General features: G+C 41.4%; 4 protein-coding genes across 4 annotated transcripts; 1 reads left to right on the top strand and 3 right to left on the bottom strand.

The window, feature by feature from the left end:
• Window positions 1–30822: 30822 nt before the first annotated feature.
• Window positions 30823–31722, bottom strand: LOC109614762 (trace amine-associated receptor 5-like). Its single transcript, XM_020040856.1, has one exon. The coding sequence runs from the start codon at window positions 31720–31722 to the stop codon at window positions 30823–30825; it is 900 nt and encodes a 299-aa protein (XP_019896415.1).
• A 14033-nt stretch (window positions 31723–45755) lies between these two features.
• LOC114829722 (trace amine-associated receptor 13c-like) lies at window positions 45756–46706 on the top strand. Its single transcript, XM_029115540.2, has one exon. The coding sequence runs from the start codon at window positions 45756–45758 to the stop codon at window positions 46704–46706; it is 951 nt and encodes a 316-aa protein (XP_028971373.2).
• Window positions 46707–57170: 10464 nt separating this feature from the next.
• LOC114829723 (trace amine-associated receptor 3-like) lies at window positions 57171–59930 on the bottom strand. The gene is made up of 4 exons (XM_034288874.1): window positions 59894–59930; window positions 59215–59533; window positions 58858–59001; window positions 57171–57174 (listed from the first exon to the last, which is right to left on the bottom strand). The coding sequence occupies exons 1-4, from the start codon at window positions 59928–59930 to the stop codon at window positions 57171–57173; spliced, it is 504 nt and encodes a 167-aa protein (XP_034144765.1).
• Window positions 59931–66075: 6145 nt separating this feature from the next.
• LOC114829724 (trace amine-associated receptor 6-like) lies at window positions 66076–67152 on the bottom strand. Its single transcript, XM_029115542.1, has 3 exons — window positions 66711–67152; window positions 66206–66323; window positions 66076–66097 (listed from the first exon to the last, which is right to left on the bottom strand). Exons 1-3 carry the CDS (start codon window positions 67150–67152, stop codon window positions 66076–66078), a joined length of 582 nt encoding a protein of 193 aa, XP_028971375.1.
• Window positions 67153–72089: the final 4937 nt, after the last annotated feature.

The following is a 72089-nucleotide window of genomic DNA, read 5'->3' as shown; positions in this document are numbered from 1 at the left end:
TAGATGTATAGGGTGTTAAACCCCGCCAGAATATCTGTGGGGTATGTTCCGTACCATGTGGCAGACCACCGCTCGCCTGGTTTTAACCCCAATATCTGTTCCAGTTTTGCACTAAATTTCAAACTAAACTGGGGCTCACCTTTTAGAAACACTCTATTTTTAAATTCATCGTACCCCACCGATAAACCATGTGTTTTTATATGACTGTTGAGCTCTATCACTAGTTTTAATATGCTGCTGTAATAACCGGTGTCGAGTGCATATTTCCAAGTTTTGTCGTTTTTCAAGTCAAGTAGTTCAAATGCGTTTTCGCCCCGTGTAAAAGTATTCCATGTATGCGGGTATTGGAACTCTATCAAAGATACTTCCCAATCGCCTTTCAAATCTATACCTTTGGCAAATTTAGTGGTATAGCACGAACTTGTGTTGCTTGGATAGACATGTCTCGATGAGTTACTGGGCAGCGTTATGTAGAAGCCACCGTCACCCATGCTGATCGCAGTCAATGTAAATGACGTGATCCTGTAAATCCTGGAGTTTTATCCAGTTTCTAGGTCAACCACTTGTTCCGATGGTATCCAGCTGTTGAATTTCTCAGGCCAACCTAGCCACTTCACAAGACACATTTTCCTCCCTTTCTGTACTTTCTCATTCAAAACTGCTTCCACTTTAAAAGTTTTATCCTTGGCCACGATTATTTTCAGCAATTCCTGTTCATAAAAGGTCCCAACTATCACATCACCATCGTAATCTTTTATTCTATATACAGGAGGTACCCGAGGAATGCATTCTGTTATTGTAAAATATTCATCTGTTTACCCTTTTTCATAGCCTTTTGTAAACGCACCTCTCAGCTTTGAGAGTCTCACTGTATCCCCAACCTGGAACTTGTAGCTTTGATTACCATTTCTCGTTAATGTTGTGCCATACAGGTTCTTGAGAACTAATCTAACATTTTCTTCACAAACGTCAGCAGGCTTCATCTTAATAGACCGATGGTAGCTATGGTTGTACCCACGAACTAAATCTTGAATAACCTCAACATAGCGGTAGGTGTTGGCTGCTGTCAGATACCTCCACATTCGTGATTTAATTGTTTTATTAAACCTCTCAACGATACTCGCTTTGACATCAATTCCTGTAGCAAAATGTTTTATGTTGTACTTCTTCATCAACATTTCAAAATGTGAATTAAAAAACTCCTTCCCCTTGTCCGTTTGGACTTTTTGTGGTGTTCTTCCTTCTTTTAATATGTCTTCAAATGCTCGCTTTACCTCTATAGCGCTTTTATTTCTCAGCACGCGAATCCATGCGTATTTGCTTAATACATCTATGCATGTTAACATAAATTTCATGTTATTGTTTTCCACGCTGTAAGCACTCATGTCAACCAAATCCAGCTGAAATTGTGAATTTATATCATGAACAATAACTCTATTTCTTTTAAAATGTATAGCTACAGGCCTGTGTAGCGTGTATGCATCCTGGGCGAGCAGCCAGTCATCGGCCTCACCATTTTTGAGGATCTCCCCGGTTTTTTCCAAGTATGCTCTTTTCAAACCCTCTCTACCCACATAAGCACCAGGGTTTGCCGGGTCATAGTAAATACTTTTCATAACCTGTTCAGACATCGTAGAGTGTTCGAGCAATAATGAGAATTAATACATGTTTAACAATGTTTTATTTGAGTTTTTGAAATTACACAACCAATATATTCAGAAAAGTTACACAAACATTCAGATTTCTCATAGTCTTTGTCTATATACATGTTAACATGAGAACTGAAGCTACCCTGGCCTTAGACAACAGACTCTTTGCTTTCATCATACCATGACCCCGCTGCGTCGCATACAACATCCTCATTAAATTTGTCCATGTACTCATCGCTGTTCTCACTCAGTCTCTGTGTGATGTTCGGCTCCAACTTGAGCTCGTGCAGAAAGTTCTCAGCGGCCTCGTGAACATCAGTCATCGGTGTGTGAAAACCAGATGCGTTCAAAGCCTTGACCAACACATGTTTCAGTCGCGGTGTTAAAACTGTCACCACAATGTCATCATAATGGGCCTCAAAAAAATATTCAGGCGGTTCGAGACATGAATGTCTTGTCTGGCTCGGGTGGTCCACTTCGCATCCGATGCATGCTTTGTGTAGAATAGCCCCAACAACGTTTTCCAGAATCATACCCATTGTTGCTTTGATGATCTTTACAATTTTTGGTGCAAGTTGTTTGTCCATTTTGTGATAACTCTTGTTAGCATTTGAAAGGTATGACAGGTTAAGAGGACCTAGTTGATCACCAACCCTGTCAATCCAATGGTAGTTTCTTGTTGGGTATGCCGGTGGAATCGAGCTGTCTGGGTCAGGAGTTCCGTAGAAGGCGTTGTCATCCCAGCGTTGTCATCCCAGGCGTCACACAGCCAGTCCTCAGCCTTGGGTTCTTCAATCACCGCTTGGTTGTAATCTTGAGACATGTTTCGTAAAATCTTCCGACTGCTTGAATGTCACCGGCGGTCTGTCAGTTTTTATGCTGTGCTGATGAAGGTGTTGGCTTAAGGCGGGGCTTCGGGGGTCTTAGGTCGGTCGATCAGTCCGCAGTCACAAACTAACCCGCTGATATTTTACGGAAATAACTCCAATCTGACAGAGTCATACTCTTTCAGCCCCTCGACAACTTTAAACAGTACATCTACTGTATTATGTGGGCCTTGTTTTGGCCCCAAATAAAACACTTTTCGAAAGGTTGCCCATAAACTGGCATTAAAAACCATTTGATCAGTCACACCAGCCTTAAACACTTGGCCTTCGGGTAATTCATAAAATGCAACCTCTGGTTGCTCTGGGTTGAAGATGTATCCCCCGATCCGACCATCGTCCAATTTCCACTCCTGTGCCACCATATCCGGGAGTAATTGATGGATTCGGGTTAAAATCTGCATCAGTTTCTTCGGGGCTGGCATGTTGATTGCATCTCTGCGGTCCATTAGCAATTTCTTACCAAATCGCTGAGCTGCGTTTAAGCTGTTAGCTTTCACCGGTGTTTCACCCAAAACATTGATAGCAGCACAATCCTCCATGTTTTGTAATGTGTAGGTAAGTTCGCTCAGGCAAGACTGAATGACCAACCCCGATGTCAGCGTGGTTTAAATACACATACCACGCCAGTCAACCCATATAACATGAAAGGTTAGCAAACACCATTTGTATGCCAGCTGTTGCAACACTTGTCAGAAGATAAAACACCAGGGTTTTATATTTGACGAACACCATTTGCTGTACACCAAACAACTTACCGCTGACACAACACTTATTTACTGCCTGGGAATTTAACATTCCGGAACCCTAAGCCCCATTTGTTAATCATCAAACATAGCCCACCTGTTATAACACTAGTCTGGTTTGCTAATCAGACATTGTAAAACATCAAACACTGACACATCAATGTAATCATAAATCACAAAGTCACCGGACATGCATACGTCACTCCTGAAGTCCCACCCTAACATACGTCATACCGGAAGTCCCGCCCTAACATACGTCATACAGGAAGTCCCACCCTAACATACGTCATACCGGAAGTCCCACCCTAACATACGTCATAACGGAAGTCCCACCCATGCAAACCGGATGTCCCGCCCACCTGTCACATCAATATGGAGGTCCCGCCCCCTAGGGCCATAAATCACCATTCTGACACAATATACCCTACACTAACTACTTGTGTGTTCAGATCTGTGTATTGACATGGTGCATAGTAGACACGCAATCAAAGTAGCACATAACATTCTGACTTCCTGTAATATGTTAACATACCCAATGTCCCCAGAGGGTGGAGCTGCTGCCCAAGCAGTGCAACAGGATACCCCGTAACATGCAGTCTCTCAGCTTTAATTTCAGGGTATTTACATTTAATTTGGAGGAAAGGTTTAGGAATTACAGCTCTTTAATATGAAGCCCCCTTTTTTTCAAGGGACCAAAAGTAATTGGACTACTGACTTAAAAGCTGTTTTATGAACAGTTGGGTTCTGTTTCTTCATTGTATCTTCATCAATTAAACAGGTAAACATTCTGGAGTTGATTCCAGAATAGGCTTTCACATTTGGAAGCTGTTGCTGTAAACCCACAGCATGCAGTCAAAGGAGCTCTCAATGCAAGTGAAACAGGCTGCACAAAAAGGATAATCCACCAGTGAGATAGCAGGAACATTAGGAGTAGCCAAATTAACAGTTTGGTAGATTCTGAGAAAAAAAAAATACACTGGTGAGCTCTGCAACACAAAAAGGCCTGGACAGAAGACATCTGTGGTGGATGATTGTAGGTTCCTTTCCATGGTAAAGAAAAACCCCTTCACAACATCCTGCCAAGTGAAGAACACTCTCTAGGAGGTAGGCATATCATTATCCAAGTCTACCATGAAGAGAAGCCTTCACGAGAGCAAATACAGTGGGTTCACCACAAGATGCAAACCATTCGTAAGCCTCATAAAAGCCAGCCCAGTTCTGGAACAGCATTCTTTGGACGAATGAAACTAAGATCAACCTGTACCAGAATGATGGGGGGAGAAAAATGGAGAAGGCTTGGAAAGCCAAACCACATCATCTGTAAAACACAGTGGAGGCAATGGGATGGTTTGGGCATGCATGGTTTCAATGGCACTGGGTCACTAATGTGATATATTGTCTGCTCAGATTCAACCAAATTCAGTGATGTTGATTGCATGGCACTTTACTTTACAGATGGATAATGACCCAAAACATACTGCAAAAGCAATCCAGGAGGTTTTTGGCATATAAGTGGAATATTCTGCAATGGCTGAGAGAATCTCCTGATCTCAACCTGATGGTTGCAATTTCTGAATGTTTCATATGATATTTTTGTTCAAGCCATTGAATTAAAGCTGAAAGTTTGCATGTTATTGGCATCTCAGTTATTTCAATTCAAATCCATTGCGGTGGTGTACGGAGCCAAAGTAATGAAAATTGTGTCTCCAAATACTTCCAGACCTAACTGTATAAATGTGCAATGAAAGCAAATGCAAGTACACATTTTCAGTTGTACATGTAAAAATGTCCTTATCAGAATATGCAAAGCAGTGTCAGAGTAAAGTAGTTACAGTGAAGAGTGCAAAGAGAGTCCTGCAAAAAGGTCCCTGAGAGGCAGTACTAAGCAGTGGGTAGGTGGGTATGGTTAGTGATGGGTCACAGAGTTCAGCAAAGTTACAGTAACTGGGAAGAAACTGTTCCTGAGCCTGCTGGTGCAGGAATGAAGAGATCTTTACAGCCTGGCTGATGGTAGGAGGGCAAACAGTTTGTGGCACGGATGTGAAGAGACCCTGTGATGTCACGCGCCCCAAAATAATTCTGATATTACATTTTCGCCATGTACAAACAGGCGATTGTTTTAAGGAAAAAAGGATCACAAGTGTCTCAATAAGGTGTTGAGCCACCACAAGCAGCACGAAGTGCTTCAAAGGGCCTTGGTGTGGATCCACCAGACTCATTTGGACAACAGTAATCAGACCCTTTTTAAATTCTTCAACCCCCGTTCAGTTTCTGGTCATTCATATGCCTGCGGTGCCTATAGTACGTTAGTGACCATGGCAACGACGCCTCAAAGGGACAGAGGTGCAAGATGGGAAACCTAACCGACCAGTCAACTCTCCCGCCCTCCATCCACGACGAAACATGGAGGTGGTCTTGCCAGGGGGCTTGGTAGGAGAGAGATCCACAGAACTCACTTCAATGACACAGATCAATGCACAGCAAAGAGAAAGTGTGTGTGTGTCTGTGCATGTGTGTGTGTGTGTGTGTCTGTGTGTGTGCGCTCTCTCAAAGAGGTTCTGAGAGGGGAGTGTCTGTCAGCAGTAAATCAGGGATAAAAAGAGAAGGCTGACCTGACAGGGTCACACACAGGACCAAGCAGGAGGACCTCAACATTTTACCCTTTATTACAAATGAAGGACAATGAAGATGACCAATACTGTTTTCAAGATGGAAACTCTTCTTGTAGAAAGAATTCACTATCAACCTCTATTTATATAACACTGTACATCTTCTTTTCATTGATTTCAGCTGTTACAGTATTTTTGAACCTACTGGTGATCGTCTCCATCTCTCTCTTCAAGAAGCTCCACACTCCAACCAACCTGCTCATCCTCTCTCTGGCTGTGTCGGATCTCCTGGTGGGACTCATTGTGATACCATCAATGACTGTAGCAATAATGGAACCATGCTGGGTGCTTGGGGATTATTTCTGTGCGTTGCTTCTCTATACCCTTTTTTTATGTGCATCTTCATCTCTTGGCAACTTGGTTTTAATATCTATTGACCGTTATGTTGCTATATGTTATCCTTTGATGTATCACATGAGAATAACAATTATAAGAATGAAATGTTGTATATTGACGACCTGGTGTTGTTGTATCTTATATGATGCTGCTGTTATACAAATATATGTAAATGTACAGGTACCCAGTAGATGTTTTGAAGAATGTTATAATCCTGATGGATACTTCTGGGCTAGCATGTTGGACCTTGTATTTACAATGATTGTCCCATGTTCTATTATCATAACGCTTTATTTGAAAATATTTGTGGTGGCCAGATCACAGGCCAGACGTATATTTTCTAAAGGGGCTGCAACTGTGACTGGTGTTAAAATTGTACAGGCAAATATGACTGAAAGAAAAGCAACAAAAACTCTAGGCATTGTTGTTTTCAACTATCTAATGTTTTGGAATCCATGTTTCTATGTTTATTTTTATACAAATTACAATTTAACATCTTTTATCATTAGCTATCTGCCACTTTTGAGTTCCTTCATTAATCCAATCATTTATGCTTTCTTTTATCCATGGTTTAAAATGACAATCAAAAAATGTTTATCTCTCAAGTTAAGATGAGAGTAATTGATTGCTTCTGTTTTAATTTAATAGTTTAACAGACATTGGTTTAATATAGCTAGGATTTACAATATAATAGACTGAAATGTATCTCAGTAATCTCTTGTCATTCATAAATTATGTGCTGATACAGACTGATTGGAATGGATTAGATTGAAAGGACATGCAGAAGACTTAAAATGGTATACTTGTGTTTAATAAAACAGATGTAATTATTGGTTGTATATTACAACAGTATGTAGTAGTTCTATAATATATTAAATAGTATTTAAGTGTTTTTAACATACATTCTGAGGATGTTATGAATCAGTTTATAAGTTGTGTAACATCACCCTCTAGTGGATCATTCATGTGTTTTGATGTATATAGACAGCCCAATTCCCATCTTTATTTATTCTCCTGATTCATCAGATCACCTGTGAAAAACCTCTGATTGGTCAGTGGTCCAAGTGATGGCATTATAGTGCATGTCCTCTCTGAACTGTCCCAACATCCAGCCCTTTTATCATATGAATCCAACTGGACACATTTTATTTCCATCCTGACTGCCTGTCATGTTTCATTAATTAACAAATGAGCATATAAATGTAGCTGTAAGTCAGCCCACATACAACAAAGGTCAACTTAATGGTTTACATTTTATGTAATTTATGGTAATATTAAACGATACAGTTGTTTATATAACAATACAATTGTTAATATATGTACCATTTGTAAAGAATACATTAGTAAGCTGGCAAAGCACATCTTTCTTATTTCTTATGGGATTCACATTGTAGGTCATTACAGAATGGCACAATCATAAAACAAAACATGGCAACAAAGAAATGTAACTGACTCCTGTTCAAAAGTCTGCATACCCTTAGTTCTAAATACTGTGTATTGTCCCCTTCAGCATCAATGACAGCGTGCAGTCTTTTTATATAAATTGCAATTTAAAAAGCCACAGGTGTGGCTTTTATTGCATGATCAGTCATATTTAAAAAAATCTATGCCAAAATGTCACGTTTTCTTCCAGGTTACGCAAACAACTATACCTCGGGTATGTATATTGTGGATTGTGACCAGATGCACGACTGTGCCTGTCTTATGTTATCCCGATATCACAGTTGGGATCTTACCCAACATTGGCTAACCAGCCCTCTTCAGTGGTCACACTTCAGGTCACATTTTTCAAAAGTATAATTTACTATATGCAAAGATATAGAAAAGGATATTCCATAAAATTGCTGCATTTCTGATTAATTCATACTGACTTATATGAACAAGTTTAAGGTAGACTAACTAGCTGGCTATTGTTGGCTTTGAGACAAGTCTGTGAAAGTACTTGTGGGGCCCGGCCAAACCCCTAACATGAACCCCATTGAACATCTGTGGGGAGATCAGATAATAGCAATTCACTGACAATTCACACTCCTAGTGAAGGTCTGCAAGTAAAAATATGAAACTGCCCAAATCCAGGTGCTAGAGGCATACCCAGAGTTGGGTAGTATTGGATACAAACAAGTAACTCTAATCAGTCACGTTACCAACTAAAATATTGTAATCAGATTACAGATACTTTAGAAAATAAATTCTGATTACTTTTGGATTACTTCAATTGAATAAGAATATGTGCGCTAAATAATCATGAAAGGCTGCATGCTTGCTTATTTTATTTAATGTTTTAAATTTTTTTATTTTAACCAAAATAAAATTTGAGCCCCTCAGATATGTGTGTGATCATCAAGCGTAAAAACTTGGACGCACATAAGCAGTTTAGTGACTGATGAAGCGCTAGTTTAATTTGGTTAAACAGTGTGTATCTATATTAGCCGACTCATTTAAAGGTGATTTAGTTGTACTCGACGCAGTTTTCTCAGAACAATGATAGGTGATAGGCCTAACTTGTTTTATATTAGTTTATAAGTGTTCTATAGTTCAAGTTTCAAGGTTTATTTGTCAGATGTATCAAACAATATAGGCGAAAAGAGTTGCACTGAAAAACTCAAGACAGTAAATGTTTTTGAAGAATAGGCAACTATTTGTAAGATAGCTGTAACGTGGGCTGCCTTCAAGATAAAACATGATATGGAATTAATCACGATATTTAAGGAGAAAAGGTGTTGGGAAGCACTCTGCCAAAGGATGATTACATGTATTTGACGCAACCACCTCAACTCCGTCCATACAGGTAGGCCATGTGATTCTGCTTGCTTTGTATCTCAGAATATTGTATCCATTGGTTATCATTGGCTGCTGACAACAGTGACTTTAAACTAAGAGTGCAGGTGTATAGTTACAGTTTATTTCTAAAATTTGCGATTTAAATAAACATGTTATGTTCACGCAATAAAAAACTTATTTGTGAGTGTGTGTTCACTATTCCAAACGTGCGTTTGCATGCCTGGGGTTTCTGCACCATTTTGACTATGTTGGTGGTTGTGAAGCAAAACATCAGACTACTGTACTAATGTACGTGTGAAAAGCTATGGATATTTTGATTTTTATATACAACAATGAATACCTTTTTTGAGAAATTGCCTTTTATTTTTCAACAGTGTTTTGTAGCAATTAGAAACATTGCATTGCATTGTATCATCTTCCGCTTATCCGGGGCCGGGTCGCGGGGGCAGCAGTCTAAGCAGGGATGCCCAGACTTCCCTCTCCCCAGACACTTCCTCCAGCTCTTCCGGGGGGACACCGAGGCGTTCCCAGGCCAGCCGGGAGACATAGTCCCTCCAGCGTGTCCTAGGTCTTCCCCGGGGTCTCTTCCCGGTGGGACAGGACCGGAACACCTTCCCAGGAAGGCGTTCCGGAGGCATCCGAAACAGATGCCCAAGCCACCTCAGCTGACCCCTCTCGATGTGGAGGAGCAGCGGCTCTACTCTGAGCTCCTCCCGGGTGACCGAGCTTCTCACCCTATCTCTAAGGGATCGCCCAGCCACCCTGCGGAGAAAGCTCATTTCGGCCGCCTGTATCCGGGATCTTGTCCTTTCGGTCATGACCCAAAGCTCATGACCATAGGTGAGAGTAGGAACGTAGATTGACCGGTAAATCGAGAGCTTCGCCTTGCGGCTCAGCTCTTTCTTCACCACGACAGACCGATACATCGACCGCATTACTGCAGAAGCTGCACCGATCCGTCTGTCAATCTCCCGTTCCATCCTTCCCTCACTCGTGAACAGGACCCCTAGATACTTAAACCCCTCCACTTGAGGCAGGCACTCTCCACCAACCTGAAGTGGGCAAGCCACACTTTTCCGACTGAGGACCATGGCCTCGGATTTGGAGGTACTGATTTTCATCCCCACCGCTTCACACTCGGCTGCAAACCGTCCAAGTGCATGCTGAAGGTCCTGGCTTGAAGGGGCCAACACGACAACATCATCCGCAAAGAGCAGAGACGAAATCGTGTGGTCCCCAAACCTGACACCCTCCGGCCCCTGGCTGCGCCTAGAAATTCTGTCCATAAAAATTACGAACAGAACCGGTGACAAAGGGCAGCCCTGCCGGAGTCCAACATGCACAGGGAACAAGTCTGACTTACTGCCGGCAATGCGGACCAAGCTCCTGCTTCGGTCGTACAGGGACCTGACAGCCCTTAGCAAAGGACCCAGGACCCCATATTCCCGAAGCACTCTCCACAGGATGCCGCGAGGGACACAGTCGAATGCCTTCTCCAAATCCACAAAACACATGTGGACTGGTTGGGCAAACTCCCATGAACCCTCCATCACCCTGTAGAGGGTATAGAGCTGGTCCAGTGTTCCACGGCCTGGACGAAAACCACACTGTTCCTCCTGAATCCGAGGTTCTACTATCGGCCGTATTCTCCTCTCCAGAACCCTGGCATAGACTTTCCCGGGGAGGCTGAGAAGTGTGATCCCCCTATAGTTGGAACACACCCTCCGGTCCCCCTTCTTATAAAGAGGGACCACCACCCCGGTCTGCCATCCCAGAGGCACTGTCCCCGACTGCCACGCGATGTTGCACAGGCGTGTCAGCCAAGACAGCCCCACAACATCCAGAGACTTGAGGTACTCAGGGCGGATCTCATCCACCCCCGGTGCCTTGCCACCGAGGAGTTTCTTAACCACCTCGGTGACTTCAGCCCGGGTGATGGACGAGTCCACCTCTGAGCCTTCATCCTCTGCTTCCTCAATGGAAGACGTGACGGCGGGATTGAGGAGATCCTCGAAGTACTCCTTCCACCGCCTGACGACATCCCCAGTTGAGGTCAACAGCTGCCCACCTCTACTGTAAACAGCGTTGGTAGGGCACTGTTTCCCTCTCCTGAGGCGCCGGATGGTTTGCCAGAATCTCTTCGAGGCCAGCCGATAGTCCTTCTCCATGGCCTCACCGAACTCCTCCCAGGCCCGAGTTTTTGCCTCCACAACCACCCGGGCTGCAGTCCGCTTGGCCTGTCGGTACCCGTCAGCTGCCTCTGGAGTCCCACAAGAAACATGAATAAAACAAAGAAAAGAAAAGGTTAATACATCCTTCGATTTTGGGTGATGTTCAGATAAACATCCATATTCTGGAAGATTGAGGTTTGTTGGATTAATTGGAATGACTGAATATCCCACAGACTTTGAGCGTGTAATTTAGAGATGTAGCCCAATCATATTGAAGTAGTGTCACGGTCGTGGTAGGAGAAGGACACAGGCGCAGAGTAGAGGTAATTTAGATAATCCATCTTTTAATGAAAAACAAAAACTCAAACAAAACAAACGGCAGCAACCAGTGACATGGGTTAACTTCAGCTGGACAGAACCAAAATGAACCACACCAGAATGGCCAACACACTGAACTTAAATAGGGTCCCCAATTGGAGGCAATAACCAACACCTGCCTCCAATTGTGGAAACCAAAAAGGATTAGAGGTGGCTAGATGCCACCTCCTGTCCTGTCCTGGCTATGCCCCGAGCCCAGCGCAGAGATGGCTAGGGGCACAGCCAGGACGTGACAGTACCCCCCCCCCGAAAGGCGCAGGCTCCCGACCGCAAGACCGGGACGAAAACATCCGGACAGGCAGAGGCTCAGCGCCCGGAGCTGCCGGCACAGGCCGGGGAGGCGGAGCCGCAGGGACAGGCCGGGGAGGCGGAGGGCCAGGAGACGGGAGAGCCGGCGGAGGGACAGGAGCCGGCGGGAGAGCCGGCGGTGGGTCTGCAGCCGGCGGAGGAGCAGGAAACAGGGGAGCTGGCGGAGGGCCAGCAGCCAGCTGAAGAGCAGAAGCCGGCGGAGGAGCCAGCGAAGGAGCAGGAGCCGGTGAAGGAGCAGGAGCCGGCGAAGGAGCAGGAGCCGGCGAAGGAGCAGGAGCCGGCGAAGGAGCAGGAGCCGGGGGAGCCGGCAATGGGAGCCACAGTGGGAGCCACAGTGGAGGCATTGGGATGGTTTGGGCATGCATGGTTTTCAATGGCACTGGGTCACTAGTGTGATATATTGTCTGCTCAGTTTCAACCAAATTCAGAGATGTTGATTGGATGGCACTTCACTTTACAGATGGACAATGACCCAAAACATACTGCAAAAGCAATCCAGGAGGTTTTTGGCATAGAAGTGGAATATTCTGCAATGGCCGAGTGAATCTCCTGATCTCAACCTGATGGTTGCAATTTGTGAACGTTTCAAATTATATTTTTGTTCAACCCATTGAATTAAAGCTGAAATTTTGCACGTTATTGGCATCTCAGTTATTTCATTTCAAATCCATTGCAGGCCAAAAATAATGAAAATTGTGTCTCCAAATACTTCCAGACCTAACTGTAAAAATGTGCAATGAAAGCATTTTTCAGTTGTACATGTAAAAATGTCCTTATCAGAATATGCAAAGCAGTGTCAGAGTAAAGTAGTTACAGTGAAGAGTGCAAAGAGAGTCCTGCAAAAAGGTCCCTGAGAGCCAGTACTAAGCAGTGGGTATGGTTAGTGATGGGTCACAGAGTTCAGCAGCGTTACAGAGGATGGGAAGAAACTGTTCCTGAGCCTGCTGGTGCAGGAATGAAGAGGTCTTTACCGCCTGGCTGATGGTAGGAGGGCAAACAGTTTGTGGCACGGATGTGAAGAGACCCTGTGATGTCACGTGCCCCAAAATAATTCTGATATTACATTTTCGCCATGTACAAACAGGTGATTGTTTTAAGGAAAAATGGATTACAAGTGTCTCAATAAGGTGACTAATTTGGACAACAGTAATCAGCCCCTTTTTAAAGTCTTCAACCCCCGTTCAGTTTCTGGTCATTCATATGCCTGCGGTGCCTATAGTACGTTAGTGACCATGGCAACAACGCCTCAAAGGGACAGAGGTGCAAGATGGGAAACCTAACCGACCAGTCAACTCTCCCGCCCTCCATCCACGACGAAACATGGAGGTGGTCTTGCCAGGGGGCTTGGTAGGAGAGAGATCCACAGAACTCACTTCAATGACACAGATCAACGCACAGCAAAGAGAAAGTGTGTGTGTGTCTGTGCATGTGTGTGTGTGTGTCTGTGTGTGTGCGCTCTCTCAAAGAGGTTCTGAGAGGGGAGTGTCTGTCAGCAGTAAATCAGGGATAAAAAGAGAAGGCTGACCTGACAGGGTCACACACAGGACCAAGCAGGAGGACCTCAACATTTTACCCTTTATTACAAATGAAGGACAATGAAGATGACCAATACTGTTTTCAAGATGGAAACTCTTCTTGTAGAAAGAATTCACTATCAACCTCTATTTATATAACACTGTACATCTTCTTTTCATTGATTTCAGCTGTTACAGTATTTTTGAACCTACTGGTGATCATCTCCATCTCTCTCTTCAAGCATCTCCACACTCCAACCAACCTGCTCATCCTCTCTCTGGCTGTGTCAGATCTCCTGGTGGGACTCATTGTGATACCAGCAATGACTGTAGCAATAATGGAACCATGTTGGGTGCTTGGGGATTATTTCTGTGCGTTGCTTCTCTATACCCTTTTTTTATGTGAATCTTCATCTCTTGGCAACTTGGTTTTAATATCTATTGACCGTTATGTTGCTATATGTGATCCTTTGATGTATCACATGAGAATAACAATTATAAGAATGAAATGTTGTATATTGACGACCTGGTGTTGTTGTATCATATATGATGCTACTCTTATAATAATATATGTAAATGTACAGGTACCCAGTAGATGTTTTGAAGAATGTTATATTCTTGATGGAGAACTCTGGGCTAGCATGTTGGACCTTGTAATTTCAATGATTGTCCCATGTTCTATTATCATAACACTTTATTTGAAAATATTTGTGGTGGCCAGATCACAGGCCAGACGTGTATTTTCTAAAGGGGCTGCAACTGTGACTGGTTTTAAAATTGTACAGGCAAATATGACTGAAAGAAAAGCAACAAAAACTCTAGGCATTGTTGTTTTCAACTATCTAATATTTTGGAATCCATTTTTCTATGTTTATTTTTATACAAATTACAATTTAACATCTTTTATCATTAGCTATCTGCCACTTTTGAGTTCCTTCATTAATCCAATAGTTTATGCTTTCTTTTATCCATGGTTTAAAATGACAATCAAAAAATGTTTATCTCTCAAGTTAAGATGAGAGTAATTGATTGCTTCTGTTTTAATTTAATAGTTTAACAGACATTGGTTTAATATAGTTAGGATGTACAATATAATAGACTGACATGTATCTCAGTAATCTCTTGTCATTCATAAATGATGTGCTGATACAGACTGATTGGAATCGATTAGATTGAAAGGACATGCAGAAGACGTAAAATGGTATACTTGTGTTTAATAAAACAGAGATTTAATTATTGGTTGTATATTACAACAGTATGTAGTAGTTCTATAATATATAATGTTAAATATTATTTAAGTGTTCTTAACATACATCCTGAGGATGTTATGAATCAGTTTATAATTTGTGTAACATTACCCTCTAGTGGATTATTAATGAAACTGTGTCTGGGTGTATACAGACAGCCCAATTCCCATCTTTATTTATTCTCCTGATTCATCAGATCACCTGTGAAAAACCTCTGATTGGTCAGCGGTCCAAGTGATGGTATTATAGTGCATGTCCTCTCTGAACTGTCCCAACATCCAGCCCTTTTATCATATAAATCCAACTGGACACATTTTATTTCCATCCTGACTGCTTGAATGCCTGTCATGTTTCATTAATTAACAAATGTGCATATAAATGTAGCTGTAAGTCAGCCCACATACAACAAAGGTCAACTTAATGGTTTACATTTTAAGTAATTTATGGTAATATTAAACGATACAGTTGTTTATATAACATAATACAATTGTTAATATAAGTACTATTTGTAAAGAAAACATGAGTGAGCTGGCAAAGCACATCTTTCTTATTTCTTATGGGATTCACATGGTAGGTCATTACAGAATGGCACAATCATAAAACAAAACATGGCAACAAAGAAATGTAACTGACTCCTGTTCAAAAGTCTGCATACCCTTAGTTCTAAATACTGTGTATTGTCCCCTTCAGCATCAATGACAGCGTGCAGTCTTTTTATATGAATTGCAATTTAAAAAGCCACAGGTGTGGCTTTTATTGCATGATCAGTCATATTTAAAAAAATCAATGCCAAAATGTCACGTTTTCTTCCAGGTTATGCCAACAACTATACCTCGGGTATGTATATTGTGGATTGTAACCAGATGCACGACTGTGCCTGTCTTATGTTATCCCGATATCACAGTTGGGATCTTACCCAACATTGGCTAACCAGCCCTCTTCAGTGGTCACACTTCAGGTCACATTTTTCAAAAGTATAATTTACTATATGCAAAGATATAGAAAAGGATATTCCATAAAATTGCTGCATTTCTGATTAATTCATACTGACTTATATGAAAAAGTTTAAGGTAGACTAACTAGCTGGCTATTGTTGGCTTTGAGACAAGTCTGTGAAAGTACTTGTGGGGCCTGGCCAAACCCCTGACATGAACCCCATTGAACATCTGTGGGGAGATCAGATAATAGCAATTCACTGACAATTCACATTCCTAGAGAAGGTCTGCAAGTAAAAATATGAAACTGCCCAAATCCAGGTGCTAGAGGCATACCCAGAGTTGGGTAGTAACGGATAAAAAAAAAAACAGTAACTGTAATCAGTCACGTTGCCAACTAAAATATTGTAATCAGATTACAGATTACTTTTGGATTACTTCAATTGACTAAGAATATGTGCGCAAAATAATCATGAAAGGCTGCATGCTTGCTTATTTTATTTAATGTTTTAAAAATCGTTATTTTAACCAAAATAAAATTTGAGCTCCTCAGATGTGTGTGTGATCATCATGCGCAAAAACTTGGACGCACATAAGCAGTTTAGTGACTGATGAAGCGCTAGTTTAATTTGGTTAAACAGTTTGTATCTATATTAGCCGACTCATTTAAATGTGATTTAGTTGTACTCGACGCAGTTTTCTCAGAACAATGATAGGTGATAGGCCTACCTTGTGTTCTATTAGTTCAAGTGTTCTACAGTTCAAGTTTTATGGTTTATTTGTCAGATGCATCGAACAAGATGCAGGCGAAAAGAGTTGCACTGAAAAACTCAAGACAGGAAATGTTTTTGAAGAATAGGCAACTATTTGTAAGATAGCTGTAACGTGTGTTGGGAAGCACTCTGCCAAAGGATGATGATATGTATTTGACGCAACCACCTCAACTCCGTCCATACAGGTAGGCCATTTGATTCTGCTTGCTTTGTATCTCAGAATATTGTATCCATTGGTTATCATTGGCTGCTGACGACAGTGACTTCAAACTAAGAGTGCAGGTGTATAGTTACAGTTTATTTCTATAATTTGCGATTTGAATAATCATGTTATGGTCGCGCGGGTAAAACTTATTTGTGAGTGTGTGTTCACAATTCCAAACGTGCGTTCTCATGCCTGGGGTTTCTGCACCGTTTTGACAATGTTGGTGGTTGTGGAGCAAAACGTCAGACTACTGAACTAATGTACGCATGAAAAGCTATGGATATCTTGATTTTTATATACAACAATGTCAATACCTTTTTTGATAAATTGCCTTTTATTTTTCAACAGTGTTTTGTAGCAATTAGAAACATGAATAAAACAAAGAAAAGAAAAGGTTAATACATCCTTCGATTTTGGGTGATGTTCAGATAAACATCCATATTCTGGAAGATCGAGGGTTGTTGGATTAATTGGAACGACTGAATATCCCACAGACCTTGAGCCTGTAATGTAGAGATGTAACCCAATCATATTGAAGTAGAAAGCAGCGGTTTAGAAACACTTTCAAAAGGCGCTGTACAAAACCCTTAAGTTACAATACAGTGGTAAAGGTAGTTTTAGGTTCGTTATTCAGACATTCAAAGCTCAATAGCTTTCAAACAATTTAAGCTACAAACCCAGGTCTCGTTATGATTTTTTTTTTTTGATGAGCCATCCCTCTAAAGATTATAACAGTGCTTTGAAACTTCAAGGTCATGTGATCAGAGAGCTATTGAATTTACAAGCAATTTTGCCATATATGTGTATTTAAATATATATATATATAATACTTGGGTGAGCAACATGCTGCTCTATGTAAGGAATAATCGAGCATCAAAATGATCTGTCTCAGTCTAATTCTGAGAAAGCTACTGACATTTATATTTTTAAAGTGCTTCTCTAAAATTGTGTATGTACTTAACTGGGAGACCAATGTCTGTGCAATGTGTGACCCTGATGATTATAAGATGGATTTGAAGCTTATAGTTCATGTGATCAGGGAGCTATTGACATTCATAGCAAATATAGCCATATAAAGTTTAGCAATCTATTAAAGTAAGCTAATTTCCCTTTCTTCCTGACCAGTTTTACATTGGTTTGATGTTTTTTGGTGATGTTGTCAAAGAGTTGTTGAGATTTGAAAATGTTGATGCTGCAATTTGTTGATGTTCCCTTGCGACGTTGGTTGGAAACTCCTGTGGGAATCGAGAAAACGAGGCCTGTGCAGTGTGGTCCAACCTTTTTCTTTCATAACGAGACTAACCCGAGGCCTGTAGCTTCAACTGTTTTCTTTCATACCGAGACTAACCCAGGGACTGTAGGTTTACGTGGTTGTGGGCTATTGAGCTTTGAATGTATGAATATCTGTCAATATGGAACGTAAAACTATCTTTACCAAGGAAGTTAAAATGCTAATTCTGTTTTTGGCCAGCTATGTAAAGGTGTACAACTGGTTATGGGCAATTCCAATTTGTTTTCTAATGCCTCTTAATATGAAAGTAATCTAAAGATAATTCAAAGTAATCAGATTACGAAACTGATTTTGAGTAATCTACAAGTTATGTTACTGATTACAAATGTGGAAAGGTTACTTGTAACTGTAACGGATTGTATTTAAAAAGTAACCTACCCAACACTGGGCATACCCAATAGTCTCAAAGCAGGTTGAGGCATACCCAACAGACTCAAAGCTGTTAGAGGCATACCCAAAAGACTCAAATACCTCTATGTTTGCTCTCTTAAGGTTAAGAAGGATGGTACAGAGGGACCAGAGTAGACGGATGTCCCATTTTCTATTTACAATAAAGACCCTATCTAATCCCTCAACTTCAACAAAGCCTACAAATTTGGATAACTTCACTTATAGTATATTACAGTTTTTCTTGATTGCTAACATTGGACAATACTGAAACCACAAAAACAGAACTATACACACAGTCTGTATTTCTAACATGCATCTTGACCAAACAGTTAATCTCACCTCCAAAACTCACTAAAATCACCAAAACACTTACATACAGTGGGGAGAACAACTATTTGATACGCTGCCAATATTTCAGGTTTTCCTTCTTACAAAGCATGTATAGGTCTGTCATTTTTATCATAGGTACACTTCAACTCCGAGAGACGGAATCTAAAAAAAAAATCCAGAAAATCACATTGTATGTTAATTTGCATTTTATTGCATGACATAAGTATTTGATCACCTACCAACCAGTAAGAATCTGGCTCTCACACACATGTTAGTTTTTCATTAAGAAGCCCTCCTGTTCTCCACTCATTACCTGCATTAACTGCACCTGTTTGAACTCGTTACCTGTATAAAAGACACCTGTCCACACACTCAATCAAACAGACTCCAACCACTCCACAATGGCCAAGACCAGAGAGCTGTGTAAGGACATCAGGGATAAAATTGTAGACCTGCACAAGGCTGGGATGGGCTACAGGACAATAGGCAAGGAACTTGGTGAGAAGGCAACAACTGTTGGCGCAATTATTAGAAAATGGAAGTAGTTCAAGATGACGGTCAATCTCCCTTGGTCTGGGGCTCCATGTAAGATGTCACCTCGTGGGGCATCAATGATCATGAGGAAGGTGAGGGATCAACCCAGAACTACAAGGCCTGACCTGGTCAATGACGTGAAGAGAACTGGGACCACAGTCTCAAAGAAAACCATTAGAAACACATTACGCCGTCATGGATTAAAATCCTGAAGCGCACGCAAGGTCCCCCTGCTCAACCAGCGCATGTCCAGGCCCGTCTGAAGTTTCCCAATGACCATCTGGATGATCCAAGGGAGGAATGGGAAAAGGTCATGTGGTCTGATGAGACAAAAATGTAGCTTTTTGATCTAAACTCCACTCGCCGTGTTTGGAGGAAGAAGAAGGAAGAGTACAACCCCAAGAACACCATCCCAACCGTGAATCATGTAGGTGGAAACATCATTCTTTGGGGATGCTTTTCTGCAAAGGGGACAGGACGACTGCACCGTATTGAGGGGAGGATGGATGTGGCCATGTATCGCAAGATCTTGGCCAACAACCTCCTTCCCACAGTAAGAGCACTGAAGATGTGTCGTGGCTGGGTCTTCCAGCATGACAACGACCCGAAACACACAGCCAGGGCAACTGAGGAGTGGCTCCGTAAGAAGCATCTCAAGGTCCTGGAGTGGCCTAGCCAGTCTCCAGACCTGAACCCAATAGAAAATCTTTGGAGGGGGCTAAAAGTCTGTTTTGCCCAGCGACAGCCTCGAAACCTGAAGGATCTGGAGATGTTCTGTATGGAGGAGTGGGCCAAAATCCCTGCTGCAGGGTGTGCAAACCTGGTCAAGAACTACAGGAAATGTATGATCTCTGTAATTGCAAACAGATGTTTCTGTACCAAATATTTTGCAGATCCGCGGATGGAGCGCTCTGTGCTCATTTGCATAAATATTAATGAATATCGAATCCCCATAATCGTCTGGTATTTTATGTATCCACCTTCATGAAGCGTTCCGTGTATAGTTTGGGTTGCTATGGGAACCACAGCCTGCAGGAAGAAAACTTTTCACCAGGCAACGACATTGACCATGCATCTTAGAAAGGCTAATGTGTAAAGACTAGGGATTACAAGGGTGTACATCACTATATATGATTTATTAAACCGTAATACATCGTTTGTATTATGAATATGATATAAAAACTTTGTTCTGTCAACATAGTATGAGGATGTTCTTCAGTCTTTGGGGGGAAAAAAAGTCCAAGCTTGAACTTTAAAGTCCAAAAAAATTTGGGGGGTGCCTATATTTTTTGCATTCTATTATTATTATTTCATTAGTTTCAACCCAATACAGTGTAATTTGATAGTAAATGCATGATAATATGAGGGAATACTATTGACACAAAACTTTATAATGCTTTAAAAAAAAAAACATTATGCTGAATGGCAGACATTTTGTCTGAATTTTTATTCTTTTGCCTTTCCAATAGATGAGTTTTCTAAATGGTGACCCAGAAGTCTGTTTTTATGTGTTTTTATTGTAGCCAAGGGGGTTGTGATTACCAGGATACATCATAATATGTTGTATCTGTTACAGAAATGAATCTGGGACCCAAAATGTCCAAGTAGTGAAATCCGGCCGAAATTCCCTCGGACCTGGAGGCAATAAGTTCTGCTTTTCTGATCTATCAAATACTTATGTCATGCAATAGAAAGCTAATTAATTACATAAAAATCATAAAATTTGATTTTCTGGATTATTTTTTTCATTCAGTCACTCACAGTTGAAGAGAACCTATGATAAAATTTACACACTTTTACATGCTTTGTAAGTGGGAAAACCTGAATTGTCACTCATAACACACTGACCTAAAAAACACCACCAACACACCACGACCACCAACGCTTTACACAAAATGTAAACTTTCATCTCATAAGTTTTTCCAAAAGATTTTTCACATAAATCAGTATTTGATTAAAGAATAAGAAAAAAACCTCACTTTATTGACTGTACTAATGTATACCAAAGAAGAATGAATGAGAAATGCAGCAATTTGAAGGAAAATACTTTATTTTTTCTTTATCTTTGCATATATTTAATTATACTTTTGAAAAATAGAAAGTTAAAATGAAAAAAAAGAATCCCCAAATTCCAGGGCTGCAATAATAACAAACAAACATTAACAAGTATAGTATAATCACTAGCCTCTCTGTATTTTAGGGGCCAATTAGTGGTTTGTGTAACAAACCATCATTGGACAGTACTACACATTGTGATATTAGCTCCTCTCTGGCCTGGGACATCCACGGCGGCTCTCTAACCAATCACATATCTAAAAAAAACCTGTAAATCCTTAGTTTTACAGTACTTTACATTATGTGTAGATGTCTAAATACCCTGTTTGGTTATTGAACAGATATCTTACCTCGATTTATTGATAATGTTCTTACACATGTTCACCGTTTCTCTCAAAGGGTACAGTGTACCACACTTGGGTCGGTTTTCAGTTGATACTACAATCAACTGTGTTTGGATTGATTAAATATTCTAACATTATTAACATTATCTAAAAAATAAAACTTTCTTTATATTTCAATCTGGTTACTTCAGAAATGCACAACACTTGCCATTATTCTGTTTTGAATGTATTTTTAACAGTTTTGGGAACAGTGTGTATGCATTTGAAGAAAAAAAAAACATGTGCTGTGAACATTTAGTCATGCCAATATTTTTAAGTGAACATCAAGCACTTCCTAAATAAATCCCTGTGTCAAGCACCCTGAATCATTACAAGAGGCCAAGATTAATTTTATAAATGAAGAACATACTTGTGCCTTACCCAAGTAAATTCAATCCAGTTAGAAATATCTATATCATTAACACATCACACAGCTATGATGACAACAGGGAAATTAAATAATGTAGGAGTATCGTTATATGATAGAACCTTTTACAAGAACAGAAAACTAATGTATATACAGTACCAGTCAAAGGTTTGTGAGATGGGGAAAGTGTGTCCAAACCTTTGACTGGTACTGTATGTCATATCAAACTATAAACACCTTACTTTAGACCTAAAATACGTTTAGATGTCACTTTGAACCATGGATAAAAGAAAGCATAAATTATTGGATTAACAAAGGAATTGATAAGTGGCAGAAAACTGATTATAAATGATGTTAAACTGTAACTTGAAAACATAGAAAATAAAAACATTACTGGATTCCAAAAAAACAGATAGTTAAAAATAACAATAGCAAGAGTTCTTGCTGCTTTTGTCTCAGACTTACTTGCCTGTACTGACACATTTGCAGCCCCTTTAGAAAATACCTTTCTGGCCTGTGATCTGGCCACAACAAATATTTTAAAATAAAGGGTTATAATAATAGAACATGGGATACCCATTGAAATCACAATGTCTGTGACATTAACCCCGAAATGTCCTTCAAGTGAATAACATTCTTCAAAACACCCACAAGGCACCTGCATGTTTACATACAGTTTTATGAGAACAGCATCATATATGATACAACAACCCCAGGTAATGGAAATAGAACAGATGCATCTTGTGTTCGTTATTTTTGAGTGGTAAAATAAAGGATAACATACAGCAACATAACGGTCAATAGATATCAAGATTAAAATACCAAGAGAGGAAGTTTCAGATAAAAAAGTGATGTAGAGAAGCAATACACAAAAATATTTCCCAAAAATCCAGCATGATTCCAGTATTGCTACAGTCATTGCTGGTATCCCAATGAGTCCCACCAGGAGATCTGATACAGCCAGAGAGAGGATGAGCAGGTTGGTTTGAGTCTGAAGCTGCTTGAAGTGTGAGATGGAGATGATCACCAGTAGGTTCAAAAATACTGTAACTGCTGAAATCATTGACAGTAAGATGTACAGTGCAATGTAAATAGCTGTTGAGAGTGAAGCCTTTTTGCAAGAAGAGTTTCTGTCTTGATAACAGTATTGGTCATCTTCATGTTCCTTCATTTGTAATAAAGGGTAAAATGCTGAGGTTGTCCTGCTTGGTCCTGTGTGTGACCCTGTCAAGTCAGCCTTCTGACAAACTCTGAGCTCTTCCTCTCTTTATACTAGAGTGTCTGACAGCTGGTCCCCTTCTCTGAGTCTTTCTACACACACGCAGGCGCACTCGCGCACACACACACACACACAATTAAAATGATTGGGAAGACAATGATGTAATGATGTAATATCGTACCACAGTATGGGTGTTGTTTAACGCACGTCTTGTCTTTCAGTATTGAGAAGAGATAAATGTGACTCTAGCCAGTGATATTTACAAAGGTTTGGATGATTACATACAATGTGCTTCCCTGTTTGTAAAAAACATAATCAAAGACATCAGTGAGCAACACAGTCACTTTAGCGAAGTAATTATAAACCATATAACCTATTAACAAATGTTTCCTTCATAGCTAAACAGCTCCCAATTTTGAATACCTCAGTGCCTTCACAAAGGTCTGTGAAATTGGCTATCAGGCATGAGCTAATATCAAGTAGTTTCTTGGCACATGCCTGACAAAATAATCAGTTTTCCAACCAGGGGATGATCCGCTCAACTAAATTGTAGAAGAGAAAAACTCCAGCCCTTATTGCATTGGTGTACCTGCTGCAACCACCAGGGTGATTGTATTAGCATATCTACAGCACCCACATTTAGCCTTTTTACAGGCAACAGCCAAACTAACTCATGACAAACACAAAGATGGTGTTTTCATTAACCTCCTACATTTTAGGGAATTCACAAACTTTGATTAATCTTTATTCCAAATAGTGATGGTCAGCCAAACCCTAAATCACCACTTTTATGCATATTTTGACAGCGTCTGTGGTTCTATTGATATTAAGATAGTTCTATCATCAACAATGGGGGGTGATTTTGGGTCTCTACCCTCACTTCAGATGGTTTAAAAATGTCTTTTTAATGTTGATGCTATTGAGAGGAAAATATCTTTAGCTTTCATTTAATGTTTGATTATCTCAAAACTGAATATGCTCTTGAAGAAGTTACCACAAGTGAGACCAGTCTGAACCAAATTGAACCCGTAGTAATAGGCTACCCTGTTTTAATGGGAACAAATGGTAGGGGCCATCCCTACGGGCTCCGCCCCCTTCCTGGAGCCCTTAGCTTTACCCACTTATGGTGAGCCGTTAAAAAGTCCAAATGCTTTGTTCAATGCATACGAAGTTCCAAGTTTAGGCATATGTGTACTGTGATGGGTTTGTCATCATGCTTAGTAATGAAAAAGGATGGGCCTCCGACGACTAGGCTTGTCTGATGTGACTAGGCTTCATTTTGATTTCTGCAGAGTTTAGAAAACACACACATAACTGTGCAAGCACATGCCCCTCTGCCTCAGGCATCCTCCCTTCAGAAGCACAAAAATATTATGGTGTTCTGAGGTTCTGTTCTGTTTGGTTTAGCTTTTGATTATTTAACATAGCCTGTTCTGTTTGGTTTAGCTTTTGATTATTTAACATAGCCTGTTCTGTTTGGTTTAGCTTTTGATTATTTAACATAGCCTGTTCTGTTTGGTTTAGCTTTTGATTATTTAACATAGGCTGTTCTGTTTGGTTTTTGCCTTTTGTTCTTAAACGCAGCCTGTCCTTGTCCTTATTGTTTCCACCTGTGCCCTGTTTGCTCACTCGTTCTGTCCCAATAGAAGTTCCTCCTGCCCCAGTGTTTCTTGTTGGTTGTTGTTTGTGGTTGTTGTCACTGTTGCCTGTTCCTGCCATTTGTGCCATTTGTTCCCTGTAAAACGTATTCAACTACGTTCGCCCTTGACAACCTCTGGAGATGTGTCTTGCCTTCATGCCAAGCACGGACACATCAATACACACAGCATTAAATCAAAAAGAAAAAAATATATATATAACATGACAATTTACAATATATTACAATTTAAAAATGTATAACTTGACAATGTTTTTATAGTGACCTCTGGACAACTGATTGGTTTCTGCCAGCTGGACTAAACCAACTAATAATGCAACAAAATATGTTATCCTTTTTAAACACCCGATAAAAAAGCAAAGTGCTTTCCCACAAAATAACACAACAGGAACACAGCTGTGATAAAATACTCATGTAGAAATAAGTGTAAATGAATATAAAGAAATAAAATGCCTTTATTGGTTCAGTCATTTTTGATGTTTCAAAATTCAAGTAATTAGTCAAATGCCTTTACATTATCTAACCTAAAAACATAATTCTGCAACATATGCATGCATGCATGCAGTTGTCTGACCCTATCTCTTTGCATTATGTACTTAGGTCTTCAATTACGGAACCATGTGTATGTACATCACATCTCGAATGATGATCACAACAGTCGCCCCACTCAGGGGGTCGAGACCACTGCGCAGTTGTGACTCAGTGAGGAGAGCGCCCAGCCCGTGAATTTGTCTGTCATTAGACATTCCTTATCGGAAACATGCATGTACTTGTGACGACAGACAGCAGGATAACGGTGATGAATGTCAACACATGGGTACACTCCGCTACTTCCACTATTGACCCTCGGACTCCACGATTAAGCGATGCACATTTGATTGGCCGCTGTGGGTAACCGATCGTTTCATTTATTGTAACATGGTTACAGATCAACTGTCCAGGCAACACCAGTCTTGGGAGAGGATTTTGGAAACTTTTCGGCAAGGTTGAGAGAGTAGGGTGGTACTTAGAGGCATGTAAAAATACTACTTAGATACTGAACTAAAATTGCATTTGATGAATTTTGGTATAAAAATAATATAAAACATTTTTGTGGAGATTCAGTGAGTTTTAGAGATTGCTACCGGACATAATGTCTATCAAAATGACAGAAAGTACAGAAATATTGTGGTTTTGAATGCACAATTTCAACAAAATGTTCTTGTGGTTTAAGCTATTTATCATATCTTACACATTATCACACACAGGTCTTGGTCAACACAAAAAATCTTTGTTTCATTTTAATGTGTTACTGCGTAAGTCCCCTAGGTCAATAGGCTTAATTTCACTCATGTGGTAGCAAACCCTAAATGTTGCCACATTATCTTCATTTATTTTCTGAATTTCTGAATCATAAGTAGGAACAAAAATACAGGGTGCCCCATTGTGAAATCAGACTTCACAAATAAGGACCACCTTAACATTAGCATTTATCATTGTGAATACGTTTGGTTTTCACCACGGAGAGTAGCTGCTGGCGTCGCACTGACGGATTGCCCCCTTTAGCCCCCTAAACGCATTGACTTCAAAATTCTTCTCACGTATAAAGGCCTCCACCATCTCTCAGACCTTATCCCCCAATACCATTCCTCCAGGTCACTCCGCTGTGCCACTGCTGGACTCCTGATCATCCCTTGGTCCAAGCTGCGGAGCTTTGGAGACAGGGCTTTTTCAAGGGCTTCTCCAAGACTTTGGAGAATTCATCTGTGACTCCAAATCTGTTGCCATCTTCATCCACCACCTCAAGTCTCCTCTGTTCAAACAAGCCTATCCCTAGCCCCAGCTCTATGTTGTTTGACCCTCTTTTTGTTTTTATTTTGTTAGCTACCGTTTGTCTCTGTTTTTGTTTGTCATGTATTTGGGTCTTTGAAAAGCGCTACATAAATGTAATGTATTATTATTATTATGACATATACTTGCAGATAGTTTGTCATCTATGGCTGAAAGTTTGCACCAGGGAGGTCCAATCCATCCTCTCCAACGTGACCCACTCTTTGACACTCTTAGACATGTCAGCCCAGGATGGGAAGCTAGGAGAATAACTGGGTTTGTGTGAGGGCTTCAGTTAGATGGCTGTTGTCGGCTTTTGGAAAAATTATTTTCAGCAAGTTTCCAAAACGTTCAAACTGCTCGCAAAGTCCTCATAAGGGACTTCAGTGAAAATGTCAGAGGTACTTATGCTATCATTTAGGACTGCTGACCAACAAAAAAATAACAAAAAACGAACTAGCTGGTGCATGTAAACAATAATCTTCCCTAAAAATACAGTTTCTAGTTAGGTCTAGGACATTGTTTATTTACCTGGGACAGCTGGCCAGAGAAAAAGGTAACTGATGGATGCAAACTAACATCTTTAATCAAAAGAAGTATGAAAAAAAATAATAATGTAAGTTACGTCACTAGAATGGTGTTATCATCTAATAATTTCTATACTCCTAATTTGTAAGGCCATTTTCATTGTCGGTGATGTTTGGATCCAGTATGCCATACATTCCTGTGCAATGGAAACTGAGTGCCCTCATCTCCCATTGTGCATGTTGCACTAGGTATTTTAATATCAACTGGTTTTGAGGCAATTGTGGATTCATTTTTAACTGGGCAAAAAGGTTGCCCTTGCAGTTCTATTCTATATGAATTACTACATTGGCCTACACAAATAGCTCTGTTTAGTGTATTTATTAGTGTAAGCTATACAGAAATAGACATTTTGGCATTGATTTTTACAATACGACTGATCATGCAAAAAACTGTATTTTATTCAAGGATAGTGATCATATGAAGCCATTTATTATCACATAGTTGTTTGGCTCCCTTTAAAATCATAATGATAACAGAAATCACCCAGATGGCCCTGATCACAAGTTAACCTTGAATGTTTGGCCTTGTTACACACACAAAAGGTGACACACACAAGATGAAAATTACACACCTATGGCTTTTTAAATTGCAATTAGTGTCTCTGCATGAATGGTTAGTGTTTCTTAGCTCTCACATGGATGCACTGAGCAGGCTAAATACTGAGTCATGGGGAGCAGAAAATAACTGTCAAAAGACCTGAGTAACAAGGTAATGGACCTTTGTAAAGATGGAAAAGGATATAAAAAGATAACCAAAACCTTACAAATGCCAGTCAGTACTGTTCAATCACTTATTAAGAAGTGTAAATTTCGGGAATCTCTTGATACCAAGCCACAGTCAGGTAGACCAAAATTTCAGCCAAAACTACCAGAAGAATTGTTCGGGATACAAAGAAAAACCCAAGAGTAACCTCAGGAGAAATACAGGCTGCCCTGGAAAAAGATGGTGTGGTTGTTTCAAGGAGAACAATACGATGATACTTGACCTGCATGGTTGAGGTGCCAGAAAGAAAACCTTTACTGCGCCAGTGCCACAAAAAACCCTTATTACAATATGCCTGACAACACCTTGACACGCCTCACATCTTCTGGCACACTGTAATTTGGAGTAACGAGACCAAAATAGAGCTTTATGGTCACTGACCTTAACATCATCGAGCTACTCTGGGGAGATATCAAACGTGCGGTTCATGCAAGACAACCAAAGACTTTGCATGACCTGGAGGCATTTTGCCAAGATTAATGGGCAGCTATACCACTTGCAAGAATTTGGATCCTCATAGACAGCTATTACGAAAGACTGTACGCTGTCATTGATGATAAAGGGGGCAATACACAGTATTAATATTAGTATTTTGAACAGGAATACTTTTTTGCCATGTTTTGTTTTATGATTGTGCCATTCTGTTATGACCTACAGTTGATTGTGAATCCCATAAGAAATTAAATACATGTGTTTTTACTGCTCACTCGTATATCATCAAAAAGTTTATTTATTTCAGTAATTCCATTCAAAAAGTGAAACTTGTATAATGTATACATGCATTCCACACAGACTGATATATTTCAAGTGCTTATTTATTTTAATTTTGATGATTATAACTGACAACTAATGAAAACCCCAAATTCAGTATCTCAGAAAATTAGAATATTGTGAAAAGGTTCAATTTTGAAGACACCTGGTGCCACACACTAATCAGCTAATTAACCCAAAACACCTGCAAAGGCCTTTAAATGGTCTCTCAGTCTAGTTCTGTAGGCAACACAATCATGGGGAAGACTGTGGACTTGACAGCTACCCAAAAGACAACCATTGACAGGAGGGCAAGACACAAAAGGTCATAGCTAAAGAGGCTGGATGTTCACAGAGCTCTGTGTCCAAGCACATTAATAGAGAGGCGAAGGGAAGGAAAAGATGTGGTACAAAAAAGTGTACAAGCAATTGGGATAACCGCACCCTGGAGAGGATTGTGAAACAAAACCCATTCAAAAATGGGGGAGATTAACAAAGAGTGGACTGCAACTGGAGTGCTTCAAGAACCACCACGCACAGACGTATGCAAGACATGGGTTTCAGCTGCCACATTCCTAGTGTCAAGCCACTCTTGAACAAGACACAGCGTGAGAAGCGTCTTGTCGGGGCTAAAGACAAAAAGGACTGGACTGCTGCTGAATGGTCCAAAGTTATGTTCTCTGATGAAAGTACATTTTGCATTTCCTTTGGAAATCAAGGTCCCAGAGTCTGAAGGATGAGAGGAGAGGCACAGAATCCACGTTGCTTGAAGTCCAGTGTAAAGTTTCCACAGTCAGTGATGGTTTGGGGTGCCATGTCAGCTGCTGGTGTTGGTCCACTGTTTTATGAGGTCCAAGGTCAACGCAGCCGTCTACCAGGAAGTTTTAGAGCACTTCATGCTTCCTGCTGCTGACCAACTTTATGGAGATGCAGATTTCATTTTCCAACAGGACTTTGCACCTGCACACAGTGCCAAAGCTACCAGTACCTGGTTTAAGGACCATGGTATCCCTGTTCTTAATTGGCCAGCAAACTCGCCTGACCTTAACCCTATAGAAAATCTATGGGGTATTGTGAAGAGGAAGATGCGATATGCCAGACCCAACAATGCAGAAGAGCTGAAGGCCACTATCAGAGCAACCTGGGCTCTCATAACACCTGAGCAGTGGAGACTGATCGACTCCATGCCACGCCGTACTGATCAGGCAAAAGGAGCCCCAACAAAGTATTGAGTGCTGAACATGCTCATACTTTTCATGTTCATACTTTTCAGTTGGCCAACATTTCCAAAAATATTTTTTTTGTATAGAGCTTAAGTAATATTCAAATTTTCAGAGATACTGAATTTGGGATTTTCATTAGTTGTCAGTTGTAATCATCACAATTAAAAGAAATAAACACTTGAAATATATCAGTCTGTGTGGAATGAATGTATACATTATACAAGTTTCACTTTTTGATGATATTCTATTTACATGACCAGCACCTGTATATATCCAGACACAGTTTTTACAAATGATCCACTAGATGGTGGTGTTAAACAACATATAAACAGATTTAAAATGTCCTCATATGGAATGTTTATTAAATCCAATGTATCATTATATATAATTGAACTACCACAGACTGGTAAATACAACCAAGAAAACTGAGTTTTATTAAACTCAAGTATAAATGTTCATGTTTTCCCGCAGTTCCATTCAAACTTATATATTAAATAACATGGAGGTACAACAAACATTGTTATTGGGAATAAACTGCCTTTTTAAAAAAGGTTTCAACGTGTTATGTCATGTCCTGGCAGGCCAGGCCTGCCGGTGAGATCCAGTGCCCTCTCTCCCTCATTTGCTCCTTGCTATTGCTTCACCTAGCTTCCTAATCACTGTCCCCGCTTACGTTTCGTATTCCCTCCTGCATTTTGTCAGTCATTCCATTTCTTTTTGTTACATAGTTCTTGTCTTGTTTTATTTTATGTTGTTTCTAAAAAAAAAATAATCTTCCTGACTCCCTTGTTAGATTAAATGAACCATCACGAAGTATGTCACACTTCAAAAACAACGCTACTGATGTATCAGATTAAATAAAAAACACTATAAAACCCTCAACGTGAGACAGAAAATATGTTTAGCTGTCACCTTGAACCATGGATAAAAGAAAACATAAATGATTGGATTAATGAAGGAACTCAAAAGTGGCAGGATGCTGGCGATGAAGGATGCCACATTTGAACTTGAAAAAATAAATAATATATAAATAAATGGATTCCAAAAAAGTAGATAGTTGAAAATAACAATACCTAAAGTCTTTGCTGCTTTTCTGTCAGACTTATTTGCCTGTACAGTTTTAACACCAGATACAGTGACAGCCCCTTTTGAAGAAATCTGTCTGGCCTGTGATCTGGCTACTACAAATATTTTCAAATAAAGTGTTATAATAATAGAACATGGAACAATCATTGAAATTACAAGGTCCATCATGTTAGCCCAGAAAACTGTGTCAAGTATATAACACTCTTCAAAACATTTACTTGCTACCTGTACATTTACATATATCTTTATAAGAAAAGCATCATAAATGACAGAACACCACCAATTAATTAATATACAACAGACAGTCCTTGAAAATGTTATTTTCAGGTGGTACATTAAGGGATCACACACAGCAACATAACGGTCAATAGATATCAAGACCAAGTTGCCAAGAGATGAAGATTCAGATAAAAATGTGATGTAGAGAAGCAATGCACAGAAATATTCCCCAAGAACCCAGCATGGTTCCAGTATTGCTACAGTCATTGCTGGTATCACAATGAGTCCCACCAGGAGATCTGACACAGCCAGAGAGAGGATGAGCAGGTCGGTTGGAGTGTGGAGCTGCTTGAAGTGAGAGATAGAGATGATCACCAGTAGATTCAAAAATACTGTAACAGCTGAAAGCAATGAGAAGAAGATGTACAGTGTTATATAAAGAGATGTTGATAGTGATTCCATTCTGCAAGACGAGTTTCTGTCTTGATTACAGTATTGAGCATCTTCATATTTCTCCATTTGCAAAGAACGCTGATGTCCTCCTCCTGCATGGTCCTGTGTGTGACCCTGTCAGGTCAGCCTTCTGACAAACTCTGAGCTCTTCCTCTCTTTTTATCCCTGACTGACAGTCACTCCCCTGCTCAGGGACTCTATGCACACAAACATTTACACACACACGCAATCTCAAAGAGTTACTCAAGAGATCACAAATCTGAACAAACTGTAGGATAAACAAATCATTTGTGAAAACATACATTTGTTGTTGACAGAATTGCTGTAACCATCTAGAATGTCCTTCAGCCTAGCTGACAAACAGAAGGAGTAGTAATTTTTGAGTTAGTTAATAGTGAAACAGAAAGATTTCAACTAGTTTATATACTTTATTATTAAAAGTATTGTCATGCTGACAGCAGTACCCCTTCTTAGTGTCTCCACAGACACATTTGGGAACAGTCTGTATATGTGAGTACATTCTTTAGTTGAATGAAAATATTAAATGAAAAAACTAAAAGTGTGTTTTGTCTCTCCTGAAATTATTAATAAAAGAAAATGTATTTAGGATAAGACTGAGTGAGTCTGGAAGAAATAAAGAATCCTTTTGTTGATAATACCAAACATGAGTGTACTCCCCAAATGTGGTTTGGCCTGGGGCTGTATAATTAAATAAGAATTACTCAACTTAACAGGGCGGGAAAGTTATTTCTGGGACACAACTAAAGTGTCAAAGAAAACACAAATAAATAAAACGCGTGGAAAAATTTTATTTCATGAGAGAATTGTAACTAGGACTATAAAATAATAAGTTATAGCAAAGACCAGTGTTCTTCAACGCTAAACCTATACATATTCTAAATGCACATCTTCACGATGTCATAAATCAGTCCAGCATCACACTCTAGTGACTCTTTTTAGACATTGTGGTCAGTTGCTCAATTCTGGTATTTCTATTATAGATTAAAAATCTAAACTATTTCTTAATTCTCAGATGCCATTACAGTAGGTTTCCAGTCTCAACTCCTTGACTTTTTCAAATGAAGCCAACAAATCAAATGGAATGTTTAGCAGCTCAGGGTTTTTGTGTTATACACAAAACATTTTTAAAAATCTACCTACCTACCTTACCTACATGTGATCTTGCAAATAATATAAATTAATTTAATGTGTGGTAAAGTTTAAATATATTGTAACTATGTTTTGTTATTTATAGTTATAGGGTATATACAATTTACTCATCAAATTTAATTAATATGTTAGTAAACTACAATAGGTACTCTCATATGGCTGTGTGTTTCGGGTCGTTGTCATGCTGGAAGACCCACGACCCATCTTCAATGCTCTTACTCGCGATACATGGCCCCATCCATCCTCCCCTCAATACGGTGCAGTCGTCCTGTCCCATTTGCAAAAAAGCATCCCCAAAGAATGATGTTTCCACCTCCATGCTTCACGGTTGGGATGGTGTTCTTGGGCTTGTACTCATCCTTCTTCTTCCTCCCAACACAGCGAGTGCAGTTTAGACAAAAAAACCTTGTGTGCGCTGCAGGATTTTAATCCATGACGGCGTAGTGTGTTACTAATGGTTTTAGCTCTCTTCAGGTCATTGACCAGGTCCTGCCGTGTAGTTCTGGGCTGATCCATCACCTTCCTCATGATCATTGATGCCCCACGAGGTGAGATCTTGCATGGAGCCCCAGACCGAGGGAGATTGACCGTCATCTTGAACATCCATTTTCTAATAATTGCGCCAACAGTTGTTGCCTTCTCACCAAGCTGCTTGCCTATTGTCCTGTAGCCTATCCAAGCCTTGTGCAGGTCTACAATTTTATCCCTGATGTCCTTACACAGCTCTCTGGTCTTGGCCATTGTGGAGAGGTTGGAGTCTGTTTGATTGAGTGTGTGGACAGGTGTCTTTTATACAGGTAATGAGTTCAAACAGGTGCAGTTAATACAGGTAATGAGTGGAGAACAGGAGGGCTTCTTAAAGAAAAACTAAGAGCCGGAATTCTTACTGGTTGGTAGGTGATCAAATACTTATGTCATGCAATAAAATGGCAATTAATTATTTTTAAATCATACGATGTGATTTTCTGGATTTTTGTTTTAGATTCCGTCTCTCACAGTTGAAATGTACCTATGAAAAAATGTACAGACGTCTACATGCTTTGTAAGTAGGAAAACCTGCAAAATTGGCAGTGTATCAATTGGCAGGTGTCCCCACTGTAGCTACTATTTACAGGCCCCCCAGCCATACACAATATTCCTCAATGAGTTTCCAGAATTCTTGTCTAACCTAGTCATGGCAGATCGTATTCAAATTTTTGGCGATATCAATATTCATATGGAAAAGTCCAATGATCCTCTTCAAAAAGCCTTTGAAGCCATAATTGACTCAGTGGGTTTTATGCAAAATGTCTCAGGTCCAACACACTGCCACAATCACACCTTAGATTTTGTCCTGTCATGAGAAATAGATATTGTAGATCTAATAATTTCCCCAAAGAATCCTGGTTTATCTGATCACTGTCTTATTACATTTACTGTTAAAACTAGAAATCCAATTGCTCCGCAAACAATGAGTTTCAAAAGCCGTACTATAAATTCTCTGACTAAAAATAGATTCTGTCACGGTCGTGGGATGGAAAGGACACAGGCGCAGAGTAGAGGTAGGGAAGGTAATCCATTTTTAATCAAACAAAAGAAAGAAGGACTCCAACAAACAAAAAGGCAGCAACCAGTGACGTGGGTCTTCCTTACACAGGATACACAAAACCAAAATGAACCACGCCTTGGGGCCTAACAAACTAAACTTAAATAGGGTCCCCAATTGGAGGCAATAACTAACACCTGCCTCCAATTGGGGAAACCAAAAAAAGGAGTAGAGGTGGCTAAATGCCACCTCCTGTCCTGTCCCGGCTATGCCCCGAGCCCAGCGCAGAGATGGCTAGGGGCACAGCCGGGACGTGACAGTACCCCCCCCCAAAGGCGCGGGCTCCCGACCGCAAGACCGGGACGACCACACCCGGACCGGCGGAGGCTCAGCGCCCGGAGCCGCCGGCACAGGCCGGGGAGGCGGAGCCACAGGGACAGGCCGGGGAGGCAGAGGTTCAAGAGACGGGAGAGCCGGCGGAGGGACAGGAGCCGGCAGGAGAGCCGGCAGCGGGTCGACAGCCGGCGGAGGAGCAGGAGCCGGGGGAGCCGGCAGAGGGTCGACAGCCGGCGGAGGAGCAGGAGCCGGGGGAGCCGGTGGAGGAACAGGAGACGGGGAAACCGGCGGAGGGTCAGGAGCCGGCGGAAGAGCCGGCGGAGGAGCAGGAGACGGGGGAGCCGGCGGGGGGAATAGGAGCCAGCGGAGGAGCAGGAGCCGGGGGAGGCGGCGGAGGGTCCGGAGCCGGGGGAAGAGCCGGCGGAGGAGTAGGAGCCGGCGGAGGAGCAGGAGATGGGGGAGCCGGCGGGGGAATAGGAGCCGGTGGAGGAGCAGGAGCCGGGGGAGCCGGCGGAGGGTCCGGAGCCGGCGGAATAGCCGGCGGAGGAGTAGGAGCCGGGGGAGCCGGCGGAGCCGGCGGAGGGTCAGGAGCCTGCGGAAGAGCCGGCGGAGGAGTAGGAGACGGGGAAACCGGTGGAGGGTCAGGAGCCGGCGGAAGAGCCGGTGGAGGAGTAGGAGCCGGCGGAGGAGCAGGAGCCGGTGGAGGAGAAGGAGCCGGGGGAGCCGGCGGAGGGTCCGGAGCCGGCGGAAGGGCCGGCGGTGGGTCCGGAGCCAGCGGAAGAGCCGGCGGAGGGTCCGGAGCCGGCGGAAGAGCCGGCGGAGGAGTAGGAGCCGGGGGAGCCGGCGGAGGAGTAGGAGCCGGGGGAGCCGGCGGAGGAATAGGAGCCGGCAGAGGAATAGGAGACGGGGGAGCCGGCGGGGGAATAGGAGCCGGTGGAGGAGCAGGAGCCGGGGGAGCCGGCGGAGGGTCCGGAGCCGGCGGAAGAGCCGGCGGAGGAGTAGGAGCCGGGGGAGCCGGCGGAGGAATAGGAGACGGGGGAGCCGGCGGGGGAATAGGAGCCGGTGGAGGAGCAGGAGCCGGGGGAGCCGGCGGAGGGTCCGGAGCCGGCGGGAGAGCCGGCGGAGGAGTAGGAGCCGGGGGAGCCGGCGGAGGAATAGGAGACAGGGGAGCCGGTGGAGGAACAGGAGCCGGCAGAGGAATAGGAGACGGGGGAGCCGGCGGGGGAATAGGAGCCGGCGGCAGGTCGGCAGCCGGCGGCAGGTCGGCAGCCGGCGGAGGAACAGGAGCCGGCGGAGGGTTGACGGCCGGCGGGGGAGCAGGAGACGGGGGAGCCGGGACAGGCGAGGGCGCCGCTGAGACCGGGACAGGCGAGGGCGCCGCTGAGGCCGGGACAGGCGAGGGCGCCGCTGAGGCCGGGACAGGCGAGGGCGCCGTGGGACGATGCGGGGGCTCCTGGGCAGGGGAAGGCGCTGCGGGACAAGGCGGCCAGTCAACCGCACGCTCGGGCGGCGGCGGCCAGTCAACCGCGGCCTCGGGCGGCGGCGGCCAGTCATCCGCGGCCTCGGGCGGCCAGTCAACCGCTGGCGGCTGAGGCCACTGGGCAGCGGGTGGAGCTGGCAGCTGAGGCCACTGGGCAGCGGGAGGAGCAGGCAGCGGGGGGCGCTGGCTGCGGCTCCCAAGCAGCAGGGGGTGCTGGTGGCGCTGGCTGCGGCTCCCAGGCAGCAGGGGGCGCTGGCGGCGCTGGCTGCGGCTCCCAGGCAGCAGGGGGCGCTGGCTGCGGCTCCCAGGCAGCGGGGGGCGCTGGCGGCGCTGGCTGCAGCGCTGGCGGCGGCTCCCAGGCAGCGGGGGGCGCTGGCTGCGGTTCCCAAGCAGCAGGGGGTGCTAGCGGCGCTGGCTGCGGCTCCCAGGCAGCAGGGGGCGCTGGCTGCGGCTCCCAGGCAGCAGGGGGTGCTGGCTGCTGCTCCCAGGCAGCAGGGGGCGCTGGCTGCGGCTCCCAGGCAGCAGGGGGCGCTGGCGGCGGCTCCCAGGCAGCGGGGGGCGCTGGCTGCGGTTCCCAAGCAGCAGGGGGCGCTGGCTGCGGCTCCCAGGCAGCAGGGGGCGCTGGCTGCGGCTCCCAGGCAGCAGGGGGCGCTGGCGACGCTGGCTGCGGCTCCCAGGCAGCGGGGGGCGCTGGCGACGCTGGCTGCGGCTCCTGGGCAGCGGGGGGCGCTGGCGGCGCTGGCTGCGGCTCCCAGGCAGCGAGGAGCGCTGGCTGCGGCTCCCGGGCAGCGGGGGGCGCTGGCTGCGGTTCCCGGGCAGCGTGGGGCGCTGGCTGCAGCTCCCGGGCAGCGTGGGGCGCTGGCGGCGCTGGCTGCGGCTCCCGGGCAGCGGGGGGCGCTGGCTGCGAGAACCGGTACGGCGGGTCCCGATAGCCCCACCAGTCCTCACATCTCCCAACATCAGGGAAAGCCCTCATAGGCCCCCCCGGTGTTGTTGCCCGACGCCTAGGAGCTGGCACCGGGCAGGGCTGGGGCACCTGGACTACCCCACACGTGAGCACGGGTGGCACGGCCGCGTCCTTCCATTCCGCCTGCCCCCACAGCACATGTTTTCTTGGCACACTTTAGGCCCCTTAGTGCCAATTGGGCATGGTTTAAATGCCACAGCCTACCTGAGCATTTTTTCTGACCATGTCCATCCCTTTATGACCACCATGTACCCATCCTCTGATGGCTACTTCCAGCAGGATAATGCACCATGTCACAAAGCTTGAATCATTTCAAATTGGTTTCTTGAACATGACAATGAGTTCACTGTACTGAAATGGCCCCACAGTCACCAGATCTCAGCCCAATAGAGCATCTTTGGGATGTGGTGGAGCTTCGAGCCCTGGATGTGCATCCCACAAATCTCCATCAACTGCAAGATGCTATCCTATCAACATGGGCCAACATTTCTAAAGAATGCTTTCAGCACCTTGTTGAATCAATGCCACGTAGAATTAAGGCAGTTCTGAAGGCGAAAGGGGGTCAAACACAGTATTAGTATGGTGTTCCTAATAATCCTTTAGGTGAGTGTAAATCCACAAACGATCAAATCGAGGATTTAATCACAATACTGCAAAATACTTTAGATACGGTTGCACCACTAAAAACAAAAGAAATACGCGACAAGAAACTTGCTCCCTGGTACACAGACAATACTAGAGCACTCAGTGCTAGACTAGCCTGGATAGACAGTATACTACAATACTGAAAATCACTCACATCTGCTCGATCAGCTCATTTCAGCTCCAACCTGATTGAGGTGAAAATTTCTCTTCGATACTGTAATGAGGACTCGCGTGGATAACGCATGCCCTCCCCCCCGGCGTGGTGTTCGGCGTGCGTCATCGCAGGCCTTCTAGTCACGCCGCTCCTCCTTCCACGGCACTGTCATGTCTTGTTATTGTACGCACCTGTTGTCCATTCCCTCATTAGGTTGTCTATGTTAGTTCCTGTGTTTCTGGGTGTCTTTGTGAGGTATTGTTCCATGTCTGTGTCTGTACTGGAGAGCCTTGCACGCTTGTTTAGCGCTTGTGCGTCTGTTTATTGCGTGCCATTCAAATATTATAATACAAGAAACATTTATCGCCTCCCTGCGCTTGACTCATTTCCTCTATACACACCACTAAGTGACAGAATACCTCACCCACCGATTGAGTCAGCAGGGAGCGACCTGCAACAACAGCACAGGGACATGATCACATCCCTGGGGGAGGCCTTGACCAATATGGTCCAGGCAATGCGGCCGTTGGAGGCGAGGATGCCGGCCGAGCAGGCACCACCAGCAAGGTGCCCTTACTGTCGTCTCCACCGTCGCAGACGAGGACCATACAACTGAGCCTTCCCCAGGGATTCCCCCTCCGGCACAGCCCGTCGTCAGACCTGAACCCATGGAGATGGGAGGCGCCGTACATAGGGAGACGGTGCAGCCTAGGGAGTGCTCCTTTTGTGGGAGCAAGGGGGACTCTGCCTCCCACTGCTTGGAGTGCAGAGGTAGACATACCTTTAAAAATTGAAAACGTCCATTATCAGGCTTGCAAGGCAGTGTCAGAGTAGTACAAGGGAGTAGTGCAACAAGATCCCTGAGAGGCAGGGGGGGCGTTATGGTTAGTGATGGGTACAGAGTTGAAACTGTTCCTGAGCCTGCTGGTGCGGGTCTGAAGAGACCTGTACTGCCTGCCTGATGGTAGGAAAGAAAAAAATGTGTGGCCTGGATGTGAAAGGTCGCTGATGATCCTGTGTGCCCTGCGCAGGAGGTCTGGGATGGCAAGAAGCTGGGCACCAGTGGTGTGCGGGGCGGTTTTCACCACCCGTTGCAGGGCGATTAGAGAGTTTGCAGATTTATTTACCCTGTTATTGATGAACGAACCTGGAAGAATATCAAGAAATCTATTTGTAGTCTGAGATTTTACAGTTACAGCTGGAAATATTTGGACACTGACACAATTTTCATAATTTTGGCTCAGTATGCCACCACAATGGATTTGAAATTAAACAACCGAGATGCAATTATTAAAAGGGTGGAACAAAATTATCATATGAAATGTTTAGGAATTGCCACCATTTTCATATACTGTTCCCTTATTTCAGGGCCTCAAATGCAGTTGGACAAATTAACACAATCATAAATAAAATGTAGGCAATGACTGTTTGAAATCTGGAACACATGGACATCACCAAATGCTGGGTTCCCTCCTTTGTGATGCTTTGCCATGCCTTTACTGCAGCTGTCTTCAGTTGTTGTTTGTTCCTGGGTCTTTCTGCCTTAAGTTTTGTCTTCAGAAAGTGAAATGCATGCTGGATCGGGTTGAGATCAGGTGACTCAGCCATTGCAGAATATTCCACTTCTTTGCCTTCAAAAAACTCCTGGGTTGCTTTCGCTGTATGTTTTGGGTCATTGTCCATCTCTAAAATGAAGCCCCGTCCAATCAACTTCGCTGAATTTGGCTGAATCTTAGTTGACAATATATCCCTATACACTTCAGAATTCATCAGCTGCATCTGTCACATCATCAATAAACACTAGTGACCCAGTGCCATTGGAAGCCATGCATGCCCATGCCATCACACAGCCTCCACCGTGTTTTACAGATAATGTGGTATGCCTCGGATCATGAGCCATTCTCCATACTTTTTTCTTCCCATCATTCTGGTACAGGTTGATCTTAGTTTCATCTGTCCAAAGAATGCTCTTCCAGAACTGGGCTGGCTTTTTTAGATATTTTTGTCAAAGTCTAATCTGGCCTGCCGGAGTCCACCGGTTCTCACCGGTTCTGTTTGTAATTTTTATGGACAGAATTTCTAGGCGCAGCCAGGGGCCGGAGGGTGTCAGGTTTGGGGACCACACGATTTCGTCTCTGCTCTTTGCAGATGATGTTGTCGTGTTGGCCCCTTCTAACCAGGACCTTCAGCATGCACTGGGACGGTTTGCAGCCGAGTGTGAAGCGGTGGGGATGAAAATCAGTACCTCCAAATCCGAGGCCATGGTCCTCAGTCGGAAAAGGGTGGCTTGCCCACTTCAGGTTGGTGGAGAGTGCCTGCCTCAAGTGGAGGAGTTTAAGTATCTAGGGGTCTTGTTCACGAGTGAGGGAAGGATGGAACGGGAGATTGACAGACGGATCGGTGCAGCTTCTGCAGTAATGCAGTCGATGTATCGGTCTGTCGTGGTGAAGAAAGAGCTGAGCCGCAAGGCGAAGCTCTCGATTTACCAGTCAATCTACGTTCCTACTCTCACCTATGGTCATGAGCTTTGGGTCATGACCGAAAGGACAAGATCCCGGATACAGGCGGCCGAAATGAGTTTTCTCCGCAGGGTGGCTGGGCGATCCCTTAGAGATAGGGTGAGAAGCTCGGTCACCCGGGAGGAGCTCAGAGTAGAGCCGTTGCTCCTCCACATCGAGAGGGGTCAGCTGAGGTGGCTTGGGCATCTTTTTCGGATGCCTCCGGAACGCCTTCCTGGGAAGGTGTTCCGGTCCCATCCCACCGGGAGGAGACCCCGGGGAAGACCTAGGACACGCTGGAGGGACTATGTCTCCCGGCTGGCCTGGGAACGCCTCGGTGTCCCCCCGGAAGAGCTAGAGGAAGTGTCTGGGGAGAGGGAAGTCTGGGCATCCCTGCTTAGACTGCTGCCCCCGCGACCCGGCCCCGGATAAGCGGTAGAAGATGGATGGATGGACTAATCTGGCCTTTCTATTCTTGAGGCTTATGAATGGTTTGCACCTTGTGGTGAACCCTCTGTATTTGCTCTCATGAAGTCTTCTATTGGATAAGGACTCCTGTAGAATGTCCTTCACTTGGCTGGATGTTGTTTCTTTTCCATGGAAAGGATCCTATGATCATCCACCACTGTTGTCTTCTGTGGACATCCAGGCCTTTTTTTGTTGCAGAGCTCACCAATGCATTCTTTTTTCTCTGAATGTACCCAACTGTTGATTTGGCTACTCTTAGTGATCCTGCTAACTCTCTGATGGATTTTTTTTTTCCTTTGTATTTTTTGCCAGACGACGTAAGCGGCCAAGAAGAGCGAATGTCTCTTACTGGTTTTTCAATGTTAGTTTGAGTTAACACTGCAACTACAAGCAAATATGTCTGCTTCAAGCTGGAGAGTGGCACCAAGATATTGTCCCACATACCCAACAGCATATTATTTAAAAGTTTCGACTTCAGTGTTGGTGCCTAATAACATAGGCTACTTAATATGGGAGAAAATATACCTCAAGGGTTGAGAGGTTTTGCCTAACCAGCTATGGCAACGGCACAAACATGCAAACACCATTGCATTAAATGAGCAGTTAAACGAATCGTTTGACACAGGCTGCACCTTCAAATTGGTAATTCGTGTAAAATAGAAAACTGGACTTGAAAACTTGATATTTATTCAGTTTAATAGCACATTATGTAGGCTATGATGTCTGTTGAAAAGAACAAAGGACAACATACCAACACAGTGACAAGGGCCTTAACCAGACAAAAAAAATATCTAAATTAATAATTTGCTTTTGTAAATGAAAAAAATACTGTGTATAAACTAGTTCATAAAATGTATCTGTTTTAATAATTAAACCTACTGGTTTGAAAGAAGAGACCTGTACTACCTGACTTTGTGCCATTCTGTTATGACCTATAGTTGAATGTGAACCCCATAAGAAATAAAAGATGTGTTTTGCCTGCTCACTCATGTTTTCTTTACAAATGGTACATACATTATCAATTCTCCAAGGGTATGCAAACATTTGAGCACAACTGTACCTGATGTTGGTATGGATGTCAACTAATTATGTAGGGAACTAATTTTGAGAACCATTGAGTTTCAACAATTGGTTTGACAATGCTAAAGTAAATAGACACCACATCTCGACCAATGTGTCACATGCAACACTCATCTTTGCAAAAGCACTCCAAATCTGTCAGATTACGAGGACACCTCCTGTGTACAGCCCCCTTCAGATCACCCCACAGATGTTCAATTCGATTCAGGTCTGGGCTCTGGCTGGGCCATTCCAAAACGTTAATCTTCTTCTGGTAAAGACATGCTTTTGTGGATTTGAATGTGTGCTTTGGGTCGTTGTCATGCTGAAAGGTGAAATTCCTCTTCATCTTCAGCTTTCTAACGGACGCCTGAAGGTTTTGTGCCAAAATTGCCTGGTATTTCGAACTGTTCATAATTCCCTCCACCCTGACTAAGGCCCCGGTTCCAGCTGAAGAAAAACAGACCCAAAAGCTTCACTGTGGGCATGGTGTTCTTTGGGTTATGTGCAGTGTTGTTTTTGCGACAAACATACCTTTTGGAATTATGGCCAAAAAGTTCAAACTTGGTTTCATCAGACCATAACACATTTTCCCGTGTGCTTTTGGGGTACTTAATGTTTGTTTTTGCAAACTTCAGCCGGGCTTGGATGTTTTTCTTTGTAAGAAAAGGCTTCCGTCTTGTCACCCTACCCCGTACTTCCCAGAAATTCCTGCAGTTCCTTTAATGTGGCTGTAGGTCTCTTGGAAGCCTCCCTGACCAGTTTTCTTCTCGTCTTTTCATCAATTTTGGAGAGACGTCCTTAATAAAGGTCCATTGTCGATTCAATTATTAAATAATTAGTATTTTTCCACAACCTGAAGGGACTATTCACACACATGTATATTTTAATGTATATTTGTTCTCAAAAGATGAAAATGTCGATAGTTTAACCTCCAACTGTACCAACCTTGTTAATTTCTCAAAATGTCCTACAACATGTACAGGGATCTGCATGTAATTATGGGATTCTCTCCACCTTAGTAATGGTAGTCCATTCTAATGGGAGAATTTGTTGGCATTGACCATTCAAAAAAGGGCTTCCTGCCCCGCTCCTCGAAGTGGGACGGCAGGGCTGGCCATGGCAGGTGGGAAATTTCTTTAGCATTGTACATTTTTGTATTTGTATTTTTTTCTGTGGCGGAAAGCCAATCAGAGCACAGCAGAAAACCAATTGGAAAGCATGTAGGAAGTACTACAATACTCCAATAGTCCATAACCTAACCAACACATTGGACGTACAGTTAATTTTGTAAATTGCCTTTTTCTCGTCTTTATCATAGCAATATACTACTTCCTGCAGTACAACACAGTCTGAATACTGCTTATGAGGGTGTAGTAACACAGTCTGTTCCAACACTGCTTTTGTAAAGCCAGAGGGTTTGTAAGTAATCAACAAAAGTTGGGACACCTGTAGGAATTGTTAGCATAAAATGTCCAGGCATAATTTACTTCCATTGCTGCCGTACAGCTGTAAGTTATTAACCCATTACTTGTTGCTTGAAAAAAAAAATATATATATATATGTACGTAAGTTTTTGGTAACCTACATTTTTTTTTTTTTACCTCTCGCAGGTTTAGAACATTGGGGTTTTCTAAAACTTTTGACCTGTAGTGTGCATTTATACACACTGATGAGCCAAAACATTATAACCACCTGCCTAATTTCCTGTTGGTCCTCTGCATGCTGCCAAAACAGCACCAACCTGCTGAGGCATGGACTCTACATGACCCCTGAAGGTGTCTTTCCCTAAAGGTGTGTTGTGGCATCTGGCACAAAGACATAAGCATCACATCTTTCTCCTGTAAGTTGTGAGGTGAAGTCACCATGGTCAAGCACATCCAACAGATTCTCAAATGGATTGGGATTTTGGGAATTTGGAGGCCAGGGCAACACCTTGAACTCTTCATCATGTTCCTCAAACCATTTCCAAGCAATGTGTGCAGTGTGGCAGGGCACATTATCCTACAGAATTAGGTCACTGCCATCAGGTAATACCATTGCCATGAATGTAACTGGTCTGCAACAATGTTTTAGAAGGTGGCATGTGTCAAACTGACATCCCAGACCCAAAGTTTCACAGCCGAACATTGCCCAGAGCATCACAGTTTCTCTCCGCCGGCTTGTTGTATTCCCACAGTGCATCCTGGTGCCTTCACCTCCCCAGGCCAACGGCACACATGTAGACATCAGTCCGTGTGATGGAAAAGAGAACAGGACACATCAGACCAGACGACCGTCTTCCACTGCTCCAAGATCCAGTTCTGATATTCATGTGTCAATTGCAGGCACTTCGACGGTGGACAGGGGTCATCATGGGCACTCTGACCGGTCTGCAGCTACAGAGACCCATACGCAGCAGGCTGCAATGCAGTGTGTGTTGTGACACATTCCTCCCATAACCATCATTACAGTTTCTTTGACTTGTGCCACATTAGAACTTTTGGTTCGAACCAGACAGGATAGCCTTTGTTGCCCTCGCACATTGAACACCCTGTCGCCAGTTTATGGTATGTCTCTCCTCGGAGTACTGTTAGCAGGTACTCACCACTGCTGACCAGGAGCACCCCAACAAGCCTTGTCATTTCAGCGATGCTGTGACCCAGTCATATGGCCATAACAATTTGGCCCTTTACTCCTGCCCATATCTCCTGCATGCAACACGTTGACCACGATAACTGATTGTTCGTTTACCATCTAATTTCCCCCGGTCTACCCTGTGTCCTTGTTCGGGGATGATCAATGTTATTTGCTTCACCTGTGAGTGGTCAAAATGTTTTGGCTCATCCGTGTACCTACTCCAGCTACTGTATCCTCCAATAGGAATTCCACATGACTTGACAGACCAGCATAGTATGACTTGTCGATGGGCTCTGGTAATCCCGAATAACCTTTCCAAACAAATCTAAATACCTGTATGTCCTATCACAGGTGTTTTGAGTGACCAAAACACCTCCTTTACCACAACCCCATTTCCGAAAAAGTAGGGACGTTCCATAAAAAGTAAATAACAAAAGAATGCAATGACGTGCACGTTATTTAAAACCATATGCAATAGAAAGAATCACCAAGACAACATATCAAATGTTGAAACTGAGATTTTGAATTGAACATTTCTAGTCTTCTGGTGCCTCCGTCCCAGGTTTTCTGAAACATGTTGCTGGCATCAAATTCCAGATGGGCAAATGTTGATGCTGTCACGAAACAATGACAGCATCAACATTTGATATGTTGTCTTGGTACTATTTTCTATTGCTTATGGGTTTCCATGACTTGCACATCATTGCATTCTGTGGTTATTTACATTTTATCCAGCGTCCCAACTCTTTTGGAAATAGGGTTGCATATTGTCCCCATTACAATGTTCAGAATCATCTCTAACTCTCAGTAGCTTTCCTGTCATGTCTATCAGTAAAGCTAAAGGAAGGCTAGCTGGGCAACACCCAATGCTGACCACATTATGTAACAACAGCATGTGTACATTACATCATGTTTTCACAAATGATTTGTTTTCCGACTGTGCACTCCCATGTGCGTTTGTGTCCATGTGTGTATGTGGGGGATGGCAAAGATAGTCTGAAGGGGGTAGTGTCAGTGATAAAAAGAGAGGCAGAACCCAGGATTTGCCAGAATGCCGACCTGACAGGGTCACACACAGGACCAAGCAGGATGAGGATATCAAAATCTACCTTTCATTGCAAATGGAGGATTTCAACAATGCTCAATACTGTTATCAAGACAGAAACTCTTCTTGCAAAACATATTCACTATCAACATCTATTTACATAACACTGTACATCTTCTTTTCATTGGTTTCAGCTGTTACAGTATTTTTGAACCTACTGGTGATCATCTCTATCTCTCAATTCAAGCAGCTCCACACTCCAACCAACCTGCTCATCCTCTCTCTGGCTGTATCAGATCTACTGGTGGGACTCATTGTGATACCAGCAATGACTGTAGCAATAATGGAATCATGCTGGGTTATAGGGGAATATTTCTGTGCGTTGCACATGTACATCACCTTGTTAAGTGCTTCATCCTCTCTTGGTAATTTGGTTTTGATATCTGTTGACCGTTATGTTGCTGTGTGTGATCCCTTAATGTACCACTTGAAAATTACTTTAACAAGAATTAAGTGTTGGATATTGAAGACCTGGTGTTGTTGTATCATATATGATGCTGTTCTTATAAAAATCTCTGTAAATGTACAAGTACCCAGTAGATGTTTTGAAGAATGCTTTTTTGTTGAAGGGCATACCTGGGTTAATATCATGGACCTAATTATTACAGTTGCTCTCCCGTGCTCTATTATTTTAACACTTTATTTGAAAATATTTCTGGTGGCCAGATCTCAGGCCCAAAAGGTATTTTCAAAAACGCTGTCTGGTGTTAAAACTTTAGAGGCAAATAAGTCAGAGAGAAAAGCAGCAAAAACTCTAGGTATTGTGATTTTCAATTATCTCATTTGTTGGATTCCAATTTATTTCACTCAATTAATTTATTTTGCTACTGGTGATTCATCATCAATTTTCATGTGCTTTCTGCCACTTATGAATTCCTTTATTAATCCAATAATTTATGCTTTCTTCTATCCATGGTTCAAAGTGACAATTAAACATGTTTTAACTCTAAAGTCTGGGCATTTGTAGTCCTTATATTTGCATTCATACTGTAAGACTGGCAAACATTGGTTAGTACATTTTGAGGATGTCATTGACTATTTTATATGTGGTTTTACACCACCCTCTAGTGGTTCAAATGCAATGTTATATACCAGTCATATCACATTTACAGGTTGCTTTTTATTAATGAATATACCCACTTCAATGTATGAATATGTATAAATGATCCAGAAGTTTATTTGGTAGTTTTGCAGAAATGTTACCCTGAAGCTACTGTATGAGCATTGTTAGTGTTTCTATATTATTACGAACCAATTTACTGACATTACTGGACTGTTATTTCTAAGTTGGGGTCAAGCAGATTGTGTCGCACTCACCCCACAATCATAAAGGGCTCTGAAAGACTAGTTCTGGCCCACCCCCAACACTGGATCCCTACCAGTTTGCCTAACGGTCGAACAGGTCTACAGAGGACAACATTTCCACAGCTTTACACTCTGCCCTGGCCCACCTGGACAAAACCAACACCTACGTGAGAATGCTGTTCATAGACTTTAGCTCAGCATTCAACACTGTCATCCCCTCTAAGCTGGTCAACAAACTGCATGACCTGGGGATCAGCTCTTTTCTCTGTAACTGGACATTGGACTTCCTTACCAACAGACCCCAGTCTGTCAGGTTAGACAACTTCCCCACCTCGAGCTCAGTTTGTGGCATGGATGTGCTGAACACTGGTTTTCCACAAGGCTGTGTGCTGAGCCCTCTCCTGTACTCCCTCTTCCAAGGTCCTTGTGAACATTTACCGGTGCACAATTGAGAACATTCTGACAAACTGTGTCCCAGTGTGGTTTGGCGGATGCTCTGTGGCCGACTGGAAGGCTCTACATCACTGGGGTCCAGCTCCCAGCCATCGTAGACCTCCAGCACAAGCGTTGTCTGTACAGGGCGCACGGCATCATCAGGGACCCTTCACATCCATGCCACAAACTGTTTGCCCTCCTATCATCAGGCAGGCAGTACAGGTCTCTTTGTTCCCGCACCAGCAGGCTCAGGAACACTTTCTTCCCATCCACTGTAACCCTGCTGAACTCTTTGTCCCATCACTATCCATTCCCACCTGCCCATTGCTTTGTACTATCTCTCAGGGGCAGCACATGCTTCCTTGTACTACTCCCTCTGTACTACTGGACTCGGACACTGCCTTGCAAAGTCTGAAGGAAGTTTTCAGTGGTTGTACATGTCTACCTCAGGGACCTCATTGCTGCTGTCCCTGTATTTCTGTTGCACCTGCTACCCTATGCCTTCAAATTGCCTCGATTGCATGTTTAGAATCAACATTTGTACCCGCACAACTATTTATCCCACTTACATACATTATACCTAATACTTGTAAACACTTGTACTGCATTTGCCTTCACTGCTTATCTATACATTCCACTTCTAATATACATATACTAAATACTTGCACATTTTCTGCCCTCTTCTATTTTTACTTCCGGTTAGATGTACTGTTCTTGTACTTGTTCTATGACAATAAAGTTTAATCAAATCTAATCTTAAATCTAAGTAGGCTTAATGTGTCTGTCTTAGATTGTACTGTTTAATTACATGTAACGCATGACAAAACCAAAAATTACCTTATTCTTTTTGCACATAAACATATGCAAAATTTTCTTTAATTATGTAGGGAAATGTCACTCTCAGAGCTTTAGCTAAATGATTAAAATGTCAAATGTATTAATACTTCATAGAACTGTCATACAGACATCCGGTAAACACTAAATCTAGCCAGAGAGCTGTCAAGATGGATCTAACAGGTCTTCACCACCCTCTGAGAATACTGGATTCTGTGGAAGATTTTATTCTTTTTCATACCAAATGCAGTCTCTTAGGTTAGTAATAAAGCCCCAACAAAGGATCATAAGCTGTTCTTGAAGAGTAGCCATTCTTATCAATCTACTGTATGCTTCCCAACACCATATTGTAAGACAACATGATCTACTTATGTATCAAGATAGTATGATTAAGGCATGACTTTAGGTCCTGTATTCAGACCCGACAGGAGCATCAATGGAGCATTGTCATTCCAGTGGTGGCATGTGACCGGACACACAGGGTGATGGTTAGGCAGGATATAAACAGCATTGAACATAAATATGTCATTTTTCCATTCCTTCAATGCTATGGAGAGGAGCTAAATTAGGCTAGTCATATAGGCCCTAGGCCAAGAACATATACACCCATGGTCAGAAGTCAGAGGGAGGTAACCTGGATTGGGATCGTGTTTCATTATAAAAGGATTCCTAAACTGTATTTCGTTGTCATACACTTTTGTGTAAAAAATATATTTTACTTTGCTGAACACTTTGTGTAACAACTGATGCATCACCTACAAGCTTGTAATGCATCATATTGAATAGATTAGATTGGTTTCCTGAATTGTTTATTTATAGTCTATTAGGTTTTATTGTGTTTCTAGGAGAACTCACAGACGAACCTAAAAAAGCTGACACTGAGTTTTAAACACAGTAGTGTATAACTGTATTATGTTACGGAGAAACCCGGGTTCAAAGTCTTTTTTTACCTGTTTATTTGCCTACTGCCTATTCTCTAAGCAAAGTAATTATTCTGGGACCAATAGAGGGATACAAGGTGAACAAACAAAGACAATGAATCTGGGTTTTGGCATGACAGGATTTGACAGCAGCCGCCAATCCTGGAGCTCCACCGAAGCCCATAGACCCGTTCAAGGAGGACTCCATGGGCAACCAGCAACAGCCAGTCCCAAACACCAGGGCCAACTGACACGCTGCTCCAGAACCGATGAGGGGAAGATGATCTTCTGACTGGAGCTCTCTCTTCTCCAGTCAGAAGTTTTCTGAGATACTTTTCTGAAGTTTTCTGAGATACTGCATTTGTGGTTTTCATTAGTTGTCAGTTATAATCATAAAAATTAAAAGATCTAAACATTTGAAATATAGTCTGTGTCTGTGTGGAATGAATGTATACATTATACAAGTTTCACTTTTTGTATGGAATTGCTGAAATAAATCTTCTTTTTGATGATATTCTAATTTTATGACCAGAACCTGTATTTTTATGTTCATCAAAGGAGAGGTCAAGGTCAAGGGTAACGCTGAGGTTTCTTACAGTTTTTTGGGATATGACCATGCAGCCGTCAAGGTTCACAGTGAGATCTGCTAACAACGCTATTTGTTTCTTGGGTCCCAAAATGAGCACTGCTGTTTTATTTGAGTTTAAAAGCAAGAAGTTCTCTGTCATCCACTTCCTAATATCTAAAACACATGCTTCCAAAATAGCAAATTTTGGGGCTTCTCCATGCTTGCACAGTTATATATTCAAATGAAGCATGGAGAAGCCCCAAAATTGGCTATTTTGGAAGCATGTGTTTTAGTTATTAGGAAGTGGATGACACATCCGGAGGAAAGGGAGCAATGTATTATGTTCAACAGTGGCTGACCTAGAACAGGAAAGAGCTCCTTAAGTAATTTTGTTGGAATCGGGTCTAGCTGACAATTTGTGGGTTTAGAACTCATTACAAATGTAGTAAACGTGTCGAGCGATACGGGATAAAAAAACTCAAGTGTCCCCATTGACATCTGGTCAGGGAGGTTCAGTACATTCTCAGGACAACTGAGATTAACTTTGAATGTTGTTGTTGTATCAAGGCCTTTTTCGAGGCCCATGGAGCAAAGCATGTGTCTCACACCTTTAATTGGTGTTTAATCCTGAGGGAGTTGGCAAGTATTATGTCAGAGCCTTGCTTACAGATGATGACAGAATCTTCTGGTGTGAGAAATTACTAAAACAAGTCAAACTAACATCATTAAAGTGTTGTTACATTACCCAATGGAAATGATACAGTCACAATGAAAATTTGAGTTGTGCTGATGTAATATGCTCTATGTGAATCATGCAGAACATAGGCTCCATTACACTGTAGTGGATGTGTGTGCGTGGGAAAGTTTTTTAAAAATCTAAACATAAAACACAAAATATATTGTTCATTTAACTAGTGTAGTGCAGTAGTAGAATACAGCATGATGACAAATAATATACCCTTTTCTCTGGATCAGTAGGGCTGAGGGACAGGCTAGGGTGGCACACCTTTATCCAATCCTGTCATTCAATACCTCATGTTCTTCTCATTTGTGTGTGTGATCCTGGTTTATATTTACATATAGGGACCTGATGTAGCCATCATATGCCATCTTATAAAATCAATTTTGTTAATTAAGCACTGGCCAAATAACATATTGTGATGTTGTGATTCTTCTTGTAGTTTTTGCAAATGACCCTCCCACACAGCATTTTTATGTCGACATTAATTATGGAGAAATTCAATAATGGAATTTTGCATTTGAACAGAAGAGCTGGCTTGTAATGGACAGTCTTTGTTTTGTGTCTTTTGATAGCTAACTACCAAAAAACTTAAGAGCTTCCTACACTTAATTATTCCTTAATTATTCTCTTCCTAAGAAATCCACAGGCCTTCCGAGAAGAATGTGAGAAGATTGGGTTACCTGAGGTTGGGGATAATGGTCCAAACAGAGCGCTAGAATCCCCAATTCATTTAAATACATTACTAGTTTTCTCTAACACACTCACTTGTTTAGCCCAGCCTCTGTTAACATTATATCATTTTAGCAGTATCTATAAACATGTTTGCTGACCATGTGTATCTTCTTCATCCAAAGAGACAATTGGAAATGCAGGTTGGTGCAATGTCATTAATGCAACTCCCTTTAATCTCTGGCTGCTAGCGACTGTTGGAATTGATCATCACTGTCTTCCTTCCCTTTCTCAACAGACACTGGCATGCTGATGTCATTGTAACGTTAGCCGGCAACAACTTACACGATCCTCCTGCGGATTTGTTGATCCTAAAAGTGCACTATGGAACCATGAAAGAAATGCTTTAATGTCAACATTCAGTTGCGCTCAAAAGTTTCCATACCCTTGGAGAATTGGTAATATATTGACCGTTTGTAAAGAAAACTTTTATTTCTTATTGGACTCACATTCAACTGTAGGTTATAAGAGAATGGCACAGTCATAAAACAAAACATGGCAACATAGAAAAAATTCCACTGGAGGGTCAACTTGGCCTTGTGCTTAGGGTCATTGTTTTACTAAAAAGTCCAAGAGTGGCCCATGCGCAGCTTTCATGCAGAAGAATGCAAATTGTCTGCCAGTATTTTCTGATAACATGCTGCATTCACCTTTCCATCAATTATCACAAGATCCCCCGTGCCTTTAGAGCTCAGACACCCTCAAAACATCAGTGAGCCACCACCATGCTTCACAGTGGGGACGGTATACTGTTTACTATAGGCCTTCTTGACCCCTCTCCAAACATAGCGCTTATGGCTGTGGACATTATGCTCTATTTTTGTCTTATCACTCCAAAATACAATGTGCAAGAAGCTGTGAGGTGTGTCAAGGTTTTGTCAAGCATATTGAAACCAGTCATTTTGTGGCATTGGCGCAGTGAAGGCTTATTTCTGACAACATGATCATGCATTTTTGTTCAAGTATCGTCATATTGTGCTCCTTGAAACAACCACACAGTCTTGACAGTTGTCCAGAGCAGCATACATTTCTCCTGAGGTTACCTGTGGGTTTTTCTTTGTATCACTAACAATTCTTCTTGCTGAAATCTTTCTTGGTCTACCTGAGCTTGGCATGGTATGAAGATACTTTTTAGTGAGTGATTGAACAGTACTGACTGGCAGGCTTTTGATATCTTTTGATATCATTTTCAATCTTTATAAAGTTCCATTACCTTGTTACGCAGGTCTTTTGACAGTTATTTTCTGCTCCCCATCCCTCAGTATCTAGCCTGCTCAGTGCATCCATGATATTAAGGTCAGGAGACTGTGATGACCACTCCAGAACCATCACCTTTTTCTGCTGTAACATCTGGAGGGTCAACATGGTCTTGGGCTTAGTTGTCATTGTCGTACTGGAAAGTCCATTCTTCTGCACAAAAGTCCCCATGACTCAGTATCTAGCCTGCTCAGTGCATCCACATGAGAGCGAACAAACTCATTGACTATTTATACACAGACACTAATTGCAATTTAAAAAGCCACAGGTGTGGGAAATTCACCTTTAATTGCCATTTTCACCTGTGTGTGTCATCTTGTGTCTGTAAAAAGGTCAAACATTCAAGTGTATGTAAACTTTTGATCAGGGTGACTTCTGTTATCATTATGATTTAAAAAGGAGCCAAACAACTGTGTGATAATAAATGGCTTCATATGATCACTATCCCTAAATAAATAATTATTGCATGATCAGTCCTATTTTCAAAAACAATGCCAAAATGTCACAATTTCTGCCAGGGTATGCAAACTTATGAGCACAACTGTATCTGACCATTGACAGAGGAGGAGTCAAGGTGAGGGGGATTACACAGAGACCTCTGCTACTGACATCTTCTTGTTCATTCTGAGACCATAAAGATGATCAGTTTACTTCTGGAAGATCTACAACAGGAATGTTCATGTTTTGGTCCATTTGAATTTTTTAAAACATTAAATGAATGATGCCTTTTGGGTCTGAAATAAATGTGTACTAATGATTGAACGGATAATTGGCATATGAAGAACTTTATTATTGATCTTAAAATCATTCATAGACTAATATCTTTGATTACATATATATGTAAATAAAAGGCTTCCTAAGGTTTTACAATGCTAATGTGGTCAGCACTGTGGGATTAATTATAAATACAGAATTAGCAAATCTCTGTAAATGTCCTTTCACATAGGTTGTTTTGGAACTGTTATTAAACCTTACCCATCATAACATATTCTTAATTGCATCATCAAATGTTATGTATAAATATTTTTACATCATTGGGTGGGACTTGTATCTCATGTGATAACATGCCGTCTGTAAATTACAACTTATACAGTAACTGAAGGCCTTGATTCACCAAAGGGGGATGTTAAACATGAAACGATTCACAATGTCCACAAAAACGACTTACATACTATTAATACACAACGTGGAACAGCCACATATACTACGCTATTTTTGTATACACAACACACAATGACTACTGTACAATACATTTTGTAAAACAAGCTTATGGCTGCTATGCTTTCTTGAGTCTTATCAAACCAGTTAAATCACCTGTATCAACATGTCACAATAGGTGGTGTAGTGATGTGTTGCGAGAGCAAGGAACCAGGTGCAGGCAGGTGTAGTCGGTGTTGAGTCTTTAATAGACAAGAAATAAACAAACACGGAGCACAAAACACACAAAGTAAAGGGCTGACTAAAGCAGCAAAAAACGACAATATGAAATAACACAACTACTCACAACTACTCACAACTACTCACAACTACGGCAACATACACGACATCCAAACATGACAAGCACAATGAGCCACAGTGTGGGGAGCAGAGGGGAAACATACATACACATACAAATTAGCTAGATTGGGACCCGGGGCCTGTTGCACAAAAGTAGAATGAAGAAATCCAGGATAACTGAAAAAGCGCAGCTTGACTTAGCGTGATCCGCTCATCGCGGCTTAATCGGTTGCACGTTTGCCGAGCCAGGATGAGAAGGTGAAGCTATGTCAAGCCAGGTGTAGATAGTCGGGATAAGATCTGCGTCTTGTGAGCAACATTAAAGAAACACTTCCGGGTCACGACAATCTGGAATTTTTCAAAATAAAAGAGACCAACGAATTACTTAAAAACGGAGATAAATTGAGTTTATTTATTGTTTGAGAACATGTAACTCTCAAAACATTGACAACAATTCACATATGATCATATTTAAGAGTAATTTCGATAAAAAGTGGGTGTTAGTGGGTGTTAAAACACGTTCCAAGGGTAAAATTCAGACAATGCCAATGACAGAATATGGAATACATATTGCCTCATAACTAATAAACTATTCAATATTCCACAGAGAAAGCAGTGTAGGAAATGTCCAGGAGAATGTGTAGAGTAAGACAAACCTGTCTAATCATGGGGAACAGTGTGCTACATCTAGCAACACAATATTTCCACACCCTCTTTTTCCACTACGCAACTCAATGGATATGAAATACATATTGGCCTATAAAAAAAAAACTATTCTACATGCCGCGGTGAATGTATTGTAGGAAATGTCAAGGAAGGTGGATAGAGTAATTATATGCAAAGAAATCAAGGGGCACTCTGTATTTGCAATTGTTGCTGGTGTTTTACTCCACCCATTCCATTGGCCACAATGCAACTCAATGGATATGAAATACATATTGGCCTATAAAAAAAAACTATTCTACACGCCGCGGTGAATGTATTGTAGGAAATGTCAAGGAAGGTGGATAGAGTAATTATATGCAAAGAAATCAAGGGGCACTCTGTATTTGCAATTGTTGCTGGTGTTTTACTCCACCCATTCCATTGGCCACAATGCAACTCAATGGATATGAAATACATATTGGCCTATAAAAAAAAAACTATTCTACACGCCGCGGTGAATGTATTGTAGGAAATGTTCAGGAGGCTCTATAGAATGATTATATGCAAAGAAATCAAGGGGCACTCTGTATTTGCAATTGTTGCTGGTGTTTTACTCCACCCATTCCAATACATTCACCGCGGCGTGTAGAATAGTTTTTTTTTTATAGGCCAATATGTATTTCATATCCATTGAGTTGCATTGTGGCCAATGGAATGGGTGGAGTAAAACACCAGCAACAATTGCAAATACACAGTGCCCCTTGATTTCTTTGCATATAATCATTCTATAGAGTCTCCTGAACATTTCCTACAATACATTCACCGCGGCGTATAGAACAGTTTTTTTTTTATAGGCCAATATATATTTCATATCCATTGAGTTACATTGTGGCCAATAGGATCTAGGATGGGTGGAGTAAAACACCAGCAACAATTGCAAATACATAGTGCCCCTTGATTTCTTTGCATATAATTATTCTATAGAGTCTCCTGAACATTTCCTAGAGTACATTTTTACAATATACACTAAGCAAAGTGTCAAAATAGATACATTTAATATTATTAAAATCGCGTTTTACCGCGGACTTCTATTTTGAAGGCAAAATCCGAAAACCGGAAGTCTTATTGTTGCTACGGAATCTCTAATGTTGCCTGCATGACGCTAATCGGGATAAGTGCACGTCCACGGCGTTCTTAAATAGACCACGGTATCGATCACAGATTCACTGTGATCGATAGCAGCAACTAATTATGTAAAGCATATAATGTGCAGAAAAGGAAATACGGCGGCTGTTATTAAACTGAGAGAAAAAGCCTGGCAGACAATAGCGGACCGACTGAATGCGTAAGTATTTAAAAATATCTACTTTCTAGAAAAGTTGTACACTGTTTTAATTGCTTTTAATATGCTTGTTTTATGTGTCGGTTTCAGTGCTGTATCTCGTTGTGTGCTAAATGTGCTGGTTGTACTGTCGGTGTCTTTGAGTAGGGGGGGGGGGGGGGCTTCCTTGATTTGAACCAAGGAAGGCCTGTGATGGAAGGATCTGTATGTAACAGGATCCAGACGCAGTACAGTATGACAGCCAGCCTGGCAACATAGTAAGTATGGGCTAATGGAAATCTGAATTATGCACAATTCCTGCTGTGCTAATCAATGGGTGGTTTACAGAATTCACAAACTGTAAGATGTCTGTATACATGACATCTGAACAAGCAAATAGAGCTGGCAGATGCACAGATTGCTGTAAGTTTAAGGACTCTCCAGGATCTGGACCTTGGTATAGAAATCAAGAATAGAACACTAAGGAAAATCCAGAAACTAGAAAAATAAGTGACTTCAATCCACACTGTTAGCTCATCTGTAAAACAATGTATTAATCATGTTTTTCTTTCTCTCTCCCAAGCTCCAAACTGGCAAGTGACAGCACTAAAATAAAAAGTTTGAGAAGCGTTGTGGTGTTCCCTGTGTGATGAATGTACACTACACTATGCAAAGTTATTAGTTCAGTGAGGTGAGATAAAAATTGAGGTTATGAAACCAAAGTAAGCTACTATAATATCGAACAAAACATTAGGCCTAATGAAGGAGTAACACAAACAATCCTTTATTGGAGAAGGACAAGACAATGAAATCACTCATCTGAAATAATGTATTGGTGTCTGACCAGCCTGCCATTAATGTCATCTGGGAATATAGCTGCATTGTCCCACTCAATCTCCGGTTCCACTGCTGGACCCCTTTCCTTTCTCAGACAGGCAATATTGTGTTGGACCGTGCAGACTACAGTAATGTCACAGGCCCTGTCTGGGGTGACCTTCAGGTGGTGGAGACACTGAAATCGTGGCTTGAGAAGGCCAAATGCCATCTCAATTCAGGCCCTTGTTCTTGCATGGGCAAGATTGTATCCTTGCTGTGCTGCTGTCTGAGGGTCTGCAAGGGGAGTGAGAAGTTATGTCTCACAGGCATAACCCTTGTCTCCCAGCAGAACGCCAGATAATTCACCTGAGAATACAAAATGTAATCATTACAACTACACAAGTAAAACCTTTGACGCAATTGTGTTTATCAGTGAAATGTGTGTGGCCTACCTTGTGATAGTCGCTGGGAAATGGTACTGGACCTTAAAACTCGGGAGTCATGGACGGACCCAGGCCACTTTGCCTCCACATTGGTAATGATGCAGGCAACATCACAGATCATCTGAAACAATGCAATGTTTCCTATTCAGTATACATGTCATGCACAGAATACATTTGGGCTAATTTTTACATGAAATATTGATACTGTGGAAGGATTTTCTGTTGACACAATCTCCCTCGTGGGCCCCTTAGGGGCGTTTAATGTGGATCTGTGTGCAGTCCAGCGCACCAATGACATTAGGGAAAGCTGTAACACAAAATAGTCTGAGTATATCCTGTGACTGTTGTAATGTAACACATTTTTGTAATCTGTAATTCATGTTACCTGCAATCTTGTAGAAATCTCTTTGATGAAGCACATTCTTCTGTGGCCAGCGAAGGTAATAAAGATGTGTGCCAAGGATTTCAGTGCCAAACACACTTCTGACACAACGGCAAATAGTGCCTTTATTTAGAATTTCGGCATGTCCCACGGCATATAAAAACATGCCGCTTCTAAAAAATTGCAGTGCCACACAATAACGGATTCCATCTCCAGTAAATCGATACCTCTCATGCAGGTACTCGTTGGGAAAAGCTAAAGGGTCTGATCTGTCCCAAAACACCCTCTCACGTTTGAAAGCACGTCTAAATATCAGCGCTTCTTCATCCAAAATGTCATTCAGAAATGGGCATGCCATGGTGCAGGGAGAAACACAGGTGAATGGGACTTCATATATTGCCCTCATCACTGACTTCATTGAAATCCCTGTTGCAAATGCATCAACCATTTCAAACCATATTAACTGCAATAGTAGGATTTAAATCAAACTCGTCACAGCAATAGTGACAAGTAATGCGTGTTAATAACAATAAAGCAGAACACATTCAGAAGACAACGGAAAGACTGTTAAAGATGTTTATTTCGGATCAGAGCGGCAGCTGATTTAACACAAGACTCCAGGATTAATCTTAGCCTGGCTGTTAGCCTGCTCTGGAGCAGGCTAGCTGCAAAGAATAAATCTCCATGGTTACTTGGCTGGGTTTAATTCAGCCTGCTTTTGTGCAACCAAGTCAAAGCTAAATTAATCCAGGATAACTTGGATATCCCAACTTAATCCCTTATCCTGGTTTTGTGCAACAGGCCCCTGGTGTGGAAGATTGGAAACATGTGACAGTCCGGGATGTGTTCGTGAGATATGGGAACTGAGAAACTATGGCACGGTGGCGCTGCTGCTCACCGCACCATGACACAACACAACATATATCTACGACAACAGGATATTAAAAAAAATGTATGCCAGAGTACTTTTTCTTTAAATTAGCCATTACAACCACAAAATAGAACAACATAATTACGTCAAATTGATGTTTGTCAGACATAAAATGAAGTAAAAGTCATAGGAACTACAACAGCTTCAGAGATAAAATACGTTTTGCTGTGACTTTGAACCATGGATAAAATAAAGCATAAACTATTGGATTAATAAAGGAATTAACAAGTGGAAGAAAGGTAATGATAACTGATGTTAAATTGCCACTTGAAAAAAGTATACAAAATATGTACAAAAATGGGTTCCAACAAAGTAGGTAGTTAAAGACAACAATACCTAAAGTCTTTGCTGCTTTTCTTTCAGACTTACTTGCCTGTACAATTTTAATACCAGAAAGAGTGGCAGCCCCTTTATAAAATACCTGTCTGGCCTGTGATCTGGCCACCACAAATATTTTCAAATAAAGTGTTATGATAACAGAGCACGGGGCAGCCATTGAAAAGATAAAGTCAAATATATTAAACAAGAGATCTCCTTCAACAATATAACATTCTTCAAAACAAAAACTGGGGACTTTTACATTTACAGATAATTTTATATAAACAGCATTGTATATGATACAGAAACACCAGCTAATGAATATGCAAAACTTAATTCTTGTAATTGTTATTTTAGAATGGTAGGGTAAAGGATCACACACTGCAACATAACGATCAATTGAAATCAAGATTAAATTACCTAGAGATGAGGTACCGCATAAAAAAGTGATGAACATTAGTAAAGCACAGAAATATTCCCCAAGAACCCAGCATGATTCCATTAATGCTACAGTCATTGCTGGTATCACAATGAGTCCCACCAGGAGATCTGACACAGCCAGAGAGAGGATGAGCAGGTTGGTTGGAGTCTGGAGATGCTTGAAGTGAGAGATGGAGATGATCACCAGTAGATTCAAAAATACTGTAACAGCTGAAATCAACGAGAAGAAGATATACAGTGTTATGTAAAGAGATGTTGATATTGAACTTTTTCTGCAAGAAGTGTTTCTGTCTTGAAAACAGTATTGAGCATTGTTGAAATCCTCCATTTATAATAAAAAGTGAACATGCTGAGGTCCTCCTGCTTGGTCCTGTGTATGACCCTCTCAGGTCAGTCTTCTGACAAACTCTGAGCTCTTCCTCTCTTTTTATCCCTGACTGACAGTCACTCCCCTGCTCAGGGACTCTATGCACACAAACATTTACACACACACGCAATCTCAAAGAGTTACTCAAGAGATCACAAATCTGAACAAACTGTAGGATAAACAAATCATTTGTGAAAACATACATTTGTTGTTGACGGAATTGGTTGTTGCTGTAACCATCTAGAATGTCCTTCAGCCTAGCTGACAAACAGAAGGAGTAGTAATGTTTGAGTTAGTTAATAGTGAAACAGAAAGATTTCAACTAGTTTATATACTTTATTATTAAAATTATTGTCGTGAATTTAATTGTTTTCTTTACAAAAACAGTAAGCTTGATAATCTAGAAAGGTATTTTGTCTGTGATTTTGGCCCCCGGCCTTTTGGCCCCCGTCACTGTTTTGGTGTGTTGTCCTTTGTTCTTTTTATAACAGCACAGATTCAATGGATTATGATTCAGACATTGTCTAAAACCTAATACAGTGTAATACAAAAGTATTCAAACCTGTTAATGTTTTCTAAAATTCCTTAGGTTAAAATACACTCACCTAAAGGATTATTAGGAACACCTGTCCAATTTCTCATTAATGCAATTATCTAATCAACCAATCACATGGCAGTTGCTTCAATGCATTTAGGGGTGTGGTCCTGGTCAAGACAATCTCCTGAACTCCAAACTGAATGTCAGAATGGGAAAGAAAGGTGATTTAAGCAATTTTGAGCGTGGCATGGTTGTCGGTGACAGACGGGCCGGTCTGAGTATTTCACAATCTGCTCAGTTACTGGGATTTTCACGCACAACCATTTCTAGGGTTTACAAAGAATGGTGTGAAAAGGGAAAAACATCCAGTATGCAGCAGTCCTGTGGGCGAAAAAATGCCTTGTTGATGCTAGAGGTCAGAGGAGAATGGGCCGACTGATTCAAGCTGATAGAAGAGCAACTTTGACTGAAATAACCACTTGTTACAACCGAGGTATGCAGCAAAGCATTTGTGAAGCCACAACACGCACAACCTTGAGGCGGATGGGCTACAACAGCAGAAGACCCCACCGGGTACCACTCATCTCCACTACAAATAGGAAAAAGAGGCTACAATTTGCACAAGCTCATCAAAATTGGACAGATGAAGACTGGAAGAATGTTGCCTGGTCTGATGAGTCTCGATTTCTGTTGAGACATTCAGATGGTAGAGTCAGAATTTGGCATAAACAGAATGAGAACATGGTTCCATCATGCCTTGTTACCACTGTGCAGGCTGCTGCTGGTGGTGTAATGGTGTGGGGGATGTTTTCTTGGCACACTTTAGGCCCCTTAGTGCCAATTGGGCATGGTTTAAATGCCACAGCCTACCTGAGCATTGTTTCTGACCATGTCCATCCCTTTATGACCACCATGTACCCATTCTCTGATTGCTACTTCCAGCAGGATAATGCACCATGTCACAAAGCTTGAATCATTTCAAATTGGTTTCTTGAACATGACAATGAGTTCACTGTACTGAAATGGCCCCCACAGTCACCAGATCTCAACCCAATAGAGCATCTTTGGAATGTGGTGGAACGGGAGCTTCGTGCCCTGGATGTGCATCCCACAAATCTCCATCAACTGCAAGATGCTATCCTATCAATATGGGCCAACATTTCTAAAGAATGCTTTCAGCACCTTGTTGAATCAATGCCACGTAGAATTAAGGCAGTTCTGAAGGCGAAAGGGGGTCAAACACAGTATTAGTATGGTGTTCCTAATAATTCTTTAGGTGAGTGTATGTTCAACACTACCTGTATGCTGTCAATGCAATCATGCATCCAGAGTAATGCAACTCATTCTAATGTCTCATTCTTTTACATCACAAGAACCAGGCATTTTAACAGGGGTGTGTAGACTTTTTATATCCACTGTAGTTTCTGCCTGATGATTCTATCACTACTGCCACTGTCCACAGCCCAACTGGGTATCCCTGTCTATGTCCACCTGGCCATGCAGCTGATCTGGATTCTGCGCAGTGATTCTGGACACAACCCATCCTGATTTATTGACCCGCTTATCATCTGAACTTTGAAGTAAAAACATTGATGTGACCCAAAAAGGTCATGTGGTTTTGGGGGAATTGATGTTTGTTTTTGCAAACTTCAAACAGGCTTGGATGTTTTTCTTTGTAAGAAAAGGCTTTAGTCTTGTCACCCTTTGAGGACAGAATGTTCACTTGCTACCTAATATATCCCACCCACTGACAGGTACCATGATGACGAGATTATCAGTGTTATTCACTTCACCTGTCAGTGGTCACATTTTATGGGTGATTGGTGTAAATTGCATTCATTTCGAGGGGTAGACTCGACTGGGAATAGACAAATCATAACACTTTCAAAAGCAAAAGCAACTAACAAAAATGTATACCAAAAATATTGTACTATACAGCTATTGCAAACCAACTTTCTTAGATATTTCTTTTTTGTTTAATTTGTTGAAATATTAACCGCATGAAAACCTCAGCATCTTAGCTAACATAAGTATTTTTGTCTTTGTGTAGAACACACATAATTACATTTTTATTTGTGGTTTAAATTACGTCTGTGTACAAAATAAACACCCCCTGAGGGGACATCCTTTGAGTACTGAAAAGCATATATAACTTTGTATATAAATTATGCTGTTCAAAATTGACACTATATATTAGTAAACAAATATCATTTTCCAATTAGTTTTTTTAAATTCAGAAACCAAAATCCATTTTCATGTAATTCACAAATTAGATAAGGACCTATACTCACTTACACAAATCCTTCCCAAATCTTGTCAGAAATTGCTAATTAATTATTTAAACATCATACAATCTCCGTCTCTCACATTTGAAGTCTACCTATGATAAAAAATTACAGACCTCTACATGCATTGTAAGTAGGAAAAGCTGCAAAATCGGCAGTGTATCAAATACTTGTTCTCCCCGCTGTAGTATATATACTAATTATATTATCACTTTGCAGCAAAGCATTTATTCCGTCAACTTTTTTAGTTTTTTTGAGACTATTGTCATTCATGTCAGTTTGACGTTTACAAACCATTTATGTATATTTTATTATGTGAAATCCATTATTTTGGCCACATCCCATAAAGTTTTTATACGGAAGTAAATAAGTATTTAATGGATAGTATTGATGTTTTAAACTTGCACCTTTTAAGCAGTATATTAACTGATTAAATTAGTGACTGAAATACATACTTTTTTTACAAAGACAATGCCAAGAAATGCTAATGTTAGCATTTTAACTGCAATCTACCCATCGACTGTACCACAAACTCAGAGTTATTAGGTAATGGTGCAAAAGGCATAAACTGGTGAGATTTGTTTTAATAATATTTTCAGTGAGGTCAAAAATATGGAGGATTAAATGTCCCATAATATGAAAAAAATACATATATTAATAATAAAATACTTAAATATTTAAAGGTAAAATTAAGCAAATATACATTGCATTTTCATTGTACACACGTATGTGTCATCCAAATGCAATGGAGTGGGACCTAACCCATTTGATAGAGCTGTCCACATTGGACTGCTTGTTTTATGCTTGGAACGCTGTGGTTGGACACTATCAAATGAGATCTGTCAATCAAGTAACACACGAACGAGTTTCAGTGTTGCCTTGTCCGTTATTGACACAAAATTGGGCCACTGGTAAAACGATTTAAGAGAATATATCGTTAGCATGTGGCCTGTTTTCAGTTACTTTCATCTTGGCAAGCGCATGGAGGTGGAGGACCAGAGAAATGTATGTGCTGCCAGCACTGTTCGACGCACAACTTCAAATCATCCAAATAAAATGTCTAGTCCATTTGGACAATGTACAATTTTAGAGCATCCAAACGAATTGTCTACGGCATAAATGTACACAATGCAAATGCAATGTGTATTCATCTATTTATATATTTAATTGTTTACCTATGTAAGTATTCGATGATTGCCATTTATTTTTCAACACTCTTAGTTTAAAGTCAATGTCGTCAGCAGCCAATGATAACCAATGGATACAATATTCTGAGATACAAAGCAAGCAGAATCACATGGCATACCTGTATGGACGGAGTTGAGGTGGTTGCGTCAAATGCATATCATCATCCTTCGGCAAAGTGCTTCCCAACACACCTTTTCTCCTTAAATATCGTGATTAATTCCATATAATGTTTTATCTTGAAGGCAGCCCATGTTACAACTATATTACAAATGGTTCCAATAACAATGTTTTTAAAACATTAAATACAAAAACCAAGCATGCAGCCTGTCATAATTTTTCATGCATTTATTCTTTTTAAATGGAAGTAATGCAAAAGTAATCATATTGTTTTTCAAAAGTATCTGTAATCCGATTACAATATTTTAGTTGGCAAGTTTTGTCATCAGCAAGTGAAATGCATGCACGATCAGGGTTGAGATCAGGTGATTCACTCGGCCATTGCAGAATATTCCACTTCTACGCCAAAAAACCTCCTGGATTGCCTTTGCAGTATGTTTTGGGTCATTGTCCATCTGTAAAGTGTAGTGCCATCCAATCAAGATCTCTGAATTTGGCTGAATCTGAGCAGACAATATATCCGTGTACACTTCACAATTCATCTGGCTGATTCTGTCTTCTGAAATTCCATTCCATTCCATCATCTTCCGCTTATCCGGGGCCGGGTCGCAGGGGCAGCAGTCTAAGCAGGCATGCCCAGACTTCCCTCTCCCCAGACACTTCCTCCAGCTCTTCCGGGGGGACACTGAGGCGTTCCCAGGCCAGCCGGGAGACATAGTCCCTCCAGCGTGTCCTAGGTCTCCTCCCGGTGGGACAGGACCGGAAACACCTTCCCAGGAAGGCGTTCCGGAGGCATCCGAAACAGATGCCCAAGCCACCTCAGCTGACCCCTCTCCATGTGGAGGAGCAGCGGCTCTACTCTGAGCTCCTCCCGGGTGACCGAGCTTCTCACCCTATCTCTAAGGGATCACCCAGCCACTCTGCGGAGAAAGCTCATTTCGGCCGCCTGTATCCGGGATCTTGTCCTTTCGGTCATGACCCAAAGCTCATGACCATAGGTGAGAGTAGGAACGTAGATTGTCTTCTGACATATCATCAAAAAACAATAGTGACCCAGCGCCATTGAAAACCGAAGCATACTATATAATCTGTAAAACACTTTGGAGGCAGTGAGATGGCATGGGCATGCATGGTTTTCAACGGCACTAGTGTTTGCCAAATTCAGCAAAATGGATTGGATGGTGCTTCACTTTACAGATTGACAATGACCCAAAACATACTGTGAAAGCAACCCAAAAAAGCGATAGGCAGAGAAGTGGAATATTCTGCAATGGCCGAGTCAATCAGCTGATCTCAACCCCATCGAGGAACAGAAGTCTCTTAATTTTAACCCCTTCTTTCCTCACTCAAAACCCCTCCTTTTTTGACTTTTTTGGAAAGGTGAAGTGGTCTTTTTCTGGAGCTGTATATATAGTGAGTATAGAAAGTCACCCCCCTCATAAAAATTCTTACCATTTTGTTGCTTTCCAGCCTGAAATGAAAACACTTAAAATCTGATTTAATCCACATTTATTTGCATGTAACCCACAATAGATAAACAAAAAGAATAGATACATTGTAATAATAATAAAAAATAATGCATTAATGTATAAATTCCCCATACCTGGTCAATTAAAAAACATTGTTAGAATATGCTGCCTATAATGGCATATTATACACTATAATCCCACATATCTATATGTTATATAGCTTGAGTTATTGTATATTTAAACATACCTCAATTAATTTACATTAGTTGCAAGATCACCTGTTGATACATACATTTTTAGGTTTTGTGTATTACACAAAACTGCCAGAGACAAAAGATTTGTTTTGTTGACTTGATATAAAAAAGTATGGGATTTGAGACTGTCTGGATTGGAAACCTACGGGGGTGGAGACTGAGGATGAAGTTTCAACCGGCTGGCCAATTTAGATGATTTTTACTTTTAATCAATCATCAGGTCATCACATTATTAGGTCTAGAAAGAAGGAAAGCTATTGAGAAGGAAAATACCAGAATTGAGCTAACGATCACAAAGTCCCAAATGAGTCACTCGGGTGTGGTGGTGTACTGATTTATAAAAACATACATTTAGAACACTTGCATCCAATTTCATTATTAAACAACATGGAACTACAACTGAGTTTGATATATCATATATGCAACCCAGAATGTGTAAAATAAAGATAATGCCTTCATATTTCTTCTCCAATTCATTCCAAAACAATCTATTCATATCATTCTGTATCAACACTAGATTTATTTATGAATAAATTAGATGAGTAAAGTCAGAGTACTGTTGAATAAAAGAAGCCATCAGTCAAACAATAGAGTACAACATATTTACATTAAAACTTTGTAATATGTTCAAATAAAATGATGAGAATGTAAATTAACTATAAACCTGAACTTAAGATTTAAAATATGTTTAGCTGTCATTTTGAACCATGGATAGAAGAAAGCATAAATAATTGGATTAATGAAAGAATTAATAAGTGGCAAGAAACTGAGGATAATTGATGCTGAATTGTAACTTGAAAAAAATAAAATAATAAAAATCACTGGATTCCAAAAAAGGATGTAATTAAATACAACAATACCTAGGGATCTTGCAGCTTTTCTTTCAGACTTACTTGCCCGTACAATGTTTACACCAGACACAGTGGTAGCCCCCTTAGAAAATACCTTTCTGGCCTGTGATCTGGCCACCACAAATATTTTCAAGTAAAGTGTTATAATAATAGAGCACGGGGCAGCCATGGAAATAACAAAGTCCATGATACTAACCCAGAAATGTCCTTCAAGTAAATAACATTCTTGAAAACATCTACTTGGTACCTGCATGTTTACATAGAATTGTAAAATAGCAGCATCATATATGATACAACAACACCAGGTAATGAAAATACAACAATTAATTCTTTTTGTTGTTATTTTTAAGTGATACATCAAAGGATCACACACAGCAACATAACGGTCAATAGAAATCAACACCAAATTACCAAGAGATGAAGATTCACATAAAAAAGTTGTATAGAGAAGCAACGTACAGAAATAGTTCCCAAGTATCCAGCATGGTTCCATTATCGCTACAGTCATTGATGGTATCACAATGAGACCCACCAGGAGATCTGACACAGCCAGAGAGAGGATGAGCAGGTTGGTTGGAGTGTGGAGCTGCTTGAAGAGAGAGATGGAGATGATCACCAATAGGTTTAAAAATACTGTAACCGCTGAAATCAGTGAGAACGAGATGTAAAGTGCTATATAAATAGATGTTGATATTGAAGTCTTTCTGCAAGAAGAGTTTCTTTCTTGAAAACAGTATTGAGAGTCTTCGTGTTCTTCCATATGTAACAGAAGGTAAAATGCTGATATCCTCCTGCTTGGTCCTGTGTGTAACCCTGTCAGGTCAGCCTTCTGAGAAACAGTGAGCTCCTTATCTCTTTATATCCCTGAATGACAAACAGCCTTTTCCCTCTTGTAAACTCTTTGTGCCTGCTCCCACAAATACACACACACAGATGTTGAAGCAATAAAATAAACCAAATAAATAATTTGTGAAGACATGATGTAATAATATGTGACATAATTGTATCTAGTTGCTGGACGCTCCTGATCTGTCCTTCAGCTGAATAAAACATTTCTTTGGATTTGTTCAAATTTTAATATTTCTAATGGATAAAATATTGTGCAGATAATGTTTTGGTCTACTAACTACACTGTGGATAAATGATAAACCGAAAATTTGCATTGCATTCCTACATGCAATGCAAAATACAGTGGACCATGGCCAAAAATGTATGTGGATCATTGACTCTAACATAACTCCCATAATGCATTGTTGCATTCGGCAATTTCATGTAGTACACTTTAACAGTAGTGCGCTGTATAAATTTACCATAATTTTACAGCAATTTTTTACAGCTTACCCACTTCTTCAAAAAGGTAACAACCTTTGTGTCAGAAGCCTTGCAAATACATTTGTGAAAAACAACCACCCTCAGTTAGGAGGGACTGCAGAGCACACTAATAGCATGTTAAATATGACAGGGGAAAATGCAGGCTGAGACAGGGTGAACCTGGCTACAGGTGCTACCATGGATTTTGATGTGCATGTGTTGCACCCCCTGACAGAAAGGGAGGGGAAATAAATCAAGTATTTACACAGGATCTGAAGTGTCTTCAATTAAATTCAAAAGTGCTCCACCTAAAGGGAATGTCCTACATGCCAGGCAATGATAATAAATCACATATTTTTACCTCTACAGGGTTCTACATGCTAGCCAATAAGAATCAATCCCACATTTTTTCCCTACAGAACTCTGTTCTCGGCAACAATAATCATTCAAATGTGGTATTTTCCCCCCTACAGAACTCTGTGTGCTAGGAAACAATAACCGATTACATACTTTTCCCACTATGTAACTCTATGTGATGGGCAACAATAATTGAAATGTGCAGAGTTATCTTTTATATTCTCAAACTTCTCAGTCTTTTCCTTTAATTTTTTTTTTATTAATGTCTATATATCAAACACTCCCCTTCTAGAATTATTCTCTAACAGTCTGTGTCAACAAGTCTATGTCAATAGTAATTAAAAATATCTGTACACTACAGCTCATTTTGTAATTTGAATTGTTTTTGAAAGAAAATAAATAATTGGCCATTAAATTAACATAAAATTCATCAGAAATACAGTGTAAGACATTGTTAATGTTGGAAATTACTATTGTAGCAGGCAGTGATTCCGTTTGGATTCTGGCGCCACAGTAAAATAGGCCAGAGAACAATAACTGCATCACCAAGGGAAAAAATTTAAGTCGTAATCGTAGTTTATTCATAATGTTGTTGATTTGCTATAGAGTTTGAAGTGACAAACCTCTGCATTTGATTTATGATTCCCTAATGCACTTTTAGGATAAAAAATCTATGTTTATCGTGCTGATTATATTGTTCCAATACGTAAAGTTTGAGAGTTCAGAAATATTCCTATGAAATACCTATAATAATAAATGAGATGTTTTGGTCATTTGGTCACTTCTGTGTATGCACAGCTGTGCGCAGTTCAGATTTGCACAGTCCAGATTTCTGAAGGTTATTTGGGACTATACAACTGCCAAAAACACAGTAAAAGCACAACATCGCAAGCGTGGGATGGGGTACTCTCGCTCAGCAGTGGAGAGTATCCTGACGACACTGGTCCGAGGAGGGACAAACCACACACCAGCGACAAGGGGTTGGGCGCCCATTGATCATCAATGCACAAGGGCAAGGAAGGCTATCTTGTTGGGTCCGAACAGACCGAAGATCCATGTGGCAGAACATTTTAATTATGGCTACGGAAAACTGGATCTTGGTTCAGTGGAATGTCGCCTGGTCCGGTGAGTCCTGCAGTCTTTTACATTACATGGAAGGCGTTCACTTGGGGAAGTGATGGCTCAAGGATTCACTGTGGGAAAACAATGCCAAGGTTTTTTGTCATCAGCACGTGAAATGTATGTCCGATTGGATTGAGATCAGGTGATTGACTCGGCCATTGCAGAACATTCAACTACTTATTTGCCTTCAAAAACTCCTGGGTTGCTTTTTCAGTATGTTTTGGGTCACTGTCCATCTGTAAACTGAAGCGCCGTCCAATCAACTTCACTGAATCTAAGCAGACAATACATCCCTATACACATCCAAATTCATCCAGCTGCTTCTGTCTCCTGTCATATCATTAATAAACCCTAATGACCCAGTGCCACTGGAAGCTATGCATGCCCATGCCATCACACTGCCTCCATCTTGTTTTACAGAGGATGTGGTATGCTTCAGATCATGAGTCGTTCCAAGCCTTTTCCATACTTTTCTCTTCCCGTCATTCTGGTACAGGTTGATCTTAGTTTCATCTGTTCCAGAACTGGGCTGGCTTTTTTAGATGTTTTTTGGCAAAGTCTAATCTGGCCTTTCTATTTTTGAGGCTTATGAATGGTTTACACCTTGTGCTGAACCCTCTGTATTTGCTCTTGTGAAGTCTTCTCTTCATGTTAGACTTGGATAGTGATATGCCTACCTCCTGGAGAGTGTTCTTCACTTGGCTGGATGTTGTGAAGTGGTTTTTCTTTACCATGGAAAGGATCCTACCATCATGCACCACTTTTGTCTTCCGTGGACGTCCATGCCTTTTCGTGTTCACCAATGCGTTCTTTTTTTCTCCTAATATTTTTTTATTCTATTTGGCCACTCATAATGTTCCTGCTATCTCTCTGATGGATTAAAAATAATAATAATTGCCTAAGGATGGCCTGTTTCACTTGCATTGAGAGCTCCTTTGACCGCATGTGGTGGGTTCACAACAGCTTCCAGTTGTGAATGCCACACCTGGAATCAACTCCAGACCTTTATCTGCTTAATCCATGAAGAAATAATAAAGGAATGGTCCACACCTGTCCATGAAACAGCTTTTGAGTGAATTGTCCAATTTCTTTTGGTCCCTTGAAAAAGGGGTTTACATTTTGTAATTTGGATTTTCCTCCAATTTGGATATGAATAACCTAAAATTAAAGCTGAGAGACTGCACTTTCAGCATATATTCATTATTTACACAACATTTTTTGCTCAAAAGTTTGCACACCCTTGGAATATTGATAATATATGTACAATTTGTAAAGAAAACATGAATGAGTAGGCAAAACACATGTTTTATGTCTTATGGGATTTATTTTCAACTGAAAAAAATTATCTGACCCCTGTTCAAAAGTACCACCTGTTGTAATAGTTATCTACGAGGCCCCGAATTCTTGCAGGTGGTACAGTACAGCTACACATTCGAAATGGCAAAATGCTTCCAGGTCAGGCAAAGTCTTTGGTCGTCTTGCATGAACTGCACTTTTGAGATCTCCCCAGAGTGTTTCGATGATATTAAGGTCAGAAGACTGTGATGACCACTCCAGAACCATCACCTTTTTCTGCTGTAACATCTGGAGGGTCAACATGGTCTTGGGCTTAGTTGTCATTGTCGTACTGGAAAGTCCATTCTTCTGCACAAAAGTCCCCATGACTCAGTATCTAGCCTGCTTGGTGCATTCATATGAGAGCTAACAAACTCACTGACTATTTATGCACAGACACAAATTGCTATTTAAAAAGCCACAGGTGTGGGAAATTCACCTTTAATTGCCATTTTCACCTGTGTGTGTCATCTAGTGTCCGTAAAAAGGTCAAACATTCAAGTGTATGGAAACTTTTGATCAGGGTGATTTCTGTTATCATTATGATTTTAAAAGGAGCCAAACAACTATGTGATAATTAATGGCTTCATATAATCATCCCTATCCCTAAATATTTATTTTTTTCTTGCATGATCAGTCATATTTTCAAAAACAATGCCAACATTTCACCATTTCTGCCAGGGTATGCAAACTTATGAGCACAACAGTAACTGACCATTGAAAGGGGAAGAGTCAAGGTGAGGGAGATTACACAGAGACCTCTGCTACTGACATTTTCTTGTTCATTCTGAGACCATAAAGATGATCAGTTTACTTCTGGAAGATCTACAACAGGAATGTTCATGTTTTGGTCCATTTGAATTTTTTAAAACATTAAATGAATGATGCCTTTTGGGTCTGAAATAAATGTGTACTAATGATTGAACGGATAATTGGCATATGAAGAACTTTATTATTGATCTTAAAATTATGCATAGACTAATATCTTTGATTACATATATGTGTAAATAAAAGGCTTCCTAAGGTTTTACAATGCTAATGTGGTCAGCACTGTGGGATTAATTATAAATACAGAATTAGCAAATCTCTGTAAATGTCCTTTCACATAGGTTGTTTTGGAACTGTTATTAAACCTTACCCATCATAACATATTCTTAATTGCATCATCAAATGTTATGTATAAATGTTTTTACATCATTGGTTGAGACTTGAATCTCATGTGATAACATGCCGTCTGTAAATTACAACCTATACAGTAATTGAAGGCCTTGATTCACCAAAGGGGGATGTTAAACATTAAACGATTCACAATGTCCACAAAAACGACTTACATACTATTAATAAACAACATGGAACAGCCACATATGCTACGCTATTTTTGTATACACAACACACAATGACTACTGTACAATACATTTTGTAAAACAAGCTTATGGCTGCTATACTTTCTTGAGTCTTTGCAAACCAGTTAAATCGCCTGTATCAACACAACATATATCTACGACAACAGGATATTAAGAAAATGTATGCCAGAGTACTTATTCTTAAAATTAGCCATTACAACCACAAATT

The sequence above is a fragment of the Esox lucius genome, chromosome 20, assembly GCF_011004845.1.
Source record: "Esox lucius isolate fEsoLuc1 chromosome 20, fEsoLuc1.pri, whole genome shotgun sequence".
NCBI classification, from domain to species: Eukaryota; Metazoa; Chordata; class Actinopteri; order Esociformes; family Esocidae; genus Esox; species Esox lucius.
Note: the sequence above shows the minus strand (reverse complement) of the source record. Positions and strands in the feature narration are given on the sequence as shown.

What these genes read in the sequence shown, in the direction of transcription:
- LOC109614762 (XM_020040856.1), bottom strand. Translation starts at nt 31,722, where the DNA reads ATGGAATCACTATCAACATCTCTTTATATAACACTGTACATCTTCTTC.
- LOC114829722 (XM_029115540.2), top strand. Translation starts at nt 45,756, where the DNA reads ATGGAGGATTTCAACAATGCTCAATACTGTTATCAAGACAGAAACTCT.
- LOC114829723 (XM_034288874.1), bottom strand. Translation starts at nt 59,930, where the DNA reads ATGGTTACAGCAACAACCAATTCCGTCAACAACAAAT. An exon ending in CAATTCCGTCAACAACAAAT is followed by an intron (nt 59,534 to 59,893) that starts GTATGTTTTCAC and finishes CGTTGATTTCAG; the next exon opens with CTGTTACAGTATTTTTGAAT. An exon ending in ATAACAATTACAAGAATTAA is followed by an intron (nt 59,002 to 59,214) that starts GTTTTGCATATT and finishes TGTGGTGGCCAG; the next exon opens with ATCACAGGCCAGACAGGTAT.
- LOC114829724 (XM_029115542.1), bottom strand. Translation starts at nt 67,152, where the DNA reads ATGGAAGAACACGAAGACTCTCAATACTGTTTTCAAGAAAGAAACTCT. An exon ending in AACAAAAAGAATTAATTGTT is followed by an intron (nt 66,324 to 66,710) that starts GTATTTTCATTA and finishes GTTACAATTCAG; the next exon opens with CATCAATTATCCTCAGTTTC. An exon ending in ATTTTAAATCTTAAGTTCAG is followed by an intron (nt 66,098 to 66,205) that starts GTTTATAGTTAA and finishes TTTATTCAACAG; the next exon opens with TACTCTGACTTTACTCATCT.